The following is a 71,393-nucleotide window of genomic DNA, read 5'->3' on the forward strand; positions in this document are numbered from 1 at the left end:
GCTCTATAGTGTATAAAATATGAGATGACTCTGTCAAGATAATAAAAACTAGAACTCAACTTTTTTGTTTTTATAAATCGGATATATAACAGATCTCATATTTTGTTCAAATAATTTATTGTTCGATTTTATTGATTTCCGTTTGTAATCAAAACTAGAATTTAATATTAATTTTGGTTAAATTCTTGAATCAGTTAAAAAAATTAGAACTTCACCGTTATAAATACATTGCGTATATATATAATTACCCTAAGTATATATTTAGTACATTTTCTCTTAAAAAAACATTTAGTTTCTTAATTTTTATGTATTAAATTATGAATCTCTAAGAAATAACTAATTTAATAATTAATAATTAGCTAGTTTAAAGTCCTCGCCTCCAAAACTGATTTCAAAGTGTGTTGTGTTGTTGGTATGCATTTTTCCTTGCAGATTACAGGCGCATTCGAGCATCAAAAGTGGGTAGCTCTCCGTTCCCATCGTTCAAGTCTTTGGTCAGTTTTCATTTAATATATCGATTTTTATGTATGGGCCCTTCTATATTTTATGGATAATTAATTTGACTTTTTTTTATTGATTTTATTCTTTCATCAATACCATCGAAAGTGCTTTAAATAAAGAAGGGCTCTCAGAGCAGTTTAGTGCTCTCAGAGAGCAAGTCCAACAGCTCCCTTATATTCCTTATATGAGCTTTTAAATTCAATTATAAGGATTTTGACAAAAAATGATGCTCCAGCAGTGTCTTAGCGCTTCCTTAAATCACTAAGATATGGTCTTCCTTCTTTATATTTAAGGAACTAATAGTGCTCACTTATAACACTTTTAGCAATAAAAAATTAATCTCTCTTTCTTATTTTTACTTTTCTCTCTCTCACTTTTTGTCCATATATTTTCAAATTTATTAATATAATATTATTAAGGAATGAAGATAAGGATCATTGTTGGAGTTCAATTTCAAAATCATGTTTTAAATCACTAAGAGCTAATATTTTATAATATTTATAAGAAATCCATTAGAACACTATTGGATTTGCTCTCAGTCCCGTTGATCGTGTACATTTAGTTTAGGTATCAAAGTTACGAAAAAAATGTAATTTCATGAGGAAAAAAAATGGGTAAAATAATAGAATCAATCAATAATTAAATGTATAAAATGGTCGTAGTTAAAAAAATATTGGTTGTTAGTGGGGTGTAGTTATTTTTTATATTATAATTTATTATTTTTTTACTAAATTTTAAAATGTATAAAATCGAATAGAACATTTAACAAGAAAAGTGTACAAAAATGAGGGAGATAAAGGGAGAGAAAGTGGTAATTAAAATAATTTCAAAAGTACATGATTAGGATAAGTATACTAAATTACTTGTTCATTTTAAAGAACTAAAATATAGAAATAAACTTATTTTGATATTTATTTTAATATCAACTCATAACGTTAATAACTTAGTTGAGTAAGAAAAAATGATTTTTTTGTTGCATTTGAGTTTGTATCAGGTTGTATTTCAACTTGCATTTGGTTGCAGCGGTTTGTAAAATCATATATTTGTAAAAAAATAGTATTTTTAAAAAATTAAAACTCAATAAAATCATATTATACAGAAAAATTTAGAAAAACACATTAAAAAAAGCTTCTATATTACTATATTACTTGCAAAAATGAGGATAAGGACTGCGTAATGTCGTGTTTGAACTTACTTTTACCTAAAGTGGGGTGGGTAGATGAACGTGTGTGCAACAAGGAGAAAGTGTCCAGGTACATTACGAGACCTGAAATTAAAACCTTTTTATATCATTATTCAAAATTACCATGTCTTCATTTTTTCCCCCTTTTTGTTCTAAAAATACTGTAATATTTCCATTTCAAAAAAGTAACTTCCCCATTAATAAACGTAAAAGAAAAATCAATAAATTACCAAATTCGTCAAATGTTACCAAATAATTCATTCCTCCAACTAATTGATTCGATATTCGGCAGATGTACAATGTAAACCCGTATATTCTAAAAAAGAAAGACACATAAAAATAATAAAAAACAAATAATACACCTAATTTTATATCACACGCCTGTGTATAAATAGGAACATACACAAGAAGCATTTCCCAAGTCAAACACATTTCTATACATACACAAGTTGTAAGTAATATCTCCACCAAACCCTAAACAAATGGCTCCCATTGCAGTTGGTGACTCGCTTCCCGATGGAACTCTCGCTTATTTCGATGAGTATGATCAGCTTCAGGAGGTTTCTATTCACTCTCTCGCCGCTGGTAAAAAGGTTGTTCTCTTTGGTGTTCCTGGTGCCTTCACTCCTACTTGCAGGTACATATTTTTTATTTGTCTTATTTTAGATTTATAGCTAATTGTATTTGCCTAATATACAATTAGCTACGAATCGTATGACTTGGAGCTAATTGTGTACTAGTTATCCACAACTAGCTCCAAATCAATCAATTCCCTGTATTATTTTTATGGTTTAGATTTGTAGGTAATTGTATGTGGGGAATATATAAATACCTACAAATAATTTGATTTAGAGCTAATTGTGTAACTCTGATATAAGTTAGCTTTAATTTGTAAGTGTTTATTTATTATGATTTTGATTTGGGTTTTTGGCTGGATCTGGTACAGTGTGAAGCACGTGCCCGGGTTTATTGAGAAGGCTGAGGAGTTTAAGGCTAAGGGTGTCAGTGAGATCTTGTTGATCAGTGGTATGGCCTTTTGTCTTAGCTTAGCTAATTGTTTTTTCAATTATTTACTTTTTATTTTGCTGAATGTATATGTGAAATCGATAAAGGTGTGTGTGTGTGTGTGAGTGAGTGTTTGACAAAGATTTGTGTGTGTGTGAGTGAGTGTTTGACGGTTTTGATATATGTATGCTTGACCCCCTGTCTTGATATATGTATGTTTTACCAGCTAATTATCGATTGTTAGGAGTACTGAATAAATGTAAGCATTTAGGATGATTAGACTATAAGAGGCGTAAATTGTAGGGGTATTAATTTTTGCATCCCTAAATTGAATGATAAAATGAGGAGATTGAAAGGAAAAATATATATTATGATTATGTGTAAAGCTTTTGGTATTTCAGGGGACAATTAAATGTTTGTTTTGAGCACTAGTTGTTAATCTTGTGTATGGCCTTTTGAATTGATAGTGCTCGTCGTAGTCTACTTTTGTGTCATAGCTAATTGTTTTTTTGTAATTATCTACTTTTGATTATGCTGAATGGATATGTGAAATTGATAAATATGCGATGATGTGTGTGCGAATGAGTGTTTGATGATGTGTGTGAGTGAGTGGTTGTACGCTTTACCCCCTGTTTTCATATATGTATGTTTTACTAGCTAATCATCAATTGTCTAGGATGATTAGACCACAAGAGGCGTAAGTGGTATAAATTTTTGCATCCCTATATTGAATGATAAAATGAGGAGATTGAAAGATAAAAGATATATGATTATTTGTGAATCATTTGGTTTTTTCAGGGGACAATTAAATGTTTCTTTTGAGCACCAGTTAATCTTGTGCTTCGCCTTTTGAATTGGTAGTTCTCGTTGTCGTAGTATACTTTTGGTGTTTATTTTCATTGCAATTTTGTTTATGGAGTGATTGTATATTAAGCCCCTTACCGTTAGGGAAGGACATATATAAAGGAGGATTGTGATGTTTCTTGCAGTTAATGATCCATTTGTGATGAAGGCATGGGGAAAGACTTACCCAGACACCAAGTTTGTCAAGTTCTTAGCTGATGGTTCTGGCAAATACACTCATGCCCTTGGCCTCGAGCTTGACCTTACTGAGAAAGGGCTAGGTGTTCGTTCTCGCAGGTTCGCTGCAGTAGTTGATGATCTCAAGGTCCAGACTGTTAACATTGAAGCCGGGGGAGAATTCACAGTTTCTGGCGCAGAGGATCTCCTCAAGACTCTTTAAATTATCAGTTCTGGTTTTGCTGATATCTTTTTAAGAATCAGTATGAATCTCGTGTTATTTAAGTTAAGACTTGTTTATGGTTTGTCTGAACTCAATTTGAGACCTATTGATATTGGCTGCTTTCCATTAATATCCTAAGCCTTTTCCATGAATGTCGAGAAATGTGGGCTATATTTGTTTGCAATCCTTAATATCTTCAAAAATTTCATAAAACTGTTTTTGTCATTGTTCATGTTGGAGAATTATTACCTTAATCTTATATACACAGAAAAGAAAATATGTTAAGCAAGAAATATTTTTTAATAAGCACCAGATTTAAGCTTTTCTGTTCTGTTTATGAGATGTAATATACGAATTGAACTGTTTTACAGTTCAATAAGCTCAAGAAAAGTATTTATTTACTTGATAAGGATTGCTTACGAGATTTTATCAACGACTCTGTGTGAAAGAAAGCAGCAGCCAACAGGTGACATTGCAGCAGTGTCCATATTTAAGTTTCTGCTGGAATTGTGGATGTAAAACAGATTGAAAAATCCTTGTAAATGTACTTTATATTGCAAAATTGGATGTTAAAAAGTTATCTGCTACTCTTAATTTTATCCTGCACCTCAGACAGATATTATTGTGCAACAAGTTTCTGACCTCAAGACTGGTTCAAGTCAGCTGTTAAAGTCTCTAGTCTTGTTATGAGAGCCTTCTTCAAGGACTTTTGATTTTGAAGGAAGCAATAATATTAAGTTGAGAAGGCAAATTACTGAGGGTTTTGTTACTGGTGCTACTGACGTCCACTTATAACGCTAAACCTCGAGTATCAGCTGGTGCTACTGACGTCCACTTATAACGCTAAACCTCGAGTATCAGCGTTGTACATTTACAACCACAAGCAACCAGTGATATAGATATTCAATTTACAATGAACTGGACACGAAAGTGTATTAGTCGAATACAACGGAGATCTGAGCAGACATGTTACTTTAGTAATCTCTAAATGTAGTGAAGTTAAAAACTTTCCATCTCTTTGGGACTTTATTGCAGAAGCTGAAAGTGTAGCATTATTACAAATGGCCCATGTTTAAAATTTTGATGACAAATTCATGATAGTGATCAGTTTTGGCACTCGGAATGTTATTTACCAAATAAGGCACGATTATTCCTTCTTCTTCTTTTCTGGTCACGGTTGTTGAATGGTAAAAAATGTTGTTAAATGCCTATGCTGAAGGTGTTGGATGTCGCTGTCTGCTGCTGAAACTAAATTATGTGGTTGCATATATATTAGTATGCAATCCTACTGAATAATTTGAAGAGGAGAATATGAGGACATGCATCTTGCTATATGCGATTACATTGACCTTGTTCCTTGAATCTTCACATGCAAAAGCTTGCACTCTTTCAGTTTAAGCTTAGCATGGCAATTTACTCATCTGCTTCTGAATCTTGTATTAGATATGGGAATGTATTTCCACATCCACAGACGACGAATTGGAGCATGAATTCTGATCACTGCACGTGAGAAGGAATTACCTGCGATCAGATGAAAAGAGAGTGCTTGGACTGGACCTGAGTTGCAGCCAGCTTGTAGGAGTAATCCCTCCCAACAGCACCCTCTTCCAACTCTCTTCTCCTCAGTTTTAATGGTTTACATTGAGTACTGCCTGAAGAGATTTTTCACCTACCCAAATTGAAATTACCCGGAATACAATTTAACTCTAATCTCTCTGCGTGTTTTACCAAAAACAAGTGGTGCTGCAGTAGTAGTTTCCGGATGGTTTCCCTTTTACAAACAACCTCATCTGGAGGGATACCTGATTCAATAAGCTACCTTAAGTCTTTAATCAGTTTGACACTAGTGAATTGCAGTTTTCTCTGGGCCTATCCCAAGGTCAATAGGTAACCTTACTGAACTAAAAATGTTGGACCTGCATTCTAATCATTTTAGTGGACAAATTCCCGATTCTCTCTTTAATATTCAAAACTTAGATTTTCTTGATGTTAGTTATAACAATTTCTCTGGACAGATCCCAAGATCAATAAGCAACCTTGCTCAGCTTACTCTGTTAGGACTGACTTCAAAAAAAATTGGTGCCCAGATTCCCAATTCTTTTAGTAATCTTCAAAACCTAGGATTGCTTGACCTGAGTCGTAACATTTTCATTGATCAGTTCCCGCCTTCCCTTGCCAACCTTGGACAGCTCGTATATTTAGATCTGTCAGAGAATTCATTAACTGAACCCCTGCCCACAAATCTCACCGCTCTATGCCTACCACAATTAACTCTTAGTTTCGAGCAGAACTTTCTAAAACGGGATAATACCATCTGGTTTGTTTGATCTTCCATAACTGAAAGACTTAAATATAGGTTCTAATAAGTTCACAGGACAACTTTATGAGTTTGATTCTCTTAAGTCATCTTTGGAGAGTGTTTCTTGTAGAAATAATTTACTAAATGGAACCATTCCAAACTCATTTTCTCAACTTGTGAACCTCACCTCTCTGGACTTATCCTCAAACAAATTCAGTGGGGTCTTGGATGTTAAACAGTTTCCACCCCTTAAAAAACCTCAGTGGTTTGGGTTGACATGGAGGTCCTCGTATTTGAATCTCTCTCAAAACAACCTAACAGGCGGTCTTGAGCATCTTCCCTGGAACAACCTAAACTATGTTGATCTCCAGTTCAATATTCATTAACGGAACATTGCCTGCCTCTATCTGCAATTTAAGCTCTCTTGATATCCTCAACTTGTCTCATAACAATCTGAGTGGCCTACTTCCCACTTGACCAACAAATCTAGACTACAGTCTTTCAGTGCTTGATCTACGGATGAATAGTTTCAGTGGAAATATTCCATTAACTTTATCAAATTTCCGTAAGCTAAGAAGTCTGAATATTCCATCAACTGGAAGGAACAATTCCACTTTCTTTTTCTGAATTTGTTCACTTAGAAGTCCTTGATCTTAGAGGTCATGTTCCAGAAGGAGCTCAATATAATACATTTGAAAATGATAGCTACGCGGGTAACGTGGAGGTATGTGGACGTCCACTGTCTAAAAAGTGAATTACTGAGACGAAAGATGAACAGGAGATTAATTTAGATGATGGTGATGATTACCTTTTCAGTGGTTTTACTTGGGAAGCTGTGGTGATCGGATATGGAAGTGGAGTGTAGGGGGGGGGGGTTGTTGTTGGATACATGACGTTCATGCTAGGAAAACCAAAGTGCTTTAATTGGGGCTCAAGGTCAGAAGGATGGAGATTAGACACAGATGAAACAGAAATTTGGCTCTGTATCTTTTGTTTAGCATAGCAAAATTCCAATAATTTGGTATTAGCTTATCATTTGATCTCAAATTTCCAGTTAAATTACAGTAGACTGAGGAAATGTGTCATAATCAAGTCTGGCTACATGCTCACATACACACAAGTAAACACGACAATCCCTGGACAAAAGCATATTGTATTAACTAGTTTTGACATACTATGACGATGAGATTTACCAGGACCCCATGACAAGAGAGAAAATGCAAGCACAGACGGATGACAAAAAACCAGGTAAACTATTTAAACCTTGAGAGTTGAGGCTGTCACAAGTTTCTAAACTTTCAGCATACAACTATCCATTAATCTCTTACTTAATAATCACAACGAGTAGTGCTCTGAGTTGAGCAGGGCTCTCTACTTTTTTTTTCTATTTTTCTTTCTAAATTTGTCCCTCGGAAGGCTTTTGGTTTCAGGTAGTTTAGATTCGGATTCAGCACAAGCCCAGGCCAGTTTTTGCAACTAGCAAGTCAAGCCCTAACAAAATTGTAGAGTTGACACTGTTTTAACAACTTACCGCACAAAAAAACTTAACTATTATTGTTCTCAGTGGAAATAAGGAATGGCAACAAAATAACAAAGGAAAAGGCACAGGGAATCTAATATTTTCCTGCTTAGTGCTTAATCCATTATAATGCATTAGCAACACGCTGGCTGTTTCATACGTGTTGATTAAGCAGAGCGACTAACCGACTAACGATACAATAAAATAAAACTACTGTACCTTAAACCGGTGCATGTGCTTAAGAATCCAAGACAAGCTTATGTATGGGGTGGAAAACGCAAGTCATGTAAAACTTCACAATCTAAATTATCTAACTTATGTAAATTTTGAATAATATATACATTTTGAAAGAAGCAGAGAACAAAGAGTCACGGGGGACTGTCTGTATTTATGCTTTTGTATGTTTATGTACCTGCCAAAACTCTGATAATTGCAACACTTGATATTGTGTTATCATTTTTAATGCACTCTGCTGTGCTCTCCTTTTTATTTGTTTGTTAGTTCTCTCTTATTCACTCACTGCTATATTAGGCACTTCACATGAATATATCACTTCTGTTCACCATGTGAGAGATCTTGAATCTTCTTTCATGTGATCATATATGTAGCCCATCATGTTCATCAGAGTATATATGTGTTAATATATGCTCCTACATAGCCAGAGAGCAAGTACATTGAAGAGAATAATGGTGGAGTCAAAGCCATTTGTGGCTCAAAATCTTAAAGATGAAACAGAAGCGCAAGTTAAGATAGAAGTAGTAGCAAAAACAAACCCAGAGGTTAAATTTGAAGGTGAAGCTGAAGATGAAAAAGATGCTAAAACAAAGGCCGAGTCCGAGGCACAAGCTGAAGCCATAGCAGAAGGAGCTGATGAACTACTGTGCTTTGACAAATCTCTTCAAGTTAGTGTACATTCAAGTATTCACATCATTTAGTACTCAGTACTCGTGCAAACGATATTATGTGAATTAATTTAGTTCATTTAATTTGGTATTATACATTTGCATTAAGCACTCTGTCACTTTTTTTCTTCTGGTTTGCTGTATAAATAGGAACTTAAGGACCTGCGCTCTCAGCTTCATAATGCTGCTGATTACTGCCAAGCGACTTTTCGGAATGCAACACATAAGCACATGTAAGTCCCCCGATTAATATCTGTAAATTCTTTTCCTTAGACAAATGTAAACATTGTACATTGCTCATTTGTCAAATTTGCACATATTAAGGATTCATTTTCGTTACCTGCATAATTGCTTACACCATTGATACGAGTTCGTGTTAACAATGGAACGGTCGGTCATGCTACTGAATTTGCCTATTTCTTTATAGATGGAGCATGTACTCAGCAATATATTGTTGCAAATGACCACATAATATTTGTACAGATAGTTTATTGACGCTGCAGTAAGTGTAATTACAGGGTCATAAACAATACAAAAGAGTACTTATGTCGAGCTATAGTCACAGTTGTCGATCATCTTGGTAGCGTCTCAGCTAATCTCGATCATCAGGTGTCTGAAGCTGATTGTGTTTCTGAAACAGAAATCAGAGTCAACAACTTGAAACAAGTAGGAGCATATATATATCTCACCTTTTTAATACATTAATCAAAGTCTTGTAAAACTCCTATACATGAAATTACTGCAACAAGATTTTGATTTTTGAGTTATGCTGTTGTACAGAAACTTGCCACTTGTCAACAATATTCTCAAAAACTAGCTTTACATAAAGTAAGCTGGCATGCAGATTTTCCAAGATATCATTCTCGATATATAATGCAGCGTAATGATCCAACTTCTCTTCTAATCTTTGGTGACTGAGTTATAAAGCCTGAAGTGAATTCTTAACACAATTTGTTTCTCTTCTGTGCATTGTTCTCAGCTATGCCCATTCTTCGACGATCAAATGCGATGCTCAAGTAAGCCCTTGAACTCTAAAAACTCAGTAAAATTTAGGGTTGATACTGGCTTAATGCTCCTAAATTGAGAAGAAAGTATTCTTTTTTATCTTGAAAATGCAGGGAGCCAAGTGATGCGCCTAATGGTACAACCAGAATAATCAAGAAAGAAAGCGACAGAAAGACAGAAGCATCACTGGTTTCTTTCAAATATAAACCACTTCCCTTTGATTCATCAATTCTTTCGAAAATTAGTGGCTTCTCAAAACCAGGTTATATTTCTTTTAGTACATCATGATCACTGAAAATACTCCTCTGTTTTTGGTACTAATAACTTCAAAAACAATGCAGGATTACTAGTCGAAAATGGCCTACTCATTCAGCCGAAACCTCAACATCAACTATCTCAGTTTCAGGTAATATATGGTTATCTTCTGTCAAGCCTTTGCATACCAGACTTTGATACCAGGTCTAAGAATTTTCTCATGTATTATGGTTATCTTCTGTCAAGCCTGAGTATTCTTAAATTATAATGTGCATTCGACACAGACAGACTTGTACGATGAACTACTTACCATTTATTTATCTTGATTATTTCAGGAGAAACGTAAGCTCAAGCACAGAGTACTCAACTGGAAGCCTATGGAAAAGAATGACCTGTTGTCCTTAGTTAAGTGGAAAAGATTGACATAATCGGCTCGTAACCTTTTTAAGTGAATATTTTAGCTGTGATTAGGCACCGGATGTTTCTGTTTATGCAACTTCTATGTTGAGCGTTTTTTGGTTTAATACCTAGAGTTTATACTTGTTTCTGCACCTTTTAAGTTTGTAATATTTGTCATTAGTTTTGGTTTTCTTCTGATCTAATGATGAGTTTTCGCCTCTTATAGACAAATTTTTATTTAAAACATGTGCGATTCTGCAAAGACCATTGCAGAGTACATCTTTACTATCGGAAAATGATGTGCTGTATTTTAATAACAATGACAAAGCTGAAAGCTGTTCGAATCTCGTTAACAACATTCTGTTCATCTCCTGGGGTCAACACCAGAACTACTTTCAGTCCGTTTCTTTTCTTCCTTATTTAGACTAATTGACAGGCGGTGTTCTAATCAATATTAATAGAGGAATGGCACACATGTTTCCGAGTAAGATTTGGATTATGTGGTCTTGTTTGTAGTCAAAGTTGATGTCTTATCTGTTAATAATTTAGTTTCATGCTCCTATATTAAGTTAATAGGACACCGTGTTAACACATTCCTTCTTTTGTGCTCTAGAACTAGAAGACCGCCTTTGTGCCTAAAACAAAAGACATTGAATAAAAAATGCATCATTATTATTTAATTCCCCACGCTTAGAATTAACATACAAAGTTATACATCATTTCACATTTTTGTCTTTTGTCTGAAAACATCTATAATATAGACAAGCTGCACTGAAGTAACACTAAACAAAAGAGAAAAAATGTTGAAATGCATGTGGCTATTTTCAATCACCATGGTCTTGTTCCTGCAACATCTTCATGTAGCAGTTTCATTGTCTTATAATGCACCTACTACTGCAGATTTGAGTCATGACATGCAAAAACTTGCCTTGTTTCAGTTTAAACTTGGCCTGTCAATTAATACTTCTGCATCGAATCCTGAAGATTGTGTTTCGTGGGGTACTCCTTCGCATCCAAAGACGATGAATTGGAGCATGAGTTCTGATTATTGCACGTGGGACGGAGTTCTCTGTAACCAAGTGACAGGGGACGTGATCGGACTGGACCTGACTTGTAGCCAGCTTGCAGGAGCCATCCCTTCCAACACCACTCTTTCTCAACTTTCTTCTCTCCAGTACCTTGCCTTTGGTTTTAACGATTTACACGGGGTGTTTCCTGAAGATATTTTCCATCTACCCAACTTGAAACAGTTAAGTTTAGTCTTTAACTCCAATCTTACTGTAATTTTACCAAAAGTTAAGTGGGGAAGTAGTAGTAGTCTTCAAATGCTTAACTTTAGGCAAACAAACTTATGTGGAGGGGTACCTGATTCAATAGGCTACCTCGAATCCTTGACAACTTTGTCACTCTCGGATTGCAATTTATTCGGGCCGAATCCAAGATCCATTGGGAACCTTACTCAACTTACTCAGTTGGATCTCAGTTCTAATCATTTTAGTGGCTTGTTTCCCTCTTGGCTTGGCAATCTTACACAACTTGTACTTTTAAACCTTATAGATAATTCAATAACTGGACCCTTGCCCTCCAAACAAGCTGCTCTCTGCCTTCCAAACTTAAAAATTCTCTATTTGTCGAATAACTTGCTAAATGGAACAGTACCATCTTGGTTGTTCCACTGTCCATCATTAGGTATTTTAAACATAGGACACAATGAGTTCACAGGACAGTTATCTGAAATCATTTCATCTAGGTCTGCACTGAAAATTTTTTCATGCAACAGCAATTTACTATATGGAACCATTCCACAGTCATTTTTCGAACTTGTGAACATCACCTCTCTGGACTTGTCCTCAAACAACTTTAGCGGTGTATTGGATGTTGATAGGTTTTCACACCTTGTATACCTCGATAAGCTTGATCTGTCTCACAACAGTCTATTAGTGACATTTACAAGTACAGTCATGCTACCTCCAGAATTTTATTGGTTAGGCTTGTCATCTTGCAAGATCACGAAGTTCCCACACTTCTTAAGATCCTTGGAAAACCTTGCATACCTAGATCTGTCAAACAACCGAATAAGTGGAGACATACCTCAGTGGATTGAGTCTGTAGGGAGGAATTCGTTGTATTATTTAAATCTCTCTCAAAACAGCCTAACTGGTAGTCTTGAGCATCTTCCCTGGAACAACCTAAAGTATCTCGATCTACAGTCTAATATGCTCAAAGGATCATTGTCCGATTCTCTCTGCAATGTAAGCTCTCTGGATGTTCTGAATTTGTCTCATAATAACTTTAGTGGTGTGCTTCCTACTTGTGCAAGAAGTTTAAACTACAGTCTTACAGTATTTGATCTGCGCATGAATAATATTGGGGGAAGCCTTCCATCGACTTTGTCCAATTTCCGCAAACTGAGGAGTTTAAATTTGCATGGTAATAAACTGGAAGGAACGATTCCTCTTTCATTTGCCGAATTTAGTTACTTAGAAGTAATTGATCTTGGAAGTAATCAAATGAAAGATACCTTCCCACAGTGGTTAGAAAATCTTCAAAATCTTCAAGTTCTTATTTTGAAATCAAACAAATTCCATGGTATTATAAACAGAACTTCTAGGATCGAACATCCATTCCCTAGCTTGAGAATCATTGACCTTTCCGACAATGAATTTTCGGGCCCTCTGCCAGCAAAATATTTCAAAAACTTTAAGGGTATGATGAATGCTGAGGTCAATAAAATGAAAAGGAGTTATATGGGAAATTCGTACTATAGTGACACAGTGAGCATGGTGATCAAAGGGATAGAGATTGAGTTTGTCAGGATTTTAACTGTATTTACAACCATTGATCTATCCAGAAACAAGTTCGAAGGGGAAATTCCTGAATACATTGGAAATCTGAAGTCACTCCGATCTCTCAATTTGTCTCACAATCATATATCAGGCCATATACCATCGTTGATTGGAAAATTGTCAATGCTAGAGTCACTAGACCTTTCTTCTAACCAACTCCAAGGGATAATTCCTCAACAACTCACAAGTTTAAATTTTCTTTCGCGCCTCAATCTCTCTCAGAACAATCGTAGGGGTCATATACCAGAAGGAGCTCAGTTTAATACATTTGAAAATGATAGCTATACCGGGAACTTGAGGCTATGTGGATCTCCACTGTCCAAAAAGTGCAAGAGAGAGATTATTGAGACGCAACATGAAGAAGATGGCGATAATGATTACTTTTTTAGTGGTTTTACTTGGGAAGCTGTGGTGATTGGATATGGCAGTGGAGTGGTGCTTGGATTTGTTGTAGGATACGTGATGTTAAAAGTTGGACAGACGAAATGGATTACAGACATTATCGCCAGAGAATTAGGCGTCAAGGTCAAAATAATTGAAATTAGAAGATTTTTGTAGAGATTTTGGCTCTGTATCTTCTGCTTTGTCACTGGAAATTTGCAAGTCTTTGGTTTTGGCTTCACTAATGCAAGACATTGTTGCATGTGTTCAATCCCGTCTTATCTTTCAGAAATGTAATATTTTATCAATTCATCACAATTATTTCGTCAGGTCCATCTCGGATAAACCTTTGGAAATTGCAGTTACACTATTTAGTATGGTTTACCTTGAATAATTAAGAAGCAGGGCCAAAACTTAGAAGCTAATCTCAGGAACTGGTTTGCTGTCTGCTCTTACATATGTTGTGGCATCTCGATTATGCAGTAGATTAGAGGAATGTGTCATTTTTAAGTTTTTCTGCAGCCTGCATGTATACTTTATATGCATGACACATTAAGACGTATTGTCAGAACACTAATTACAATGTTTTTCGGACATGTTCTCAGCCCGATGCTAAGCTATGTTTGCGATTCTCATTTGATTATTATAAGATTTAGTGTTTGATCAAAATTTTGGATAAATCACTCTGACGCTTAATACATATAAACGGATTTAATTTGTTTCTTTAGAGCTTTGGACCTAATAAACGCATCTTTTGTGTCAGATTTTGGTGATCTTATGAGGGAAGCAAACGCAGATGTCTAACATAATTTAGCAGAAACCTTAACATCCACAATGCTGACCAAAATATGACAACTTCAGAAGAAGATCAAGTAAGCACATGATTTCGAGTTAAATTGCAATACTTGGAGTTTCTTAGTTCTAGAAACTTGTCGGCTCATGTTCTATTCGTTCTGGACATTAAATTATTCGTTTCGATCTACATAGGTTTGATAAATTTTTTAATTGTACTGTACGAAAAACGAGTGAAATCAGTTTGAATCTCGATAACAACTTTTGTTTTGCCAAAAACCTCAATAACAAATTGCTCTCTATTTCCGAGTAAGATTGGATTTTGTGGTCTTATCTCCGTTAATAATTTAGTCCAATACTCCTATACAAAGACAAATGAAAATCAGAAATCATGTAGCCTTTCACATTTTTGTCTTCTGTCTGAAAGCATCTGTATAGACAAGCTGCAGTGAAGTAACATTAAACAAAAGAGAAAAATGTTGAAATGCATGTGGCTATTTTCCATCACCATGGTCTTCGTCCTGCAAAATCATCATGTTGTAGTTTCACTATCTCATAATGCAACTACTACTACAGATTTGAGTCATGACATGCAAAAACTTGCCTTGTTTCAGTTTAAACTTGGCTTGACGATGAATATTTCTGCATATAATCTTGAAAATTGTAATTCAAATGGTAATCCTTCGCGTCCAAAGATGATGAATTGGAGCATGAGTTCTGATTATTGCACGTGGGACGGTGTTACCTGTAACCAGGTAACCGGGGATGTGATCGGACTGGACCTGACCTGTAGCCAGATTGCAGGAGCCATCCCTTCTAACAGCACTCTTTTTCAACTTTCTTTCCTCGAGATCATATTCTTTGGTTTTAATGATTTACACGGAGTACTACCTGAAGAAATTTTCCATCTGCCCAACTTGAAACAGTTAAGTATAGACTCTAACTCGAATCTTACTGTAAACTTACCAAAAGTTAAGTGGGGATGTAGTAGTAGTCTTAAAAGACTTATCTTTTCAAAAACCAACTTTTCTAGTGAAATACCTGATTCAATAGGCTACCTCGAATCCTTGACACATTTGTCATTCTGGTCTTGCAATTTTCCGGGCCAATCCCAAGATCCATTGGAAACCATACTCAACTTACTCAGTTGGAGCTCAGTTCCAATCATTTTAGTGGCTTGTTTCCCTCTTGGCTTGGCAATCTTACACAACTTGTACTTTTAGACCTTTCTAATAATTTTTTAACCGGACCCCTGCCCTCCGAACAAACTGCTCTCTGCCTTCCAGAACTACAAAGTCTCTATTTGGAGTATAACTTGCTAAACGGAACACTGCCATCTTCGTTGTTCCACTGTCCATCACTAGGAGGTAACGAGTTCACAGAACAATTATATGAAATCACTTCATCTAGATCTGCACTGACAATTTTTTCTTGTAAGAACAATTTACTATATGGAACCATTCCACAGTCATTTTTTAAACTTGTGAACAGCACCTCTCTAGACTTTTCCTCAAACAATTTTAGCAGTGTATTGGTGTATTTCTGACATTTACAAGTACAGTCATGCTCCCTCCATATGTCAGTTGGTTAGGTTTGTCATCTTGCAAGCTCACGAAGTTCCCATACTTCATAAGATCGTTAGAAAACCTTGAGTACCTAGATCTTTCAAACAACCAAATAAGTGGAGAAATACCTCAGTGGTTTGAGTCTGTAGGGAGAAATTTGTTTCATTTAAATCTCTCTCACAACAGCCTAACAGGTAGTCTTGAGCATTTTCCGTGGAACAACCTAATTTATCTCGATCTACAGTCTAAGATGCTCAAAGGATCATTGTCCGCCTCTATCTGCAACGTAAGCTCTCTTGATATTCTAAATTTGTCTCATAACAATTTTACTGGTGTGCTTCCCACTTGTGCAACAAGTTTAAACTATAGTCTTTGGGTGTTTGATCTGCGGATGAATAATATTGAGGGAAACCTCCCATCGACTTTGTCTAATTTCCGTGAGTTGAGATATTTAAATTTGCATGGTAATAAACTAGAAGGAACAATCCCTCTTTCTTTTGCAGAATTTCATTACTTAGAAGTAATTGATCTTGGGAGTAATCAACTAAATGATACCTTCCCACAATGGTTAGAAGATCTTCAAAATCTTCAAGTTCTTATTTTGAAATCAAACAAATTTCATGGTGTTGTAAACAAAACTTCTAGGACAGAACATCCATTCCCTAGCTTGAGAATCATTGACCTCTCCGACAATGAATTTTTGGGTCCTCTGCCAGCAAAATATTTCAGAAACTTCAAGGCTATGATGAATGGGGAGGTCGATAAAATGGAAGTGAGTTATATGGGGAGTCCCTATTATGGTGACACAGTGAGCATGGTCATGAAAGGGGTAGAGATTGAGTTTGTCAGGATTTTAACTATATTCACAACCATCGATCTATCCAGAAACAAGTTCGAAGGGGAAATTCCTGAATACATTGGAAATTTGAAGTCACTCCGACATCTCAATTTATCTAACAATCATTTATCGGGCCATATACCAACCTTGATTGGAAAACTGTCGATGCTAGAGTCTGTAGACCTTTCTTTTAACAGACTCGAGGGGGTGATTCCTCAACAACTCACAGGTATGAATTTTCTTTCGCACCTGAATCTCTCTCAGAACAATCTTAGCGGTCATATACCAGAAGGAGCTCAGTTTAATACATTTGGAAATGATAGCTATGCTGGGAACTTGAGGCTATGTGGATCACCAATGTCCAAAAAGTGCAAGAGAGAAGTTAGTGAGACGCAGCAAGAAGAAGATGGTGATGATGATTACTTTTTTAGTGGTTTTACTTGGGAATTTGTGGTGATTGGATATGGCAGTGGAGTGGTGCTTGGATTTGTTGTAGGATACATGATTTTCAAGGTTGGACAGACGAAATGTATTACGGGCTTAGGCCACAAGATCAGAAGAGTTGAGATTCGAAAATTCTTGTAGAGATTTGGCTCTGCATCTCCTGTTTGGTCACTGCAAATTTGCAAGTCTTTGGTATTGGCTTCACAATAGCTAGACATTGTTGCATTTCATCCCTATAGTCTTATCATTCACAAATGTAAAATTTCATCACAATTATTCCATTAGGTCCATCTCGGATTAACCTTTAACATTGCAGTAACACAATTCAGTATGGTTACCTTAAAAATTTAGAAGCATGGTCAAAATTTAGATGGTAATTTCAAGAATTAGGACAATGTCTGCTCTTACATATGCTGTGGCATCTCGATTATGTTGTAGATTAAAGGAATGTGTCATATTCAAGTTCTGCTGCAGCCATCCTGCATGTATACTTAGTATGCATGATAAATTGACACAGATTGTCAGAGCACTAATTACAACGTTTTCAGGACACATTCTCAACTGATGCTTAGCTATGCATGCCTCATCTATTTTACATTTTTAGTTGAGTTATATTGGTTATTGTCGAATAGTTCCTAAGGTGTAGATAGCCATATAGCAAGGAGGAGAAAATTTAAGCTGTATCAACCTCTTCTCTTATCTATAGTGATCTTCTTTTGACAAGTACATTACAAAAAGTAATGGTGGAATCAAAACTATTATCGTATATTATTTTAATTTGATCATTCCGGTTTGATTTGTTTCTTATTGTTGTTATTATGAGTTAAATTTAAGAGTGCTGACTTGCATGTAGCTAGAAAATCAGTAAATAGTATTGGTTTGGCACGCATGCATACTTCTGGTTCTGAATTCTGATCAGCCTGCGATTCAAGAGAACAGAGTGACTGTTGTCCAGTGCTTATACAGGACTCGCTCACGGCTCACCTGAGGGTGTGAAGTGAATTCCTGGCCACTGGCCAGACATCGTAATGAGGATCTTGGATCTGCTCCATTGGAAGCGTTGAAATTTTTTGTGTATGAAGGGGTCACATCATCTATCCACGCTTAATTTAGTCATTTTAGGATTTTTCCTATACTAAGAAAATTATAGTAGACCTATGGTTAGCATTTAGCAAGTAGCAACATTTGGTGGCTATTATCTGGATCGGAGAAGTCTAAAAGGCTGGGCTATTTCATTTCAGCAATTCATATGCATGTCAGATCCACCACTTTCTTGGAATTGATTAGAAAAAGGAATAAATTTCTGCAGTTTTGACTCAGATGGAGTTATAGATGGTTCTCATTTAACATGTTTTCTTAGTTGTAACCAAGAAGGTAAAATTTAGAAACAGCTTTACTTGTGGCTAGCTGTAGTCCTGGGGGCATGTTTTTCACTTGCATCTGGACGAGGAGAAGACACTCTCCCACTAGTCTAGACTCTAGAGACATGGGTTTGTAAATAAATTAATAATGTTCTAAGCATCAACTCCAAAGCTTAGAGGAGTGATGCATACGGGTTACCCTTCGGCATCGGTTCCAACTTTCGACATCACGTGAGGGAGACAACAGATGTTCGAATCCTCTATATCTGATCAAAGGTGAAAGGGGGATACCTGATTTTGCTACTTTTCTTTAACTAGTTATACAGAAAATAGGTAAATGTACTAGTGTCTACGTCATATGGATTATGATCTATTTACATGAAAGAGAATTAATGTTCCTAGATCTACGACTATATCACGATTTCTTGGAGGAAACACGGGGAATATGTCCATGTCCCTCGGTCAAATTGTATGATACTTTGGCTTTAGTAATTTGGTTTTTTTCACAGGCATGCTGTTTGTGGTATATACTTGTAAAGAATATCTATATTTTCACACATGATACTAATCTATACCCTCAATGAGAGGGGCGTAACATATAATACAAATACGTAATAATTTATAATATATTATTATTCTAACACTGCCTCTCAAGCTGTAGCAGTGTAGGACACAATATATTTGAACTGCCCAGCTTGTTACACAATATATTTGAACTAGGTCTGTCAAAAAAATTCGAAAAATCTGATATTCGTCTGAAAAATTCGTATTCGTATCCGAGAAAAAACGGATATTATTCATATATGAAATAAAACGGATATTATCCGTATCCGAATTCGGGATATTCGAATCCGAAACTAAATAAATATATGATATTTAAATTATATAATTATATATATATATATTTTAGTTTATAGTGTGTGTAAATGCATTAAATAAATACATTTATACAAATTTCATATAATTGTGCACATACTTTATACATATATAACATAAGTATATCATTTGTGTTTAATCGTAAAAAATGTTATAAAAATCATCTTCAATACGGTTGGAACATCAAAAAATTCAAAAAATCAGATATCCGTCCGAAATATCTACATTTATATCCAAGAAAAAACGGATATTATCTGTATTCGAAATCAAGCTGATATTATCCGTATTCGAATCCGATAATTGCGGATACGGATTATCGGATGCGGATACGGATATAGGCAAATCTGTATCCGAATTATCCGTTTGACAGCCCTAATTTGAACTGCCCAGCTTGTTTCTGATGACTCGTATTCGATTTCCAGATAGGGATTTTGTAAATATATCCGCCAATTGGTTATCCGTCACACTAAATTTAGTATTTATACATCATTCAAACGGTTTCTCGCGAACATAATGACAATCAACTTCAATGTATTATGTATGCTCGTGAAAAACTGGATTTGAGGCAATATACATTATCGACTTGTTATCACAATATAATTGTATTGGTCCTTTTTATTTCTTCGCCTAACTCCTTAAGTAATTGTTTCAACCAAACTATTTCACGAGTAGTTTGAGTCATTACTCTATACTCCGATTCAGCACTAGAGCAGGCAACGATATGTTGTTTCTTGCTCTACCACGACACCATATTTCCCCCCACAAACACGCAAAAACCAGTAGTCGATCATCTGTCAAATGGAGATCCTGCCCAATCAGCATCTGAAAAGGCTTCTACATCAAGGTGACCTCGTTTCTCGTAAATTAAATCAATATCAGGAGTTCCTTTCAAATACTTTAAAATACGTACTACTGCATCCATGTGTGAAATTCATCGACAACTCATGAATTGGCTTAGTAGGCCTTATGGCCACTCTCTGGGGGGTCTGATCAGCCGGGAGGAAAAGTTCTCTGAATTCGTCACGGTGAACGCTTTACTCTTCACGAAACTTGTTTCTGTGAATCCTCTGGTCTTCACGGAACTTATTCTCTCTGACGTTCTAATCTTTATGGAATTCGTTCTCGTGGACGTCTTGGTCTTCACAAAACTTGTTTCCGTTGGAGGTCAACCCCTTCTTATGAATTCGCACAAAATTTCTCAAGGGAGCTATCAGAACAACTTTGGAAGGCCTCAAGACTCTCCTACAGAGGCTCCTGGTCGGCCTCAAGGCTTCAATTTGTAGCCTGGTCGGCCAGGGCTACTCTTGATTGAGCTTGGGGCTCTCCGGGGGTGTCCTACAGAGGCTCCTGGTCAGCCATATGGCCTCCTTTTGTAGCCAGCTGGTCGGCCAAGGGTGGTCTTAATGGACTTTGAGGCCCTCCGGGCTGTCCTACAGAGGTTCCTGGTCGGCCACATGGCCTCCTTTTGTAGTCTGGTCGGTCTGGGCTACTTTTGATTGACCTTGGGAGTCTCCTACAGGGTAGTCTGATCCGACATGAGGAGAAAATTCTGTTCTAGTGCTCGTGAGCACTCTGGCCTTCACGAAACTTATTTAGTTGAAAAGCTAATCTTGTTTTAACTTTTATAAGTTTTGCTAATCATGGTGATTAACGTAATCAGCCCTTAGCTAAGACTAATGACTTATGTTTAGTCTCAGCCAGGTTATCAGTCCTTACAAGATGCCTACGTATCTCTGTATGGTCGAGAATCAAGCCAAAAACGTAGTTCTAAGTTGAGGGGTAGAGCCCTTTATATAAAGGTGAGTCTAGGGTTAAACTTGTGTTGGGAGACTTGGTGGGCAAGTCTTCAACTTAGATGGTGATTAGGAGTCATATAAGGGAAGGAACTCCAGGACCTTCTATGTAGGACTTTGAGTCCGTTTAGGACACATGTCTCTGCTCGTCCAGCCGTATTGGGCTTAGTCCGTGAATAGCTTGTGTTCGTGGACCTTGACGACCTCTGCTGGTGGACCTTATCTACATGGGTCGTCCTAAGTCTGCTACAAGTTCGGACCAGACAGGTCTGTATTGGACTTTAGACAAGAAGCCCAAGTGTAATTAATATGATATTTAATATGTTTTTAGGATATACTTTTTATCCATATCAATGAGAGTAGTAGATTCAGACAATATTGGATACGAATCTGGACTATACGTGTATTGCATATCATCGAGTTCTGTATTAGATGAGGGAGACGAAAAGAATGACTCTGTTTCAAAGAACATAACATCGCGAGAGACAAAACTTCGACGGAGGTGGACTATAACATTTGTATCCCTTTTAAGTCCTAAAATATCCCATGAAAACACATTTTATGGCGTTTGGATCTAGTTTACCACCTCCTAGACCAAGTTTTTGTGCAAAACAAAGTGTTACCAAATGTTTTTGGCGGAATAGAGAATAAATCTTTATCAGGATAAAGAACATGATGCGGTGTTTAATTACGTAACACAGAAGATAACATTCTATTAATTAGGTAACAAGCTGTAAGAACCCCATCCTCCCAATGTATCTTTGGCACGTTCATCGCAAACATCATAGAACGTGTTGTTTCCAATAAATGGCGATTTTTATGCTAAACTACACCATTTTGTGCAGGGGTATATGCACAAGAAGTTTGCAACACAATACCATTAGAGTGGAGAAATTGAGAAATGGGTAAGGTTGTGCTATATTCTGGTGCATTATCACTTCTTAATATTTTAATGGATTTTCCAAACTGATTTTTGATTTTAGCAAAGAAAATAGTGAATATATGATAAAAATCAGACCTATTTTTCATAAAAAAATGACCAAGTACAACGAGAATGATCATCAACAAATGTCACAAAATAAAGAAATCCTCTTCGAGAAGTAGTAGGAAAAGGTCCCCATATATCACTATGAATTAAATCAAAACAAGAGTTGGCTCGACTTATCCCTCGAGAAATATAAGACACGTGTTTATGTTTACCAAGTTCACAAAACTCACAGTCTAAGGAACGCACCTTTTTGAATTCAGGGTACAAGTGTTTTTTTAGATATTGATGGGTGACCAAGCCAACAATGCAATTGAAATAAAGAAGAGGAATGAGATGATCTGGAAGTGGTAGTTGTGACAGTGGTAGTTGTGGTAGAAGTGTCATTGATGTAGTACAATCCTCCTGACTCAGTTCTCAATCCGAAAGTCCTCTTCGTCTTTTGATCCTAAAAAATACAAGATGTAGGAGAAAACGTGATAGTGCAATCAAGTTGTTTAGTTAACTGACTCACAGATTATAAACTCAATGAAAATTATGGCACATAAAAAACAGATGATAAAGACAGGTTTGGTGATGGAGAAACAATACCAATCCATTTGGTAATAGACTAGGAACTATTAGCTAAAGTTACACCAGGTAATGAGCTAGAAGAAGTCATAGTACTGAACATATAAGCATTACCCGTCATATGATCAAAAGCTCCCGAGTCAATAAACTATATCCTTTGTCCATAAGATGAAAGGTTTGCAGTAGGAGTTCCTGAAGTCCGAAAAAACACACATGTGGATGAGGATTCTGCATGATGAGAATTAGCTTGAGAGGCAGTCCACTTGATATATTCTTCCCTGGATAATGTTATTGTTCCTTGATCTTCATTCAATCTGAGATTGTTCATGCCCTCACTAAGTGCAACATTAGCCCTTCTATCCGGAGAAACACCATTAAATTTCCAATTGGTACTGTTGAGATCTTGAAGTTTAAGTTGAGTAGATTTAAGGTTGATTGTTGTTGCATCGAGAACATGATGTTCTTGAGAGGAGTTTGTGTGTTGATGATGAAATGATGATTGTTGGTGGTTGTATTAAGAGTTAGGGCGTAAACGAAACCCCGATCGCAAACGTAACCCCGTTAAAACCAACGAATCTTAACTTTAAAGTTTTTGCAGAAAGTCCCGTAGTTGACCTTTGTCTCCACAATGATAACACCTATGACGGTTACGGCCAAAACCTCCCTGAAAACTTCCTTGCCCTCCTCCTCTAGTACGACCACCTTGTAGTCCCCCTCAATCTCCAGAACCACGTTCCTGATGTCCTTGTCCTCTACCAAAATTATGTGAGAACATCGCCGAAGTATCAGAAATAGAAGAATTTGAAACAACTTTGGTAGGGCTCCCATGAGTAACTCTTAATACCCTCGCAAAAGCTTCATTCACTGTTCCCACTAAAATATTCCCTAAGATTTGAGAATGAACTACACTAATTCTGGACACAAGATACGGAGATATGTCATCATAGATAACAATTCCCTTTGTTACATCATTTTCTTAACATCAACAGTGATTGGCAAGAGCGCATTGAACTCCTCGTTAAGCTTTGAAAATTCTGGAAAATGATCAGTAACAGATTCCCCCCATACTATAATGATTTAAATCTTGAGATGCTTCATACACCCGACTTGCATTATTTTTCCTAGAATAAAGAAGGTCAAAATAAGTTTATATCTGTTTTGTTGTTTGACAGTGAGAAAATAAGTCAGACACTTTAGATTCCATGCAATCCCACAAAAGATTTACCAAGTTAGCATCATCTATATGCCAATCAACTGTTAGAAAATTAGGATTTTAGAGCTTAATTTAATTACGTTCTTGATGTTAATCCTAAAATCTAATGATTGGAAATTGTTCAACTACTAAGGTGTGTGATGGTCCATTGTGTTGTTGTGTGCTTCACACGCGCGCCCCGCCCCGCCCCGCACCGCACCGGACCGGACCGGGTCGAAGGGCGATTTGGGCGAATGTCTCGGCGTCTCGCGTACGCGAGGCGACCTGGGCGAGGATTTTATTTATTTGAGAATTATTTTAATTCGAATTTATTTATCGGTGACTGGATTATTGGGCTGGGTACTGAAATAGGCTAAGTCACTTTGTTAGTGGACTTAGTCTAAATATATTGAACCTTCAAATAATCTGATCTGTAACAAGTTCTGATATCAGAATCAGAACTTAAGAACTGATGAATAAAATCAGAACTTAACAAGTTCTGATATCAGAATCAGAACTTAAGTACTGATGAATCAAATCAGAACTTAACTTAAGTTCTGATAATAATGTGGGTGTTAATGTGAAAAGCTGTTACAAATAATTTAAATTCAAAAGCTGATCAGTTTTGTTTTTTTTTATTAATGAATTCAAAATCTGATCAGTTTTGATTTTTTCATTAATGAAGCAGTTTAATTCAGACATTAAGTGTGTGGACAGTTTCATTTTTTTACTCTCCTATAAATAGAGGTTAAAGTGAATGTATTAGACACACTACATTCTCTTCTCTTCTCTTCAACCTCTCTGCATTTCTCTCCCACAAGTCCTAAAGTGCTGATATTTTCCGGCGACTGAGGTGCTGGTCGAAGTGGAGCTTTTGTTGCTGCTGTTAACATAAACTCCGAGCTGTTTTATCCTGGTGGAGATATTGTGCGCATCCCAAACGCAGCAGGTAGGGGCAATATTCTCTTCAAGAGCAGCCAGGACTTCGAGCAAGGCCTGGTGACTCAGTTGTGATCATTTTTCTTGGCATTTTGTATCTGTGAACCTGTATTTCATTCACTGTTAAAAGTTATGGTTTCGGGTACATCTTTCTTTCTCTTTACGTCAGCAGAACTTTCCAAGTCTTCTGAATTACTCATAATTCCTCAACAAAAATATATCTCCACAAGTGTTTTTTTTATCACAAATACCAATAACTAATTCCACAATTTACTAAAATCAAAGACAAGACTTTGTAAAAAATTCACAAGTGTTTGTGAATTTGTAGATTCCCCTTTCACAAATACAAATACATTATCAGTCACTTCTTTACAAGTTAAAGAAGTCGAAGTTCTTACTTGTATAGCTTCAAATCATAAGATAGCAGACTTCTAGTATATACCCACAACACAACAATCCCGTATTTCTTCAAAATGGTGAGCTTGAGAACATTTAGAACAAAATTTATATCTTACTTTATTAGGGCAAAAATCCGTCTCCGATTCACCACATTTAGTTGAAACTAGTCACGTTTGAGCTATCGACAATAATTATAATCCCATAAAAACTTTTATCATTAAATTAAAAATCATATTCACACTGATAAACAAGATAAACACCAAAAATCTCACAAAGAATAGACTATAATCAAGCCCGCAAGGGTTGACTCAGTTGTTGGGGATAATTATTCTTTTGATTACAAGTTTTCGAATCTCAGGGGGGAATTTATGATTATGCGTCTTGAGTCAGAGATTGTCGCTTAAATTGTCGCTTAAATGCGCTTTACCTTGGTTCACGTGGTTTGCAGGCTATTACGTGAGCCTGTAAGGTTTACCCAGTGCGCACTCGAAGGGTAGCGGCTGCGGGTTTTTAACAATAAAAAAAATCAAATGTTTACGAAATAAAAGCGAGTTTTAGACTACAAAACAAAACCATAAAAATAAAAGAACTCGGACCCCTCGAAAAAAAAGAACCACACGCTTAATTGGAAAAGATAGAAAATTCAGATGCTCTGATAATTTTTAATTTAAAAATTATTTATTTTTTTAAAAAAATGATAGAAATCAAAGTTTTAATAGTAAGAGTAAGAAATATTTAAGAAAATAAAGAGATTGAAATTTTTGACCTGTGATAGGTTCGACGGCGGCCACATTTATACGTATTATGTTAATGCGATGCATATCTAAAGTGCAAAAGTAAATAAGCATATTTACAATGCGCATTCTCTGTTAAATTTAAAAAATTAGAATACTGAATACACATTCATAATTCATGTTATTCGAATTTGTAAGGTATTTTGCGTGAAACTTATTATATCTAGACGTTTTAGACATTTGTAGGCTGAAAAGTGGGTCTTTGATTTTTCACTCCAATGTTATTGCAATCTAATATTCAATATATTTAAAATAGCTAAACGTGAAATTAAAAAGTAAAAACTCTTCATCAAAAGAGAGCTGCAGTCCTGCACGAGTCCATAATTTATTATACATGCAATGTCAATTTACGACAGGGTTGTTATAGCTGTTGATGCAACGGTTGTTTCATCACTTCAAAATTCAAAATTGCAGTCAATTTAATTCATTAACAGGGACCAACATTATTACTGCATTATTTACTTCCACTTTATAATAAGAAAATGCATGATGTAACAAAACTATATAATGACATTAATGTGATGCACGAAAAGTCTGGACAGAAGTAGCTAGCTCACCAAACAGACTTCCTGTGACTGCATTTAACCATTCAGGCCATGTACTTAAAACTTCTTTTACAAGTAATTAAGGTACAATTAAGCCTAGCAGTAGGCCCACAACAAATTAAATTAGACTCGATCGTGTTTTCAAAATATATTTGCACGTACATTGTTGTACCGTTTGTTCATTTTCTGATAGATACTTCACAAATTAATCATTGATTGTTCCAAATGAATATGTATACGTACTAGAAAAATCGTATTTAAAATAATAGTAACAATTAAATATATATATAAGCACTACTATCGTGTTTGTTCAAGTGAATAGGATGAAATTGATTAAAATTGAGGAAATTAATAAGATTGGAGGGAAGATTTTAAAGAAGTTAGTGCAAAAAATATATGATGAATTAATGAAATAAAACAATAAATGGAGTATTATAATTACTCCTCAAGTTAGATATGTCTAAAATATGAAGAAAATATACTAAATACAACCAAAAAATGAATTTCTTTATCCCAACATTTCAGCATCAGCAATCCAAAATGACAAGATTAATAAATAACTGACCTAAATAACGATGATACATATATGTAAAAAGGGCGTGTAATAAATATAAAAGATGCACATAATAATGCGTATTCCTGTTTATTTATTTTTTTGAATTTAATAGAATGTGTTTCACCTTAAATACACGTATTTTGAGAATGTGTATCCCGTGTTTTTTACAGTCCCCAATGTACTAAAAGTTGTCGAGTCGTTCGAGCACTCGTTTTTAACCCCTTCATTTGACCCGATTTCATGATTTGATTAAGAATCGGTCAAAGTTCGATTTTGACTCCAAGTAATCAAAATCAAACCCGAGTTTGACTGTCTTAAAATATTTTTTTAGCTCTCCCAAAAAAAATCAATCGTGAAATTATATATCTTTGTTGTTTTAAATATTGACATTTATTATAATGATACATTATATTTTACTAAAATTATTTGTTGAGTATTTTGTCAAAAATTATTAGTATAATTAGATGATTTTATTTTTATTAGTATTATGTATAACTATGTGTTGTCTAACAAAATATGTATAAAAGTTTTAATAAACGTACACAATAATTATAATAAAATGAATTAAATGTATGAGAGATTAAATTAGTAAAATAATGATATTTAATTAGTAATTCGAATACCCGTTTCGAGTACTGTCCAAATTTCAAATACCCATTTTTCTAAAATAAAACCCAGTTAAATTGAATTTCGATTTTTACAACCTTATTTTTCCCATTATTTATCGAGGAAAATATACGTATGTGGATGCCACACGCGTATCAAGGGATACACATTTTGAAATGCATATCCTTTCATATGCATGTGTTTGATCGATATTAGATGTATGTATTGAGGTCTTTTATGTCCTTCGTACACACCTATCTAATTGATATTAAATCTCAGAATCTAGGTATTTTATGGCATTACGTTTTTAAAATGCACAATTAAAGCTATCACCCCAAAAATTTTGTCACCTTATATTTTAAATCTCATTACGCAATTTACTCTAAAAAAAACACTTGATATAGTGAAAATTTAAATTTTAACATGTTGTTACTATTTAATAATTTATCACTACATTTTTTTATCGTAGGTAACCCGCATGCGCTATCTTTGGGTGCGCACTGGGTAAATCCTACGGGCTCACGCAATAGCCTGCAACCAATTCTCCTCATGTGGGATTCGAATCTGTGAGTAAGAGGACAGTTATCTCCTCTTTAACTTTGTTCTACCGAAAATGGATTTATTTCATAGATAAGAAGTATATAGGTTTAATTGAAGGGTTTGCCTAAAATTTAATTTAAAAGAAAAATAGGCAATGGGGAGGGTTATTTTTAAATTTTAGTTTTCATTTCATGTTCTTCTGATATATATGTATCAACCAAGCATGAATGTTCAAGATTTTTCTTCTAATTTTTTTAAAATAAAAAAATATACAAAAATTAACTTCCAAAGAACTTAATTATATAAAATATTTATTTATTGATTAAATAAAAAAGAATTAAATATCAAGTAGATGATTGATTACGTTCAAAAAATTCAAGTAGATTACTCATTATAATTTGACTCAAAGTACTTATCAATTAATTTAATTTGATCATTTGGATAAAGTTGAAAATCAAATGACCCAAAATTGAAAAATAGTATAGCTCGTTTTGAATTTAGGCTCTGTTTGAAATTACTGTTAAAAATTGTTGTGCTGTTAAAAAAAGTGCTGCCGGAAAAAGTGCTGTTGTAAAAATCAGATGACTGTTTGGTAATTTTTTTGATACGTATATGTTTTGATGCAAAAAATTAAAAATAATGATGCTTTTGATAAGGTTTGATGGTTTCACCTGCTTCACGCAACAGCTGAAAAGCAGCTTTTTCTAAAAGCATGGGGGACTTACTTTTTCTAACAACAGCTTTTAAGCCAAAAGCATTTTTCAGAAAAGCAGTTTTTAAATTTTACCAAACAGTTTTTTAACTGTTTTTCAGCGAAAAGCTGTTGTTGATGTCTGTAACAGCAATACCAAACGCACCCTTAATATGGTTTTTAAAACTTATTATTTAATTCATGAAATCATGATGAAATTTGACTTTGACTTTTCTTACTTGAGTTATTTTTGAGATTTTAAAGAATTAAAAATGAGATTTCATCTTAATTCTGTGAGTCAGATAATAAATTTTAATAATCATATTGAAGCGTTGAACAAGCTCTATCGTCGTATTTTAATATTTTTCGATTTTGACTAATTTCAATTTTCGTTTTTAATGAAATGATCAAATTAAGTTAAGCAATAATGATTGAATTAAATTTATAATGAATAATCTACTTACTCAATAAAAGTATAGTCAATCTTACTGCGAAATTATCGCAGTACATGTCCTCTCGAACCCGCACGCCACATGGAAGTCTGTTGTATCTTTGATTTAACTTGTCAAGTATATATTACTAGTAAATGCATAAATGACTACTTACAACTCAAATAATTCATTATGTAAATTAATACCGGTAAGTTATAAATATTTACATAATAATATTAATGACACTAATTAATTAGTTATTCAAATATTTATATTTTAGAGAAATGTTAAGTTCCCAAAAAAAATTTCAAATGCCTATGTGTCACGTTATAGATAGTAACTTTCCTAATAAAAATACGAGACCCGCGTGTATATATATGCGTTCACAAATCAAAAATCACTATGTATTTGACCCTTCATTCCATAAATTTTTTGGGGAAATTTTTTTGGGAAACATAACACTACTCTATATTTTAACGGGGTGAAGATATTGGAGATTAAGTCTTTATAAAGAGAATAATATTTTACAAGAAAAAACTCCGAAAAAGAGCTTGTTCATTCCTTTTCCGGAAACCCGTAAAATATTTTATACACGTATTTGTTTTAGGTACAAAACTAACAAAGTTTGTAAATAAAACAATCCATAGATAAATCTATTATAGTGTTCTAAATTTTTTTAATTCAACCGATTAATTCCTTGCAAAATGCCTGATCGATTCAATTTTTGAAATCCGATTAATCCTTACGAATTTTCCTTTATTGGAGTATATATAATTATTTATTAAAATCAAAATACTACATAAATTTAAATATAAATAATTATAGAAAAAAGGTGTAATAAATATATATTTGTTACAAAAAATAGGAAATATAATCATAATAATATATTAAATATAATTTAATATTATAATATATCCGATTTTTACTTCGATTAATCCTTCTAATTAATCCCCGATTTTCAATTAATTCCAAATAAAAAATTCGAACAATTTTTCCCGATTTCCGATTTTTACGACACTTCTTATATGACTTGGTAGAGCATCTCCAACATTATAGAACTCTTAACTAAAAATCATCAATAATACTATAAATAAAAAATATAGAGATTATGTAAAAAAATCTATCTCCAATGTACATTCAACTTATTTATAAATATAGTCTCTTGATGTTGGCTATATTTGTTGAACCATCGTAGACCTGTAAGAAATTGTAAAAAAAATTCTAATTATTTATTACCATATTGAAGTAATATATTCTATTTATCATAAAATAAAATTTTAATAGTATACAATTTTTTAAAATATAGCTAACCAATATAGCCAATACCATCGAAGTATAATATCTTACATATTTAACAAATTTTACATATTATCTTATAGGTCCAATTCAGCTAACCAATTATAACCAACACCATTCGAGATGCTCTTACAGATTCAACAAATTTTACATATTGTTTTACATGTGCAATTTAGTCAACCCACCAATCATAACTATAACCATCGGAAATGCTCTTATTATAAATGTTAACGCTCAAATTCGTTAAGATATCGTTTTACGTAAAAACTACCACCAAAATGAGGGCACCGTGTTCCAGATTAAATGGCCATTTGAGAAATCTTAAAATAAGTAACTTATAATTTTAAATTAATAAGTGGCTTAAAAGTGATAAGTATATAATACTTATAAGTTAGTTAAGTGTGTTGGTTAATTTTACTTATAAGTCAGAATTTTTTTTAACTTAAATGAACTAAAATAAATATTTTTTAAATATTATTATCTCTTTTTTTTATCGTAGATAACACGCAGCCGCTACCCTTCTCTGACTCAGAAGACATAATTTATTTCTCTCATGGAGATTCGAACATGTAACCAAGAGGATAGTTATCCCTTTTTAACCAACTGAGTCAACCCAATTCATGACTTTTAAATTAACTTAACATTTAAAAACATAAATTTTAAAATTAAAATTAATAAAAAAATTGAAAAACAAAATTAATTGAGAAAAAATACATCGTTACTAACATTTAACTTATCAACTTATAAATTACAAATTCAACTTATAAGTTGAATCGACAAACATTCATCGATACAGGCTTATAAGCTAATAAGCTACTAATTCATCGGTGAACAGGCCCAAGAGCATTACATTTACATAACAATCTTGGCCTACGCCTATCTATAGTCGTGAAGAGATAGATCGGATAATTTAATATATATAATATAAATAATTTGTGAAATTATGTATTTGAATTTGATTGTTCGACAAAAGAAATATAAAAATACACTAATACACGAGAGTATAGGATATAATTGAAAGAAAATTAAGGTAGCTAGTAATTGACCATACCCACAAATTAACACTTTCAGTGTGACAAACTAACCATACAAACAAATAAACACTTATTAATGGTGACAAACCGACAATATTAAAAAAAATAGCTTACTTGCTAGTTGCCTTACTCTTTACTTACATTATTATTTTAAAGGGTATTAAGATCAAAATTACAGTAACATCTATCCCCAGAAAACATCCCATAAAAACCAGCATTATAAAATGCATAGATTACAGATCTTGATTCATGCACCCTGGAGAGAACTTTTCATTTATTACAATATGAGCCCACACAATTTATTACTACTATTTTAATGCTCCAGAACTTTTATAGTTTTAAATTTTAATATAGCTTTAAAATCTAAAATTTCTCATTATTTCATAAACTTATATTCATAACTATTTTAAGAGTAGTGCTAAGTTTCCCAAAATGTTCCCCAAATATTTTACCTGAGGTGACTAATATGCATAGAGTTTTAATTTGTGAGCGTATATTTATGCACGAGGGGTCCCATTATATATTTACGAAGGTTGTTATCTATTATGTGACACATGGGGGATTTTTGGAAATTTTTTTTGGGAGACCTAATATTTCTCTTATTTTAATGCTCCAGAACTATTATATAAATTTAAATATTATTTGTAATAGATATTATTTTTATTACTAAGAAGATTATAGATCAAGTAATTACACACAAACACAAATGGGAGTTTTTTATATAAAAAAATCAAGATATCATAAATAAAATATATTTTTTCAAAAAAAATCTTACCAATATCTTATATTTGGACCGAAGAAAGCAATGTCATTAAAGTATAATTTTACCAATATCTTATATTTGGACTCAAGAAAGTAATGTCATTAAAGTATAATCTTACCAAAATCTTTTATTGGCCTTCAATATCATGACAAATTCTTATTATCACTTTTTAAAAGAAGACAATAATTACTTTTTCATAATCATAACAAATTTAACTCACATCATCAAAAAAAATGATAAGCACTTCCTTATTTAATCCAGGTTCAATTCTCGTTTACCCTGAATCCAGCATGTAGGAGGGAAAATGGAGGGAGGCTAATATGATGGTTTCCTATTCACTAACAGCACACAATAAGTTGTCTCTTTCTAGCAAGTGGTCACATACTTCCCTCTCTTACCTTTTGAATAGATTTTGCTTCCTCTGTTCTACTTCTACTGTTCTACATGAGTAAACACACATAAAGACAATTTGTTTCAATCACTACTTTAATCACAACTACTCTATCTTTCAACCATTTTTTTTGTTTGGTTGTACCCACCAAGAAATCATTTATTATTCCAAGAAAAATAAAACAAAACACAACCAAATCTTTCTTTGTTTTGCAAACTAATTATTTCCAGATAGATAGTGTAGATATAGATATATGATCATAGGGACATATAGCTTATATTTGCCATAGCTTTGGTTGGTATACTTACAGAAAGTCAATAACATTATTGAGTCAATATTAAACTGCTTGGATCTGAATCATCTGTTGACCAGATACATATTGCAGGTTGGTTAGATTTTCTTGTAATAATGTAAATGTGTTTAGTTTTGTTCTCATTTTTTGAGTGTTTTAAGTGATTTTCTCACCTGGTTTTTTTTGTTATGGTTAAATTTCGATTTTCAGGTAGACGAAGGCTAATGAGGTTGATCAGTGTTGAATGACACCTTGCTAGTTGCTATTTCAGATACTTGTTTTCTTGAATATAAGGTACAATTATCCTGTATAATATACATAAAAATGTCGAAACAATGTCGAATTTAGTGTGTTTGTGTGTGTACAAGAACTTCTGTTGCCATTCATGCTTGGATCCATCTTAACATAAGAAAATTTTTCACTCTGCAAAAGATTGTTGGATTTTTTGTTGAATTTTCAGTTTATCAAAAGTCATCTTTGATGTTATTGTTATCAATGTGATATGTAATATATTTGTTTTCTTTACAAGATTATATAATACATATTTAGTTCCTCCTGGCGGCAGTTTTGTCCTTATTTTGCAAGTATCCCAGTGGCTAACAGATGAACAAGTGTTACTATATTCCATCTGCATAAGTCTTGATTAGGATACATAACACTTGAAAAATACAAATGGCAAATCTTAGTTATACCATTAGCATCTGACTGTTTCAATTTTTCTTTTTAATAGACAATGCCACAAGATAATCTGAGATCAGTTGTATACAGATCCTTTGTCACTTGCGATGATCCCAAAGGAGTAGTAAATTGTGGGATTAGAAAACACAAGACTTCTAGAAAAGTACAGGAGGAGATTGCGGATCCAAAAATGCTGAAGAAGGTAAATAAATCAACACCGTGCAATGAAGAGAAGAAAGAGGTGGTTTATAAAGGGGAAATGGAAGAGTCAGATCGTGCATCATCCTTTCAGTTAATGGAGGTATCCAGGGGAGCTCAAAAGCTAAACCGAGTGATAGATTCGTGGTCTAGGCGTGCTAGCTTTGACGGGCAGTCTAAAGATTATGCGAAAGACATGTTGATGGGCGCTCTTGATCTACAAGATTCTCTTGTCATGCTTAGTGAATTGCAAGAAGCTTCACAGTATAGGACAAAGTTGAAGAAAAAGGAGAAGGAAAAGCCTTGTGTCAGTAAATTTGATGAAGTGGGAATTGAGAAAACTAGTTCTGATAGATTCGGAAATCCGAAGTACCAACATCCAAGATCTTCTGCTGATGGATCTTCTAGGGATTGTTATGATGAGCTCCGGGAAGTTATCAGGGACAGCCTTGCTAGACAAAATTTGTTGCCACCTCAGTCATCTAGAGAGAATGCAAGACAAAATTTGTCGACACCTCAATCTTTTAGAGAGAATTCTTATTTTGACAAAAGAAATATGAACTCATATGTCGACATGCCCTCCACTAGTTCATCAAGTATATCTTCAATGACCTACTCTCATGATTTTGCTTCTTCTGTAAGTACTAGCTCATCAAAGATTCCAGAGGGAAAGCCAAGGACCTCAAATTTGGTAGCAAAGCTTATGGGTTTAGAAGATATTTCATTAAAACCTTTGCAGCCTGCTTCACAAAAGCATTTGCAGAGAGAAAGTGTTTTGATTCAGACGCCAATCTTTGATGTTGATATGCACAAGGGAAGAAAACCTCCGGTTGTTGGTCAAAAGACAGACAGGGCATATATGACACTGGAAGAAATCATTGAAAATATGCAATTTCAAGGACTCTTAAAAGGCAATCAGACTCAGGCATATCATCCAAAAACTTCCTATAAAGAAAGAAAATTTAGCTATGATGCCTCACCTATCGTGCTAATGAAACCTACGTATCCAGGTATAGAAGCTAAAAAGCACTTTCCTCGTAAATTTATCCCTGATGAAGCAGCTTTGGACTCTGAGATAAAGCGGAGATTTTGGAAAACAGAAGAAGAGATTACCTCTAAAATACAGGAGTATCCTAAAAGGCCTTTGAACTCTTATGAATTACGCAGAAAGTTGCACTCTGGAGAACCTGTAGTGAAAAAGTTATCACCGGAAAAAGAAGCCAAAACAAGTAGAAATGTACTAGCAAAGCCAAGGGATATAAAAGTCATTAAGGAGAAAAAACTGTCTTCTAACAAGATGAATGCATCTGTACCTTCAAGTCCTATACTACCGAAGGAGATGGTTGAGAAGAAAATTGACAAGATCCGTAAGGCTACAAGTAAGAAACCGGTGGAAATTGAAAAAGTGAAATGTAAAAATGTTTCTAAAAGTCCTGGGCAGGACAATGTCCCTATTACGAAACCAAGAAAGTCTGATACTGGATCTAGCATTTTGAGCAATAGTTCTGTTCCTCAACGAAAAAGCACAGATCTGAGTTCCACAATAAAGCAAAAAAAAGCAGCATTGTCTTGTGGCGAAAGTTTTCAGAAAAGAAGTGTGAAGAAGCCTGTAAAGGATCCCTCAACTGCTAACATAAGTATTCTTGTAAGTTGGAGTCATTTCATTCAGTAAACTATTAGGTTTCATTTTCATTCTTCCTGTCATGTTTCCTGTTATGTTTAACAGAAACCTGAATAGTTGCAAAACTGAATGCAGGTACAAAGTATAGTTTGCAATGATGACGATAAGTTGACTGACATCAAAGAGAAGTCTGCTACAACTACGACAAAAATAGACAGTGCACCAGCTATGCAACTTGTTTCTGAAGATAAAACCAATGTTTTTGAAATTCTTAAAATAGGTGAGAAACGTACTTCAGAAACAGTACATTTGATTGTGTATCTGGTGTGTGCATGCATTTTGTAGAATGTGATATCAACTGGTACTTGTTAAGGATGTGTTCAATACAATTTGGTGATATTCTTAGATTTAGATGCTCAATTATGTGAGCTTGAATAAAATCATGTCTAAGAAAAGGTCCCTCTTCAACCAATCTTGCTCCTGGCAGTTAGCATCCTAAAAAGAAGAACTTGCAGTATTGAGCATTCTTGTTTAAGAGTCCATGTGAGAATTATGGTTTACTGTTTAATTTTTGAGTTGTTAGAGCAAATTTCAATCCCTTTTTTGGTTCATGTCGTATAGATACGATTAAGATTAGAGCTTTTGCTTCAGCATCTGATTATATGGTGGTGTCAAATTGCTTTTGACCGTATTTCACACCAACACATACATATCATTTTTTCCGTACAAGGAAACTTCAAGATAGTTAGTAGGGAAGTAAAAATTCTTTTGCGAGTGAGTTTAATTGTTCTATATGATTTCCCCTCTCCCCATTCTATTTCCTCATAGTAGCTTGTGACACCATCTCTCTTTGATTGTAGATACCTGTGATGACAGCCTCAATGAATTATGTGAAGATACAATACAGCCCTCCCAACTTGAAAATGGCACAATATATCCTGATGAGCCGAGGGAACAGAGCAAGCATGACGTTAAGGAAAGTGATGTCTTCCAATTAAATACCACCACAGACACACTATCACGAACTCCAGAATCACTCCCGCAGGTAGAGGGGCCATTTGAGAATTGTGATGCATCTCAACCAGCAGTCTTACCAGCATTGACTGGCTTACATGATGGTGCCATAGTAGATTCCAAACTCTTACAGGACTATGCCAATGAACTATTAGAGAGCAAAAGCCAAAGATACAAACCACTTATAAACCAATCGTCACATGTACCCATGGATGGTTCATCACTTTGCATGTCAAAAGATAAGATGATGGAAGAAGCTCGTATCGGGATGGAAAACCTAAAAAGCTATAGTGATCCTGGAGTGATTAGTGTTCCTGCTGCAGATATTGTGTTCTCAGTGCTTCAAAGAGATCTGCGCTGCAAGGGACTGGCTGCTGGAGTGTGGGATCTCGGTTGGCAGGGAGGATTTACATTGGATGAAGTTGAGCAAATAGTTAGAGACTTGGAAAAGCTAGTAATTAGTGAGTTGATTGAGGAGGTTCTTGTAGATTCTGTTATCTAGCAATATATACCAACTCATCATCTTTACTTTGTCATGTACATTTACTAAATCTTAGTCTACACAGAAGGTATGCATATAATATTGTTCATAAATTATTCTACATGAGTCTATAACAGAAAGCCCTGGAATTAATTTGATATGATGAAGTCCCCTGGTAATGAGTAATGACTGTCCAGAAATCTCACTCCTTAAATGAACTGCAAGTTTGCAATGAGCATACCATTGATTGTGAAAGTGTGTATAACATATTAAATATATAACATGCACACTTTATAACTTCTCATGGTCAAACTATCTTTATCGCTTCCTTTACGGGAAATCGAGTGTTCAAACCTTGTTTGAGTACGTCTCATTATTCGGAAAAAGAAATTATTTTCCCTCTACTGAGCACTGACACCACTAGCTGTAAAAACAACTACCACTTTACTGATCTAAGCTGTGTATTTCAATGAACTTGTTGAAAGTATGGAAATGCTTATATGTTGATGCCTGATACTCTGAGAACTGAAAGATGCATACTATTTTAACAGAAATGCTGGCACATTGGCACTCCCTAATTTAGATTCTATCATTGAGAGATTAAGATTATAAGATATTAAAAATTAGAAATTACTTGAACTAACTATATTCAATAATTGAACATTGGTAGTCCATAGTAACTGCTTAGAACAAGCATCCAACATGTGTTGTGTTGTTCTTTCAACAATGCAAAGAGCTGTCAAAACTAATAATATAACTGGTGTCAAGCTGTTCACTGCCAGCAAAATCACTAATTAAGTAATATATCAATTACATTTTTTTTCTAAATACTGTACTTGGCGCTTTCAACTTCATAAATATTTGGAGTCTACAAAATGAAACATTATGGGGTGAAGGACAAATTTAGCCTATTTTTACACAAAATTGACAAAAATAACCAATTTCTGAAAAGTTGGCCAATTTTGGCCGATGGGATACCAAGTCAGTGGAGTATCCACTTTATATAAGATACCCAACTGCCAGTGGAGTATCCCATATATGAAATACCCAACTACCAGTGCAGTATCTTATACAAATTGGGATAACCTACTGACAGTGGACTATTCAATCGGCCAAAATTGGCCACTTTTTTCAGAATGACTATTTTTGTTAATTTTTTTCAAAAATCGGCTATTTTTGTCATTTTTTCACATTCTTCTGACCCAGTGAAAAAAAATCATAATTTAATTATTAATTGTTTAAAATTTACATCGCACATGTACCGAAAAAATTTAACTTTGCTCAATGAGTATTTTATTTAAGAATTGATATCAAACAATAACATTTAAAATATTAATCAATTTTAAAAAATTATTAAAATACTACTTCATAAATTTTTACAATTTTACTATCTTTTAAAAATATTTTCAAAAATTCAGTATATAACCAAAAACAAAGAGATATGTATTTTTTTTTACGTTTTTCGAAAAGTGATTGATTTTTTTTTGTTGTTGTTTTTGATTGCATTGCAAAACTGTACTTTTGCAAAAATAACTTTAAAACAATGGTATTTTTTCAAAAAAGCCCCTTATTTTATTATGCATTTTAAAAATTCAGGTGCATTTGAATTTGAAAAACTCTCATAAACTTGATTTTATTTCAGAAGAATTTGTAATTTTTTGTTTAAGATGTGCGTATATTTAAAATTTGGGACTATTGAATTTTCTTCATTTAAAAAAAGAAAATAAATTGACATTTTCATGCCACTATCTTTCTAACGACTTTCAGTGATCTATATACAGAGAGAGAGAGAGAGTTGTGTGTACTGTATATGTGTTTGAATGTGTGATGCTTATATTGCGATGACTACAAGAGTAGAGAGAGATCGAGAACTTCTTATACCAGTCGCCGGCGATTCATCCAACTCCGGCGAAGATGACGACAGCATCTCTTCCAAGCCTTCTTCTTCCTCCTCCGTTTCTTCGTCTCATCACTCCTCCGGCCGCGAGGTTATCTCTCTCCCCCTCTCTCCCTCCCTTACTCTCTCCTTCTCTCTCTCTCTCTCTCTCTCTCAATTTAATATGTAATTCATTATAATTGTCACTTGTTTGCCAAATTGCAGTCATATATAGTAGTTTCTTAGCCAATTTAGATGATATTCGATGCTCTCATGTTTTTGTTTTGCTGTATTGAGTCTAATTTCAGTTTATTAGAATTGTGTATTTTCTATTTAACCTAACTGATGCTGGAAATATCCACATAAAACTCAGTATTTAGTTTTTACATCTTTAATTTCGGCAAATTATTGCATTGTGGAAATAAGTAATGTCTTAATTAATCCCGTGTTCGTCTGAAGATTGTGTTTCGTCTCCATTGCGTTATGAAAAAAGGATTACGATTTATCCTACCTTGCTTCTTGCAGTTCTTTACAAACGTCTGTATTTGATTGGTTGTATGTTAACTTTAAACCTTTGCTTTAGAATGTTCTATATTAATAAAACCAACATATGCTTGTTACTATAAGATTTGTTTCCAAATTTCAGCTGGTGTAGTAGTGTAATAATTGTTATTATAATTAACACTGACGACTGACAAAAATTTTGAATATCATTTTGAGACATAAATTTAGTTATTCTGTTCAGTTGCATTAAATTTTAGACTATTGCAGATGCAATATGCGCCCATCTAATACAGTAAAATGTTAATGGTATCCTATCCTGCAAAGTAGACCCTAGTAGCGTCATCGTTAAATTAGCTGAACTTCGTGACAAATCAAAAGTAATGAAGAAAACTTTAATAAATCTGTTGCGTTTTTCGTGTCTCTTTGATTGAAGCAAAGTAATACAATAACCCTGTTTTGACTTTTGTAACTTGATCTGTTTTTCATTTAGAAATAACAGTTCTCTTTTCTTTCCTGTAGACATTTTACAAAGTCATTAGGAGCTGGGCTTCAAAAAAGTTCATGACTGGATGGTGAGTGAGCTTTCATCTTCTCCTATTCCTTCGACTTTCAGACATTCACAATAATGCTTAATATAAATATTTTGTTATGGCATGTCTTTAGTTGCGTCCTTAAGGACTAAAGGGTTACTCATACAACATCTTTTGGTATAGCACAAGTTCTTTATGTCTTTGTCTCAAGTTGTTGAACAGACTATTGTTTATGTTGAAGTTAATTAAACAAATGACAGAGCAATTGGTGATGCGATAATTGTCTTCTGATAATCAAGTGTTTGACTTGAAGTCAACTTAATTTGTTTTTAGTGTTTGAGTACCTTGCTTGCAAGTTATGAGGCTAGCACAAGAGTAATTTCCTAGGTTATGAAGATTGAATTATATATTTAAACAAGAATCTGAAATGAACTATTAGGTTAATTGAAAGATCTCCCACCTTTGGTGCATCCTTTACTAAATTTAGAAACTTCTTACAAAGACGAGTTCAATTAAAAAAGCTATCTGCATTGTGGTTTCAAGATGTACGTAAATATGAATTATATGCATCCAAGTTGTAAGAGGACCAAACTTTATGTTCAATTTCTGATGATATAATATTATTAAAGAATACTCACAGTTTTAGCTCTTTCCAAAATCTAACGTTGTGGTTGAATTTTAAGAAATAGTGCCCAGTGCCCACAGATTGCAGTCCATGTAGGTACTTTCATATGCTAATATAAATGGAACCTTTCATAAGGATGGAGATAGCTTAGTGCCTGAAATTTTAATGTTTGTCTCAGGATATTTATATATTAATATATTACAAGTTACCTTTTAAAAGTATATATGTGATATCTTAGATTTTCACAAAAGAAAGTAGAGGTATTTAAATGCTTCAGTATTTTTGACGTGCACATATATAAGGTTTTTAATCGCTTCATACTGATTGCCTTTCTGTTATGACCAACATTGACTTTTTCTGCAGTGTTATCCTGTTGCCTATAGCGATTACCTTCTATATAACATGGTGGTTTATTCACTTTGTTGATGGTTTCTTCTCTCCTATCTATGCACATCTCGGAATTGATATATTTGGTAAGCGTACACAAAGTTTCCTTTTCCTTCATTTTATTTACAGGAAAGTTATGTCAAATCTCGGGTGATGGAATCTTTTTAAACTACAATCAGACTGTAAAGTGTTAGTACATAGATGACCGGTTACACCATCAAATAATTGAAAGCGATTACTTGGTATTTTTTTTGTCTGCTCTAAAAATAATGTAACCATGTAGTAGTTTATATAGCTTTTAGGTCAACTTTTGAAATATTATGGTTTTTTTTATATATTATGCTTGTTATTAGTTCATGCAATTCGGTTATAGTGGCTGTTGTAACTTGTAAGTATATCAAAAGAAATCAATCTTACTATTCTTATTCAGCTAAGTATCTACTTGCTTTTACTTGTTCAGGTCTCGGCTTCATCACTTCCATCACTTTTATATTCTTGGTTGGCGTTTTCATGTCCTCATGGTTAGGGGCATCAGTACTGAGCCTTGGGGAATGGTTTATTAAACGAATGCCATTTGTTCGTCACATCTACAGTGCCTCCAAGCAGATCAGTTCAGCCATATCACCAGGTGTGTTTAAATTAGTTTCGAACTCGTGTTGCTTGAGTCACAACGATATTGGTCGTAACTGTTTTTACTTCAATAAGTAACAGATCAAAACTCACAAGCCTTCCAGGAAGTGGCCATTATACGGCATCCTCGTATTGGTGAATATGCATTTGGCTTCATCACATCATCTTTTGTTCTCCAGGTTCGTCATTTATCTTAGATTTCTGTTTTCCTAATTGAAAACAAATATAAATAGTATTAAGATCTCCCTTTAACATTTTTCAGTTTTTCCTAGACTACTTAGTTGCAAAATCCAAACAGACCCGAGCGAAATAGTGCAATTTGAATTAAATATTGTGACGTACTGATAACCACAAGGCTGGGAATCTGTGACAGGACATTGGTTGTTACCTTTCACCATATTATCTATTACACTGAAAAAGATTTGAATGTTATTTCAAGGATAATTTTGGGATACTTCCTTTACCCTTATTTCCTTGTCAGAAGTCTACACTGGGGTTTACATTCTGTCCCATTTTGCGTTTTCTTTCTGAGCTTAGAGTTCAGACTAATCTTATTGGCGCAATCTTCATTATTAAACCTTTTGGTTGAAACTCGACTTAATCAAGTTTGATCTCTGATGTAAGTTTTGAAGTGCTGGAGATTGGGAAGTAGGACTACGTAAGTTCATGCTTTTACTCCTCTGGACTGCAGAAGGATATTATGGATAAATGCGGCTTGCTGTCACTTGTCTTCTTTATACAGCATAACTACTTTAAGTAAAAGTTGTATTCTCTCAGTTTCCAGTAAGGTGCATTTAAGTGTTTTTTTAACAATGGATATGAGTTCTTGCCATTGCTTCGCCAAACAATTAAATTTTAGAAGAAAGATGAACATTTAAAATAATAATAAGTAATAGCAGTAAACAAGTAAAAAGTGACAATAGCAGAGCTATATGTTAAGTGTAGTCTACACCTAACATATTGTGCAGGGTTTTGTTTATCCTAATAAGCACCAACATTATCTTATATGAAACATTAGGTTACTTTCTTCATGAGAAGGTTTCTTCAGTGTCTATGAACAAGTGCAAAATTTTGTTTGCTATAATAGTGATAATTTAAATTAGCTACAAGCTTCTTACAAGTAATTAAGCAGTAACTAATTGTACGTGGATTTGATTGTTCACTTATGCTGAATTTTGCTTTTTTGTTTAACCTGGCTCACCTCTCTCTCATCTTTTGTTCCAGAATCAATCAGGAGAGGAGGAACTGTTTTGTGTATATGTCCCTACCAACCACCTTTATATTGGTGATATATTCATGGTCAATGCCAATGATGTCATAAGACCAAACCTGTCAGTAAGAGAAGGAATCGGTAAGTCCCAAGCGATTGCTTGAACTCTTTTTCTCGGAAACTTTTAATATATACTAGGCATGCTCTTAGTTTTCTATATTTAATTATTGTTTTGCATATATAGGACCTCTGTTTACGAGATAGAGATAGTAAAATTTTAGTATGTAATATTCTCACCGGTCCTTCCCTCCTTGAACACATGTTAAAGCCATTTTGGCTGCTGCTTAAATGTGTGTATATTTCACAGTTATTAAAAAATTTATTTGGTTTTTATCATGTTACTAAAAAGTACGAATTATTTAGTTTGCTATTCTTAGGCGGTGAAGTGAGATGAAACCTTAAATCTATGTTTTTTACTGTTGTTCGTGCTTATTGACTATCAGGAAAAAAAATCAGAGGGAAACTAAAAGAGAATGAAAATGAGAAAATAATATATTTGAACTTAGTAGATTTAGTATAGTAACTTGTTATATGATTTTTTTGATCTTGCAGAAATTGTAGTATCTGGAGGGATGTCAATGCCCCAAACTCTTGCAACACTGGATCTAAGGACGGTTCATGTGGATAGAAGTAGAAGTGACAGAACCTGAGTGAGGAGAGGCATTAGCTTCAGTAGAGTTCTTAACACTATGTGATCCAAATTGAGATCCATTTGCACCCAGCCTCAACTTCTGTTGGTATCTTAGAGATTCCAGTATTCCCTTACGCTCCCATTCAGATATATATGCAGTCAAATCAGGTCACAAAGTAGATTTTGATCACATCTGTATAATTGGATCCCCGTACAAAATGTAGGGAATCGGCGTACCTATAGAATATAATTTCAGATTCAAATATGTAGTTTGATTTTGATAGACACGTGATTTTACATTTTCCTCATTTTTCTGGACAGGCTGCCATATTATTCTAGCTGCAAACTGTAATACTTCTGTAGGTTACTATTACTATCATCTTTCGCCAAGTAAAAAAATTAAATCTTTTCTTTGTGCAAATATGCACTGTAATGCATGGGAGTTAGCCAATTCAGCCATTATACTACCTTTTTCACAAATCAGACTTGTGTGCTCTAGTGCCTTTTTTTTAATTTGATTCACTTGTTATGGTTAAACTACTCAGGTTTCCCCGGACCTATGGGTCTTGCTGTTGAGTTTTATTTACTCGCACCAACCACCAAGTACTACTTTTGTAATGGTTTTCAATCTAATAACAAAATTAATAGAGCTCTTATAAGAACCAATTTTATTTACATATTGAAACTTGAATACAGGTATCTTCCACTCTTTCAGTGTTCATGTTTACTTATTGAGGATCAACTACTTTCAGGTTGAACACCAGGGACTTCTTGTAACACGATTGCTAGGCCCTTGTCAGTTAACAATGGTTTGATTCTCTTTCAATGTATTGAAGAAAATTGCATATTTCATGTCATGGCATATTTTAAACATAGTGTTGTGTAGTCTTAGATAGATTGTAGAACATGGGTGTAATAAGAGTACCAAGTTCCCAGGAAAACTTAACCTTTTAATTTCTTGTAAACAATAGATGAAAAGAACAAGTGAAATAACGGGAAAATGAACTTGTAAGTTGTAATTATTTAAAAATATAGGAGCAAGAAACACCATAGTTCACCAAAGTTTTCTCCTGGATTTCGGATAAATCAATTAATCATACAATTACAAAAGAGTAAAGCTCAAGAATTTGATGAGCATAACAGTTGTATAAACTGTTCAAAATCAAAAAAGGGAAGATTTTGAGTACAACATATGAGAAAATATAACTTATTAACAACAGACCCTAAAAATAGTCTTTATCTCATTGTTGAGATGCTAAACTGCTCTCCTGCTTATCAACAGCACAACTTTCAGGAAGAACTGTGCTGCCAATCCTTGCCGGGGGCCAATATCTCACTACTGATCTTCCTAATATGTTTTTAGAAGGCAGCGGACCCCTAAGATGTATTTAAAACATTAGCGAGATTCATAAGACACTTCACTGTATGAACTGAAGATAAAGAACACATACCATACGTGTGAGTCATAGCTGTTATTCCGATTATCACCCATCACAAAAACTGCATTTTCCGGCACATGCTGCATCACATTAGAATAATGCAAGTTACATAAATATATATATTTTCACCTATCTAAATCCATTTAACCATGTAAAATATATGGTTTTTGTTGGCAGTGGTGCGGTGGTGTGTGTGTATGTTGGGGAGGGTCAAATATTGGATTTATTGCACATACAACTGGTGTCATTTCATATTTTGGAGCTTCAAGAATGAAATCTTCTGTTCTGACCACTCCATTAACAATTAGCTTTCCTTCATGAACCTGAAACAAAAATACAGCCCATGCTAATTCATATCTGACACAATACTCGGCTCTGCACAGCACAGCACAGCGCAGAGGAGAGCCCATAAACTGAGATTCTAAAACATAAAACAATTTGTACAAAGTAAAACTTTCTGTTGGCAGAGATTAACGAAGTACTTCTGTATATTTTGTAAATACAAGTCATTCCAAAATTATTTAGTTTCAAGTATATATATTTGCCTATTTTCCTATTCAAATTGTTGATAGTCCGCTTCTGAAATTAATCCATAAACTGGTACTCTGAACCCTGTTCCTTGGCTACCTCTAGTGAGAGATCGACCTAATTCTAAGAAGTGGGACTAAACACCACTGTAATGTTTTGCATGGAACCTAGATAACTAACAAAAAAAGTTTAAACGCTCCATGCGGTCTTAGATCGCCTCTACTGAAACTCTGTGTATCTATTAAAAGATTTTAAATACATGATAAATCTAAATACGATTGTTGTGGTACCCTAAATATGGTATATTATGGAAAATAATCTGCAACACTGTATGTCCAACACCAAACTACACAATATAACAAACATAATAAGATCAGATATACAATAAAACACATATGTCGATATATGACTGGACTTGTGAAGCAGAGTAATCAAGGCAAAGTAACAACAAATTTTACGGTCTATGCCAAATTGCCAATATATAATTAGCGTAATTTATGAATGGATGATATTATGATACCTTACTACTCCCGTTAAAAGAAGTTTATGTAATTAACAGATGAATTTTTTAGAATAACTGCATAGCATATACTATACCTAGAATTGCTCCAAGAATATTACATGGTGAAAGAATAAAAAATTTACTAAAAAATAATCTCACCTCCACAACATCACCAGCCTTCGCAACAATTCTTTTAATAAAGACATCCTCGTCAGTATATCCTGCTTCTTGAAGGACGGGAGGGGCTTTAAATATCACAATATCATTTGGGCAAGGCTTCCTAAAGTAGTAACTGACCTGAATATATATAGGAAAAAATGCTGACATATATCAAAATGGCATTGTATTTGCAAGTTTTTCTCAAAACAAATTCATTGTACTTGTTCAGAATTTACAACATCCTAAAACAAGAAAAGGATCAAGAAAAAAAAATCTTCTTTTATTTATATGTGTATATTGCAATTCCCCGTACTTAATTAGGAAACAGAAAATCTTATACATGAAGGACTGAAAGAAATGGAGCTTGTTCACATATAGCTACGACTCACAGAGCTAACACTAATGCTGGTGCTATTGAGTTGATAAATGGTAACACGAATTAAGAAGTTTCCGGAACTCAATTACTGCCTTCTCTAGTACAGTGCTTGGCTCTTAACCTGCTATCTGAAAACAAAGATAGTAATCCTTTCTAGAACATGTGGTGCCAGTTTCATAATTCTCGATATATTTAACTTACTATTGGCTCTATATTTGGCAGATTGAGACACATGAGAAAGTTAGGCCCTTTTATACGAAGGCAATGTAGAGTTATTGACATTATATAGAAGGACAACCCTAATTTAAAATCTAAGACTTACGATACTAGCAGGGTTATGAACAATAACTCTATACTTTCTTTTACATACAATAAACAAGTACATATTAGGCGGCTGTGAGTCCGAATCTTCTTACTTCTACTCAACAGAAACAACGCAAAGATTGCTACTTTCCACTAAAGTCTCAATGTATTCCTTTCTACTCTTCTACAAATACTCCTACAATGCAAAATTTAATAGCAAACTCGCTATCATTCAAAAACACAACTCGCATTCTAATGATTTTTGCAACAAAAATGCCCCTTATTTTTTCTAAAACATATCTTGACAACCAAACAACTCAAAAAGTATCAATTTACACACATACATATAACTAACTAAAAAAAACTAACTTTTTCCGCAACAAGACGGTCTCCAACATCAAATGTAGGATACATAGACAATGAAGGAATATATCGAGGCTCTGCGATAAACGCCCTAAATGCAAAAGAAATCACAAGTGCTGCCAACACAGTCTTTGCATCATCTGAAGTAAAATCAACCCAATCAGGCAACAACCCTTTTTTCTCCTCCTCATCTCCACCATCATCACCGCCATCTCCACCTCCACCCCCACCCCCACCACCTGAATCCACTAATTCTGGGCCCACCTTAATATCCCCTAAAGAATCTTTATGCCCATTACATTTTAGTCTATTAAAGTTCCAATCTTTATAGCCCAACTGCTTTGATTTCAAAAAAGATTGGTTTTTTATTAAAGATTTGAAGTTGGGATGGTTTAATTTTGAAAATCTTGAAGTGGGTTGGAAATTAAGGGGAGAAAAATGGCGGGGTTGTCTGAAAATAGGGTTTTGGAGGAATGGTAATTGGGGGATAAGATGTAAAGATATCATCTTTTTCCTTCTTTCTTTGTTATTTTGTTTCACAATTCAGAATGTTTATATACAAAGGCGTTGACATACAGTTTACAGTTTAACGAACACCCTGGTTTTGTTCGTGAGACTTTTTTTGAAAAAGTGTGAATAAAAGATGTTTTGCCATTGCCAAATTATTTTTTATTTGCTACTATTGAAGTATAAAATATTTAAATTCCAATTTACACACACAACAAATTGAACCTTAATGTTAATTGGATTTGTGAACCTTTACATTATCTTTAAATTAAAATTTTATTAGAAAATATGGGTTAAATGGCAGTTAATCACCCGACTCACTACTAACTTTCAGTTCGGTCATCCAAGTCAAAAAAAATTCAGTAAACTTACATATTTCTTTAAAATTTTCACGTAGGTCACTTGTCGTTACTAACGTTAAAATTTTATGTAAAAGTAACTCAACGATCTGACATGGCTGATTTAAGTCCATAGTGACATATGAACCTCATCTACTCATCTAAACCTTGTACCTGACCTGGTTATTATATAACCCAGTGATCTCTCATCCCCCTTTATAAACTCCCCCCATTCTATACAAAATCTCAATTAGGGTTCATGGCAATCTCAACCATCTGTTATGTCCAGTACGAATAGCAGTAGTGCTTCAGTTAGAAATCCGTTCAGAAGTAGCAGTAACTCTTAGACGAGTGGTAAACATTACAACTTTGATTTTGAATATCGTTTAAATGGTATCAAATGCAAGTGCGATCTTGTGACTCCATGTCAAGAAATTTGGAAAGAAGGGACATTGGACCCGGAAAAAAGGTTTTTCGGTTGCAGTAAATGGAAGGCAAGTCTATTTTGTATATTTATCTGGTTTAATGCTTAAATGTATATAGCTAACTTGGCTTATATTTTGATTAGGATTCAAGAAAAAAATGTAATTTTTTTTCTATGGGATGATCCTCCATATACCGATAGAGCAAGAGATTTTGTTCAAGAATTGAAGGCAAAAGTGAGAGCCAACGATGATCAACTGTAAAGAGCTATAACAACGTTACGTTTTGTCAAAAAAATGTTAATTTTGAACGAAGAATGCATGTCACTTCGCAAGAAAAATGGGAAATTATAAAACAATGTTCTTAGGAACAAACTATATGGTAGCAAATCGAAGAAGTTGATATTGCTTTTAATTATAGCTTAGTTTATTTTTAGGTTCTTCAAGTAATGATGAACATTGTTTACAATATTCTTAGTGATATCCTGTAATTCCTACTTCATGTAATGGATATTATCAATATTATTAATGTTATCAATGTGTTGTTAGTAAAACAGTGTACCCATATTTCATAGTATAGATGTAATGTGATGTGTGTTGTCAATAAAAAATAGACAAGACAAAAATTATTTAACCACATAATAAAGATTGAAATTGAACAATCATAAGATTCTCATTACAAAGAGTCACAATAGAACTTAATAAAACTACTTAATAAAATTGAGAACATGTCACACTGTCAATGACAAAATGTCTCAAAAGATTCCCATTACAGAAGTATAATCTGAATATCAAAAGTAACATAAAATAATCACTTCTTTTTTGGCCTTGGAGGTGCAAAATACTTGACAGACTTTCTTGAGGTTTTTTTCTTGGCTGATTATGTAACTGTTGGAGGTGTTGGTGTAGGTGGTGTGCATCCAATACTGTTGTAGTTCTCCAGACTTGGAGTTGGCATATATGAAAAAATAAAAAAAATAAGTATAGTACAACAATATGCAACAAAAGTTTAGAAACTAAAATATACTTACAAATTTCATCCTACGGTTAGACCCTGGTTGTGGTTCTTCCATATTTTCCATTATATCATTCATTAGTTTATCCTCACCAGTTAGGATTTCTTGTTGTTGCAAGTGCATTTTTTTAGTTACTTCTTCCATAAATTCAGGCTGCTCCTTTTGTGGTCTCCCCCTTTACTTTTTTGGTTGCTCTAGATACAGGTGTTTATCTGATTCTTTGAAATCCTTTTTACAACCAAATATCTGACCTACTTTAAATTTTATATTTTTGGCAGGTGTATGGACATTAAAAACCTCATCTACAAATTTCATTTTGTCATATCCAGAATGGGTATTAGCATAAGAAAAATTTTCATCATTCTCCTCATACTAGGATAAAACCCCCCGCCTGATTCACTATCTTCATCACTCTCGTACATTTTATTCAAATTCGCTTCCCTCTCATGTTCATCCATCTTCTTTTTTTCCTCTCTACCGGATTTCCTAATCTCTACAAACTCATCATCACTACAATCCCTTTCCATATCTGACTCATCAGTAGGTACAATAACATGACAAATATACAAAACTATATTATTAGCACATTTCTTACTTAAATCAATTATTGGCTTTGATTCAGCATTAAGCAAATAAATTTTCAGTTCCGGAGTTCTAAACCAACATGACCACTAATATATTCTCCAAATCATCAATACTAAGATTCTCTAAATCAATACGCTTATAAATTTTCTTCACATTACTTGTGTACGATTGAAAAGGAATATGAACAAAATGACCTCCATAGTATAATATGACATTATACAAATTATCCTTGTTAAATGTAAGTAAATAATTAAAGAACCCTCATTTACACACGTACAAGGCATTCTAACAAAAGAAAAGAGAAACAAAACGGGTTCTACCCTAACCGAAGAGTAAAAAGTTGACAATATGGTAGTTACTTGCGTTGTTTCTTCTTCGGTGGTCGCATTTTCATCTTCACCATCTACCTCATCCACTTCATCATCTGCGCCAGCGAAATCATCTTCAATCACAATTTCGTCTTCATCATTTGATTTTGAAATTGTACGAACTTCAATGCCTGATCGAGTTCGAACCATCTCCGAATTTAGTTTTACAATAGAATGGATTTGGGTGTGCGTTATAATTAGGGATTTTGTTATCACGTAAGTGATTTTGGGGATTTGGTTATCGGTTTATAAGAGGGTGGGTTATAATATAATCGGGTTTTTAGCCGGGCTGGGTTTTTAACTGGGCTGGGTCATTTCACTAACGTGGCATGTAATCTGGTACTGATTAGGTAGCGTTAGACGAACTTTCGACTATTGTCAACGCGACTTAACGGTCGTGAAATTTTTAACGTGTACAATGACTTAAATGATTATCTTCACTTCACATGTGACCTCAGTGAAAGTTTTTTAAATTGGATGATTCAAGTGAAAGTTAGTGATAAGTTGAGTGGCCTAACTGCCATTTAACCCTAGAAAATATTCTTGTCTCAAGATTAGGAGGGTAACTCAATACATGTCTCAAGTTGAGGAGGATAACTCAATTCGATAATTGTTAAACAATAATATAATAAATAAATCAAATTAATTGTTGCAACGAAGAAAGGGTCTAAAAGATTTTCATTTCATTGAGCAGCATGTACATTTTAAAGAAAGAGAATCTTTCTGTCTCATATTCATATAGTAGAACAAACAACAGAAATAATTACAGATGTTACAAATGAATTACAAGAATGTGTGTATTGTATCATCCTGCAAGATTCACTACTTTTAGAGGCTCTAGAACACCAATTTATATGTAGGTAAATACCGAGAGACTCCAACAGAAAGATGAAGCTTTTTCGGTAGCATGATCCGTGGCTTTAGCATGAAATTACATGCGTGTGGAAGTTGCATTGTATATATTTTGGTGCTTGGGCCTCCAGATGAATATTCAGCTCTATTAGACATCATCTGGCTAACTGTCTTAACACTGCTTGGCCCTTTTGGACTGGCGATTACAGAATTAGGTGCCTGTAAAAGACCTGGAGAACAACTTTGATTTTCGATCTGATAACTTCTTTTTGGCGAGTCTTCTGGTGTCTTGTCATTTTTAGCATTTGGTATAACTGTCTGATCGTCATCAACATCATCCTGCACTCTCTTTGCCTTGTCCAGAAATCCAATAGAACGCCATGCATTTGCTACAAGCTGAACAGTACTCCTCTCAGGACGAACACCCTTTGCTTCCATTATCTCAAGAAGCTCCTCTGCTTTCTGTGGTTGTTTTGCTTCTCCAAATCCCCATATAAGTGTCTCAAAAGTTTTTAAATTGGGAGATACGTCCATTTTACACATCATCTCGTACACCCTCATAGCATAGTCCATTCTGCCAGCACTGCACCATCCACTCATGACAGTCGTAAATATAACAACATTTGGGCACACACAAGATTTTTCCATCAATTTAATGATATCTTCAGCCTTGTCTGGTTCTCCAGCCCGCACGTAACCTTTTGCAAGGATACTGAAAGCATGAATGTCAGGATCAATACCAGCTTTTGACATGTCATTAAAAATTTCTTGGCATTTTTCCATGAGCCCAGCCGAACCCCATGCATTCATAATGGTGCTAAATGTAACTACGTCCGGTTTGACACCAAATTCCTCCATCAGTGATAGTGTCTGCAAAAAAAAACATTTGTTGCAGAATTTATGTTAACCATGTTCATAGGAATCCTGAAATAGAAGGGATACTGAGACGGGAATTGAAACCGTAGAAGATTAATTGCAGAGCATATTAAACTTACCAGGTAAACCAAATCATAAATTTTAACTGAATTCCAGCAAACAATTAAAAAAAAAAAAAAATTCTCATGGTAATCTTCCAAAGAATACTAAAGCAGCATACCTCATCAACTCCATCAGAGTCTGTAATGTCAAGGAATCCTTTAATAAGAGTATTGAAAATCACAAGATTTGGATGCACAGAAATATCCTTCATTCTGTACACAAATCTTAAAGCATCTTCCATATTTCCTTCTTCACAATACCCATTAATGATGATACCACAAGTGCGTTGGTTTGGTGCAACACTGTTGTCATACATCTGGAGTATCATTTCTTCAGCTCTACTTGTATCCCCGTTCTGAGCATATGCTCTTGCTATTGTGTTGAATGTGACTGCATCAGGTTTTACACCAGATGAGACCATTCTATAAAAAACATTCCACGCTTCTGTAATATTGTTCTCGTTACACCAGGCTCGGATGATAATATTGTATGTCCTGTCATTGGGCTTTACACTACTTTCCTGTGACATTAATTCCAATAGTTTCAAGGACTCTTCAGGTTTACCAATTATACCAAATCCTTTAATTAATGTATTGAATGTGCTGGTTGTAGGCTTACAGCCAACATCCTTCATTTTCCTGAAGATTTTCATCGCCTCCTTGACATTGCCAGATTCTGAAAATGCATTGATCATGGCATTAAAGAATATAGAGTCAGGCTTCAGGCCACTCTCTTCCACTTTAGAAAGGAGTGAAGGAATCGACCTAAACCGTTTCTGGACAGTCAAAGCTGCTAATAGAGTTGTGTATGTTACAAGTGTTGGTCGGTGTCCTTCTTCTGTTAAACCTCGAAAAATGGAATGAGCTTCTTGAGGTTTTCTTTTCTCAATCAAAATTTTCATCAACCTTGTCCTTGAACGTACTACCTTGCAGCTATTATTGTCCAAACAGACAATGCACCGGGACTGTATGCGAGAATTTAAAGAAGCTGAAAATCGACAAAGCTGGTCCCTTTCCTGGAGAAGTGGTTCCTGAAAAGTTCACAATCAATTATAAGAGTCTAGCTTTAATCGACATATATCCAAGTAGATCAGAGAATCACGGGCCCGTTATCGAATTCATGACATGTTCATACATCTATCTGTTTTTAGTATATGAATGGCCAGTCAGATTAGATCAAAGAAAGTAATGTCAATGTCCAATGGAAGCAACTGTATGTTGGTCAAGGACAAGTAGGTTATATTATAAAAGCTAAAGTTGGCTACTACACATTGATTAGGGATGAAGGAAAGCATGTGTAAATGAACTTGATTTCTTTGAAGGTCCCAAATTGACAGAGAAAAGATTCTATATCTTTCATGTATTGGTCTTGAAGGCATTTAGTAGTATTTTTTTTCCAAATGAAAATGGGATCAATAAGATTGCCATTATTATACAGTCTTTGGTGCATATATGGGGAAACCTGACTTGACTTCCCAATTACTCCCAGTGAGGGAATAACGAACTCTTTTAAAAGAAAGGTTAGGTTTGATTAGCCAAAGAATAAAGTGGCAGCTGTCAAATAAACAATTCAATACAGGGAGAAAATACGGCTGCAGTGGACAAAGTAACGTCATATAGAAGTAAAGCATTCTAGGTGCAGGTAAATTTGACAAAAGTTATAGCAAATATACCATCGTAGTTGATGCTTGAATCTGAGATTTGCTCGTAACAGTACCATTTCTGTGCTTCTTAGTAATAACAGAATCAATCTTCCGCTTTCCAAATTCTCCCATTATTAAGAAAACTAAACAAAAGAGGGATGATAGATATCCAGTCCCCAAATACCTTTCTACTAATATTCTGCACTCTGCAAATTTAGTGTTATGCCTATATATATTTTGTGCCAACAACTGACTGAATCATGGATTCTACGAAAAAAATCAGATCACTGCACTAGTGGAACATTCTATTGATTCTTTAGCCCACATTCTTGGTCTCTTCACCTGTTTCAGAAAAGAAATTGATTATGATGATTTAAGAAAAATTAAACTCGCAACAATAATGCCCCCTCCCAAAAAAAAAGCATTCCTGACAGCCTCAAATAGAGAAGCCTTGTTCAAATGACCATATACCTATAATTGGAACTCAAAAAAGATATAAATGATTAAATGTGAACCATATCCTCTCTTTTTTATGTAAAATGTGAACCAGATCCTCTCTTTTTTATGTAAAATGTGAACCAGATCCTACTTGTATTCTAATTGCAAGTTATTGGCTATTTTAGTAGAATTAGGCCATACTTCAATCTGATTCACAGGAGAACATTTGGACAGGAAACAAATGTTTTAGGTAGGCATTTACAGGAGGTGATATCAACTTATTGCTAAAAAAATCTTCAAATAGTATCAAGCATTGTGGGATTAGTAGTGGAAAATACATGAGCAATCAACTGGCCTTACATAACAACATTCCAGACTTGATGTCCCTTGAATAGATATATTGAAATGTTGAAAAAAGATAATTTAGATTCCTAATCTAGTGAACACAGGGATTTAACAGTCGAACTGAAAAAGCATTGCTTACATATTAAAATGCTTGCAATAACTCGAAGTTTTAATTTTTAAAGCTTAAAGTCATAGGTTTTGACGTGTAATCTGCTTTAGCGTATGTGCTTTAAAATACTAATCTTTCTGAACTCAAGCATCACGAGTTTGTGATCTAATTAAAGTGTCACTTTTTCATTCAAAATGTGGAAGCAAACATATTTAATTAAACTTAACTCATGTTTCCACTTTCTTTTTCCTCATTGAGTTTTTTCTAGTCCATTTACCATAAATCAGCGGAAACTCAGAAATCAAAGTAATTGAGCTTTTAGGGTTCATCAAATGGGAGAAATTAAGTGCATTGAATCTTTCGATCTAGATCATAATGGTCATCCATATGATAGTAAAATACACGCTGGTTTGGACACTTTTCCCCTCGGGAAGAGTCCAAAACAGCCTCGGGAAGAGTCCAAAACAGCCCGTATTTAGTATCATATATATCACCATTCATCTGATCTAGATTGAAAGATTCAATGTACTTTATTTCCCCCATTTGATGAACCCTAAAAGCTCAATTACTTCGGATTCTGAGTTTCAGCTGATTTATGGTAAATGGACTAAAAAAACCCAAATAGCCCTATCTGAACCCTCTAAAAGCCCAAGTAGTTTTTGATCAATTATATGGCTACTAATTTTACTTACAAGTTTATTAATGCAATGAGGAAAAAAGCAGTGAAAATATGAGTAAGAATGTCTGCAAACACAAGTTACAAACGGTCACCGCTTGTCTAGCTTGTGTGCTGCCAACAGTGAGCACCAATCTTACTGCTCTCTTCAACCAACTTATGTAGTACACAATAACACAAAGGTAAGAACCTCGATACTAAATTTTCCCGTACACCAGTAGCAAAAGAGTACTAGACTGAACTGCTCAAAGGAAATTTTTAGTATTTTCACAAAAACTCTCAACCAAAAGTTGTATAATTGGCAAATTGTCTGACAAAGATAAAAAGAGACCTAAAGTCCTAGCAAGTGTGAAAGTAAGTACTATAAGGATTCATATCATTCCTTAATCCTTAATGATGCACTTAATAGGAGGTAGTAGAATCACAATGCCAGATAGCTCTAATCAAAAATATCAAATCCAAAGCTATTCAAAATATAAAGCAATTACAAGTACTGATGCAAGGACCTGACATGAACTTCATGTTGGGCTTCCACAAAAAACACAAACTAACATTTCAGATTCTTGAAAATAATAAAAAATGTGTAAATAAAATGAAGAAGAAAAAAGAGAGGGTACCTCATCATCAGTTGCAGTCTGCAGAGGAGGTTGGGGAGAGAGGAGATTGGTTTGCATGGTTGAAAAGTAAATAGTGCATGTAAGTAAGAAGACCACATTCAATTGTTGGCTAGTGAAATCCCCATGGGAAATCTTATCCACAAATATTATCAGAAATCAAGATTCTCTCAAATATTTATATCTTTTTTTTTTATTTAATTGAGGTTGAGGAATGAGGCTTTGGTATGTGTATCTAGTGAAGGAGTCATACTGAGTTGTTATGTACATTTTCTCTGGAGCTCATTTGGCCACATCATTCATATTTCATAGGACTATAGGAGTACTTGTTCAGTTTCTATACGCCCATACAAAGTAGTTGTATGAATTTTCAAGAATCTGTTCCTCTCCTTATTTCATTGCTTGGAGCAAAAAGTTCCACACTTCATAAAAAAGCTGACATATTAATAGAGTTAGTGCCCCGGAAAATCTTAAAATATGTAATTTATAATTTAAAATGCACAAGTGACTTATAAGTACGATAAGTTATATAAGTGTTTGGATAATTTTCTTATAAGTCAGATTTTATTTTACTTAAATGGATTAAAATAAATAATTTTTAAATATAATTTTCTTAATTCATGAATTTTAAATTTAAACAATATTTACAAACATATATTTTAAAATAAAAATTAATAAAAAAGTGAAAAAGAAAATAAGTTGAGAAAAAATCTAATATTCAACTTATTAGTTTATAAGTTATAAATTCGACTTATAAAAAATAATTACGGGATTATAAATCAATAAGCTACTTATTTCAAATAACTTACAAACACGCCCTTGTAGTATGCATTTTTTTAAGTAATATATGATTTTGCCTTCAATTTGTTATTGTCCATCCAAATCATATGAATAACGAAAATACAAAATTATCATTACCGAACATTAGAACCTATTTCAGTGTTTCTTCAATTTCTCTTCCGACCTAGTCACTTTGATTATACATAACATATCACAATATTTAAAGATAAAGTTCCAGGCATTTACATCAAAGATGACAAGGTAATATATTACCGGACGTAACCCAGAAATTTACATTAAAACTCCTATTATAAAATCTCGGGATATGATAAGTTGTAACATGTAAGAATTGATGTCCTTCGCAACACACAATTAAAAAATATTATAAAAATAATTATTTTTTTAAAAAATAACAAAAATAATTATTATTAAAAACTCACCAATTTTACCCTTTAAAATAATTCATGTGGCGGTTCGATATTCCAATTTAATTCTATTTAAGATATTTCGGTCAGTTGGGTATAACGTATTCCCATGTAGTAGATATTTCATTCATAATTGAGTATCTTATAAATGGGTATCTTACTGAGATACTATGCTGATAGTTATCTAAGCAAAAATTAATCGCTTTTTTCATAATATTTTTTGTGTGTTAATTTTATATAAAAAAGAGGTTAAAGTTGTATTTCACCCGATCACAAGTAAATAAAAACTTATAAGTTATTTAAGTGTTCGGATAATTTGCTTATAAGTCAGATTTTTTTTACTTAAATGGACTAAAAACAAATAATTTTTAAATATAATTTTCTTAATTCATGAATTTTAAATTTAAACAATATTTACAAACATATATTTTAAAATAAAATTAATAAAAAGGTGAAAAAGAAAATAAGTTGAGAAAAAGTCTAATATTCAACTTATTAGTTTATAAATTATAAATTCGACTTATAAAAAAAAATTACGGGATTATAAATCAACAAGCTACTTATTTCAAATAACTTCCAAACAGGCCCTTGTAGTATGCATTTTTTTAAGTAATACAGTTAAACCTCTTTAAAGTAATAGGGTCGGGACCAAGAAAAAATATTACTTTAGCGAGTTTATTACTTTACCGGGAGTAAAAATACACTGTGTCCATTATGCTGGGACCGGAGAACAATATTATTTTAGCGAGGTTATTACTTTATCGATTATTACTTCATCGAGGTTTAACTGTATATGATTTTGCCTTCAATTTGTTATTGTCCATCCAAATCATATGAATAACGAAAATACAAAATTATCATTACCGAACATTAGAACCTATTTCAGTGTTTCTTCAATTTCTCTTCCGACCTAGTCACTTTGATCTCTTCTATATATTGTTTGTGGGAATCGAACCGGAGTCTTTACATTCAATTGCACATCTTCTTACCACTACTCCAAATTGTTACATGTGTTTTAAATCATACACACATAATATGTGAGTGTCATAAACAATGACAATTTATTTAACTCTAAATATAATTGCTTATTTTGTTTAAAAACCATAATTATTGGAATATTTGTAGAATTAGTTTTAAAAAATTGAATTTAAGATATAAAGTTAAACATAGTATATAATCGGATCATTACCTTATATATTAAATAATTTTTAGTTTAAAAAGTGTGTCTCGTACATTTTTAATATATATATTTTAATAAAATAAATGAATTGTACATATAATAATTTTTTTAAATGTTGAAAATAGATACACTTATATATAAAGAATATATATGTATATCACATATTTAGATAGGTTAAAGTCATAAATAATCGGTGTATTTCAGTTTATTTCAAATTCGAAATCAGAACCTCACCCATTATGACTAAATGAATCGGTCGAAAATATAACGTCACTATCAAGATTTAAATTAAATTACAAGTCAGACAAGAAACTCTTACCAATAAGGGAAATTTTGTAATATCTTATGTCAATAAAAATTAACATTTTTGAGGTTTCTATCGAATCAAGTCAATTGATAATATGTATAAAAATTACTTTACCCATTTTCAATAAATACTCGAAATTTGACTACATGACCCGGCCGATCGGAAAATACATCGCTACTGTCTAGGTTTAGTAAATTTGAATTATTTTGTAAAATCTCATATTAATAAAAATTAATTTTTTGATGTCTTTCTACGATCAATTCAATTGATAATATGTTTCAAAATTATCAACTGACCGGTTGTACATTATTATTTTTAGGACTTGACCCAATATTTAAATATATTGGGAATTTGACATCATATGTCACGAGATCCGTTAAAATTACAACGTCTACTAAATCGATTTATTTTTTAACATTTTACTTAAAAAAATAATTATGTTCTTGAAATTATTCAACGATGGTGAATTTACAAAAAAAAAAGACCCTAATGTCCTATTTTTTTCATTATCTTTAGAAAAAAAATTCAAATTACACAACTAAATAGTAAAAAATAGATTTTCCATTAACGTGTTATTTGAAAAATGATAAGACATTTGATGTTTCTTCATCAAATTATTTATTGCATAATTTAATTAAAAATATATTTGTATTCAGATAATTGTGAAATAGATCTTAAATAAATTGTTAAATTTGATACGGTTGTTATAAGTAATCTTATCCATGGAGTCTCTTTTTCTTTCTTGAGTCCTCGAGTCCAAAATCCTAACTTATTATTACAATCCAATCTAATAGTTCATGTTTAATGTTGTTATTAATTTAAAAACTAAAATAATAAACTACAGGATATGAACGTGTATTATGGTGTTGTATAATTAATGTTAAAAAAGTTGAACACGTACGTGTTCTACAACGTAAAGATGTATGTTCCACAAACTAATCATGTTCTATAGAATTATACGTTTTGCAATGTTCAACTTGTCAAATGTATTAGATTTGCAATACTTCATTAAAATAGTATGTTTGTAGCACATGATCCACATTATAATACGTTTTACAATATTTTATGTACTATTTAATTGCAGAACATATGTGGACTCCCGTACTCAACAAATAACAAGAATTTAATAGAATTTAACTCATATATATTTATATATGAAACTTTAAAAATTATAAAATCCAATATTTCGAAAAAAAATTAAGACGAGCAATAATAATTTTATGAAAATAATATTTAATGCTGGAAAACATCATACAACTATTTGAATTTACTTTAATATTTTGAACTATTAGAAAAGAGGTTAAAACTATAATGTATTGTAACATTTGATTTAATCCATGTTATGTTATCTAAAGAAAACTAATAATATTAGTCGATAATTTAAAAGGATTAATAAGTTCAACTAATATATTTTTTTCTTTTTCTCCACGAGTTCAACTAATATTAAAAAAAAATTAACAAGTTCAAAAATCTTTAATTTTAGAAAAATAATATATAATGGTATCAAGTTATTATAAAAAAAATATTAGAATCATATACGAAATTAACTTGAAAATAATTTCAATAATGATATTAGTACAAATTTCTCTTCGAATTTTTGAAAAAAAAACATGTGAATATGAGTAGTTAGTCTTTGTGATATATGAATTATTTTTAGCATCAAAGATTGATGCTCTGTTGAGTAAAATTAGATATGGAATTATTATCAGTGCGACTATGATTACAATATATAAATAATTACAATTTACTTATTAGATAAATATAATTTTTGAATAATTATAAATGCATGTTATTTGGGTAATTTATTGGCTAATGATTAGACATATATATAACTAAGATATCTAGCATATAAATAAATGAGGCTAGCATAATCTATTCAAAAGTATACCAAATAATAATTTACATAAATACACACGAACATATGACTTTATCTTTACTAATTTTAGAAGATTCAATTTTAATGTTGTATTCAGATTTATTGATACACTAGATAGAGAATAACAAAAGTATTTTATGTAGTGAAAATGAGAATGATCAATTAAATTTTAGTTTTTTTCAATGTGTTGAAAATCAGGTGAATTATGCCAATTTTGAATTGATGATTTATGACATTGACAATAATCTGACATCTTATAAAATTACCTTTATACAATAGATTTAAAACTGGGTCATGTCCACTTTTGTTAATGAATTAATATATTAGCAATGACATAACATCAACATAGACGTTAAATCTAAAAAAATAACATTTTCCATCAAAAATCAACATATATTAACGGTAGTCTAAATTCTACGTTGTTGAATATACGATGCAGGTCTTGACGGCTTAAGTTGTATATTACTAATCCTTTTAAAATTATGTAAAGTAGTCATAAATTAGTATTAACTTTATTAATTAAATAGCTTATTACTCATGATTTATTTTATCAAAACTCAAAAAATTTATTCGACTCTGCATTAAACATATATGTTACTTTTTAGTTTATTTTTTATGAACATACTGAAAAAATTCTTTGAACTAACTTTAAATCTTTTTCATTTAAGCATACAGTGACTACCCTGCTTGTTCAGCATATATAAATTACACAACACACATAAGAAAATATATAATTTGACTAATGAGCTATATTAGAAACGTTATGTACGTTGTTAATGTCTTACATGAAAATCATACACATTGATAAAAACTCAACATATATTTGATAAATCTTATACGTTAGAGAATACTTACCAATAAAAAAAATAATCAAAAATGTTGTTAATATAATTGTATGGTAGCACAAAAAAATCTAGAAAATGACCCGTGCCTCGCACGGATTATTATGCTAGTTATACATAACATATCACAATATTTAAAGATAAAGTTCCAGGCATTTACATCAAAGATGACAAGGTAATATATTACGGGACGTAACCCAGAAATTTACATTAAAACTCCTATTATAAAATCTCGGGATATGATAAGTTGTAACATGTAAGAATTGATGTCCTTCGCAACACGCAATTAAAAAATATTATAAAAATAATTATTTTTTAAAAAAATAACAAAAATAATTATTATGAAAAACTCACCAATTTTAGCCTTTAAAATAATTCATGTGGCGGTTCGATATTCCAATTTAATTCTATTTAAGATATTTCGGCCAGTTGGGTATAACGTATTCCCATGTATTAGATATTTCATTCATAATTGAGTATCTTATAAATGGGTATCTTACTGAGATACTACGCTGATAGTTATTTAAGCAAAAATTAATCGCTTTTTTCATAATATTTTTTGTGTGTTAATTTTATATAAAAAAGAGGTTAAAGTTGTATTTCACCCGATCACAAGCAGGGGTGAGTAATGATTCATAACCAAACCCAAACCGACCAAAATCGAGAATAAAATTAAAAAATATTGAGATCAAACCGGAATCATTTTTACATAAGAACCAAACCGGAATGTTCGGTTCGGTTTTACCCGAAAGAATTGAATTTTTATAAGTTTTAAAATTTATTTATTTATTATAAAAAACTTTTGTTAACGGAAAATTAATTATAGGTATAGTCGCATAGATCATTTTGAATTCGAATATTTTGTAAAAAAATATTAAAATAACATGATAGAAAAATTGATTTGAGCATCACACGTGATATCTAAATAATATAACAATTTAATATTTTTGAAACCTATTATAATATAATATGTTATGACATGTTATGATATAATATAATATTATAATATAATATAACACAATAAAATATCATTCAATATATCATAACATAATATAATATATTATAGGAGAAAATATAATATATTACCCGGGAAAAGATTATAACATAACAAATATATTCGATTCGGTTATGTTGTTATGGTTATGGGTGTTAAAGAATTGAATCGAACCGAGAATCAAAATTTTAAAATTTTTATAACTGAATCGGATTTGAATTATAAAAAATGGAACCTTAACCGAATTTTTTTGTCAGTTTGGTACGTTCTGAGTTTCGAACACGAAAAGCACCGTCAAACTCGCAGAGCGAACCAAGAGTTACTATAACAGGCTCGTGCTTTGGTAGCATTAGATGGTCCATTTAAACTTTTTCAACACCCACAACCAAATCAAATAGTATTTTATTGCCCTCAACTACGGCTGCACTTGGGTTGAGCAAACCGACCAACCCGACCCAACCCAACCCTTTTTCAACCCGAAAAACCCGACCCAACGTAAACCGAATTATAGATGGGTTGTTTCTTGATCAACCCGACATAAATGGGTTGGGTACGGGTTATAAATATTTTTACCCTAACCCAACCCAACCCGATTCATTAATATATCATCCATAATTTTATATAATTTTTTAAATTTGATATGTATTTATACCTTTTCTCATATGTTTTCACGTAACTACTATAATATCTTAATTTTTTAAGTTTGATATGTATCATATGTTTTCACGTAACTACTACAATATCTTAAATGGTTTGTGTAATTTGTTCCATCTCCAATATCATATTAATATTTCTAAGTAATATGATAGAATTTTATTTGTTCAATTTATGTTTGCATATTTATATTCGTTTACAGATGTATGGATAATTTATTTGAGGATGCATATGATTTATGATATGATATACATTACTAAAACTATGATGTTAATCAAATTTTAACAATAGCACTATAATTATAAGTTATACACATTTCATTTTTATTTAAATTTTCAAAATGAGCGATAATAAATAGTTTTCAATTTTTTTTATCGGATTATTCAACCCATCCAAACCGACCCAACCCGACCCAAACCGATGTACGACGGGTAGAGTTGGGTTACAAACTTATATTTTACGGGTTCGGTTAAAAAATTTCAAACCGATTTAATTGGGTCGGGTTGTAAAATCGCCTCTAACCCGGCCAACCCGACCCATGTGCAGCCCAGCCCTCAACTCTCCTATGCGGCTAGGCCCAACTTATTTTTTTCCTTTCTTTTCTAAATAATTAATGACATTATGTCCTGTCATTTTCCATGTCAATAGTCCATGTGGTTTCCTTGCTCAGTGCACACTCCTGCTCACGCAGCCTTGTGCATCTCTGTTTTTACCTTTCAGTCCTTTAAAGTTTTGCTTATTCCTTTAGTTTGAATTATGTGTAAGGGTACTTAGGCCATTTAACAGACCGTTATGTTGGGCATCTCCTGTATGGCCCCTTTATTCATTATGAGAGAAATTTTCTTGGTTTTTAAAAATGATATAATAGAAAACTGTTATCTTTTACCTATACAGCTACTTTTACATATCAATGAATCTGTATTTAATCATTATGGTATTAGAGCCATTATATTCAAATCTAGTCAAAACATTCTTTTGAGATTGAAGCAACCTTTTTTTTTATAAAAAACTCCCAAGTTTTGCTATTTATAGATCTAAAAGTGTGAGAACTTGTTAGATATATTTGATAATGTCATGGCTAATATGTCTTATGTTTAGTTTTCAGATCTTGTGTGAACAGGATAGATCAGTACTTAACTGGTGATCAGTACTTATACTGGAAGTCAGGACTTAAGGATATCAGTACTTATATTATCAGGAGATAATCATCAGAAGATAGATATCAGAACTTAAGTGCTGAAGGACGATCAGATAAGGACAGTAGCTGATTAAAGGAAAGAAGATAGAGATAAAACATAAGAAGATATATGCATGAAGAAGGAATTCCGTGAAGAATGTAATACTTGGAATAGAAGATATCTGATTGATATATTTTAGGAAGCAGAATTATATTCCATATCAATTAGCGATTATCTTGTAACTGTGTAGTATATAAACACAGGCATAGGGTTTACACTAGAAGTGTTATCATATTCGAGAAGATTATTCATTGTAACCCTAGCAGCTCTCGTGATATTTGTTCATCACTGAGAGGTAACAGTTTCATATTGTAACAGAGTTTATTGTTTCAATTAAGTTTGTTACTCAAGTTCTTTAAGTTCGATTTGAGTGTACTATACACTGTATTCACCCCCCTCTACAGTGTGTGTGTGACCTAACAATTGGTATCAGAGCCTATCTGTTAACTTACATACAGTTAAAGATCCAAACACAATCATGTCGGACACAGAAACTCCAACTAAGCCTACCAAAACTGAGGAACCACCAAAGACACAAATTCAGAGTCGGTATGAGACCATCAGAGTCCCCATACTGAGACCATCTGAATATCCCATATGGAAGGTAAGGATGACCATGTTCCTGGAAGCAACAGATCCAGAATACCTGGATAGAATCAAGGAAGGTCCTCACAAACCAACCAAACTCGCTGTTGCAGTTGCAGGTGAAGCAGCAACGACCGTACCAAAGGAGAAGAGTGATTATACTGCTGAGGACATAGCATCAATTGCTAAGGATGCTAAGGTACGACACTTACTGCATAGTGCCATTGACAATGTAATGTCAAACAGGGTAATCAACTGCAAGACTGCTAAGGAAATATGGGATGCTCTGGAAACAAGATGTCAGGGAACTGACACAATTAAGAAGAACAGAAAGACAATACTCACTCAAGAGTACGAACACTTTGACTCAAAGACTAATGAGTCATTGAATGATTTATATGATAGATTTGTCAAACTTTTGAATGATTTGTCATTGGTTGATAAAGAGTATAATCTTGAAGACTCAAATCTTAAGTTCCTGTTAGCTCTTCCTGAATGCTGGGATTTGAAAGCAACGACAATAAGAGACAACTACAATCTTGATGAAACAACTCTTGACGAAATCTATGGAATGCTCAAGACACACGAGCTGGAGATGGAACAAAGAAGCAAGAGGAAAGGAGGAAAGTCAAGGACAGTTGCTCTTAAGGCTGAAGAAGAATTCTCCAAAGCAGCTTCCTCAAAGAAAGACAAGGGTAAAGCTCTTTTCATAAAGTCTGATACTGAGTCATCAAGTTCTGAGAGTGATGATGACTCAGATTCTGAAAGCTTGCCTGAGACTGATGCTGATGAGGAGATGATGAAGCTGTGTGCTCTTATGGTGAAAGGAATCACAAAGATTGCATACAGGAAGTTCAGGAAGGGAAAGAAGGTTTCCAGGAAAAGCATAAGTTCTGATAAGAAGAATTTCAGAAGATCTGAAGGCAGAGGAGGAAAGTCTGACAGAGGAGATTACACCAATGTTAAATGCTATAACTGTGGTGAGAAAGGCCACATATCTCCTGACTGCAAGAAGGTAAAGGGTGACAAAGGCAAGGCTCTTGTCACAAAGCAGAAAAGCTGGACAGACACCTCAGACTCTGAAAGTGAAGAGAACTATGCATTAATGGCAAATGCTGATAAAGAAAGTGCTGAGAGCAGTTCTGAAGCTGCTGAAACAAAGGTTCCTCAGACCACTTATGCTTTTCATACTGATGATATTAATGAGTTGAGAAGATATCTTAAAACCATGTTTGTTAGCTATAGAGATCAAACTTTAACATGTGAAAGATTAACTTCTGAAAATCTTGCATATAAGAAAAGAAATGATTTCTTAGAAAAAGAGTTAGTCATATTCCATCAAACTCAGAAGGATAGAGATGATGCTTTTTATGTTAGGGATGAAGTGCTAAAAATGAATGAATCTCTAAAAACTGAGTTAGAAAAGGAAAGAGAAATAATCTGGACTTGGACTAACTCTGGCAGAACAACTCAAAATTTGCTAAGTAATGAAAATTGGAAAGAGGGCTTAGGTTATGGAGAAAATAAGAATGATAAAGGAACTGAAGAAATTAAGCCTGTTGTTAAGCAAAAGCCAAAGTTAAAACCTGTTAAGTTTGTAACTGTAAAGACTGATAATGAGAAATCAGAAGTTAAAGAGGAATTAACTTCTGACAAACTAAAACAGGAAAAGACAGCTGAAGTAAACATAGGCTTAATGACAAAGAAGCAGCTTAAGCATAAGCTGAAAGATGTCAAGAATGCAAACAAGGTAAAATCACCTAGGAAAAATAGGAATGGAAAGGAAGGTGTGAATAAAAGCAATGATTATAAATCTGTTCCTGATGCACCTAGGAAAACATGTCATAACTATGGAAGTTCTAACCATCTGGCTTCTTTTTGCAGGAAAAATAAGAATATTAACTCCTTACCTTCGAAATCAGGAGTTAAGAGCCAGTCAGTTAGATACAAACCACAAAATCCTTGTTTTCATTGTGGTAGTTTATGGCATTCCATTTATACTTGTAAGGAATATCATAGTCTGTACTATGATTATTATCAAATAAAACCTTCTTTGAAGAAAGTTTCCATTGTTCCTTCTAGTATAAATTCTGATTCAAAGTCTGATAATGTAATTTCTGATAAGAAAAATGTTAACATAAACTCTGATGCTAAATCCGCTGCAAATGTTAACAAACTTAATAAGACCAAAGGATCCAAGCAAGTCTGGGTCCTTAAAACTAATAACTAGTGGTCCTTATGATTGCAGGGCAACAGGAAAAATATTCTAGTTCTGGACAGTGGATGTTCAGGTTATATGACTGGAAATAAGGCCCTGCTATCAGACTTTGTGGAGAAAGCTGGCCCAAGTGTTTCTTATGGAGATGGCAACATTGGAAAAACATTGGGATATGGCAATATCAATCTTGGGAATGTCATCATTAAAGAAGTAGCTCTGGTCTCAGGACTTAAACACAACCTTCTGAGTATAAGTCAAATCTGTGACAGAGGTTATCATGTTGATTTCTTTGAAGAACACTGTGAAATTGTGAGTAAATCTAAAGGCAAAGTTGTTCTGAAAGGATATAGACGTGGTAACATTTATGAAGCTAAGCTTTCAACAAGTGCTGATGGCTCTGCAATCTGTCTGTTAAGTAGAGCATCAATTGAAGAAAGCTGGAATTGGCATAAGAAACTCTCTCATTTAAATTTTAACAATATAAATGAACTGGTCAAGAAAGATCTTATGAGAGGATTGCCAAACACAGTATTTGCTCCTGATGGTCTTTGTGATTCATGTCAGAAAGCCAAACAAAGAAAATCTTCATTCAAGAGCAAGACTGGATCATCAATTCTTGAGCCTTATTATCTTATACATGTTGATCTATTTGGTCCAGTAAATATCATGTCTATTGCAAAGAAGAAGTATGCGTTGGTCCTAGTGGATGAGTTCACCAGATACACATGGGTGTATTTCTTGCACACAAAAAGTGAAACTGCATCTATCTTGATTGATCATATCAAACAGCTGGATAAAATGGTCAAAGATTCTGTGAAAATTCTAAGGAGTGATAATGGCACTGAGTTCAAGAATCTGATAATGGAAGAGTTCTGCAAAAGCCATGGAATAAAGCAGGAATTTTCTGCTCCTGGAACTCCACAGCAAAATGGAGTTGTTGAAAGGAAGAATAGAACTCTCATTGAAGCTGCACGTACAATGCTTGAAGAAGCAAAGCTTCCAACCTATTTCTGGGCTGAAGCTGTGCAGACTGCTTGTTTTACTCAAAATACAACACTCATTAACAAGCATGGAAAAACACCATATGAGATGGTGAAGAAAAAGAAGCCAAATCTGAAATATTTTCATGTATTTGGATGCAAATGTTTTGTTCTCAAGACTCATCCTGAACAGCTATCAAAGTTTGATCTAAAAGCTGATGAAGGAATCTTTGTTGGATATCCACTTTCCACAAAAGCCTTCAGAGTCTATAATTTGAGAACAAAAGTGGTCATGGAATCTATCAATGTCTCTTTTGATGACAAGAAGATCATTGGTCTTAAAGATTTCATTGATCATGATCAGCTGAGATTTGAAAATGAAGACTCATATTCTGATACTGACAGTCTAAGTCCTGATACTACAAACTCTGACGAATTAAACTCTGATGTTATTGAAACTGTGGTGACTACATTAAAGGAAGATGCACCTATGCAGGGGGAGCATACTCAAGATTCTACCACATCTCAAGAAACATCAGAACATGCATCTGGCTCTTCAAGTTCTGATTCGTCAAGTTCTGATAAGCCAAGTTCTGAAAGAGCTGACAATCTAAATACTGAAGAATCCAACTCAGAGAGCATAGTTTCAGGGGGAGCATCAGAAAATGAAAATAAAGATAGCATGGATCATGGGGGAGCATCCAGTTCTAGAGAAAACATTCCATCTGTAAGGAAGTGGACAAAATCACATACACCTGATTTGATAATTGGAAATCCTGATGCAGGTATCAGAACTAGAACAGGTACTTCAAATGAGTGTCTATATAATTCTTTTCTCTCTCAGACTGAGCCAAAGAAAGTAGAAGAAGCTCTTCAAGATGCTGATTGGGTGCAAGCAATGCAGGAAGAGTTGAATGAATTTAAAAGAAACAAAGTCTGGACCCTAGTACCAAGACCAAAGAATAGATCTGTTGTTGGTACAAAGTGGGTATTCAGAAACAAAACTGATAGTGATGGCATAATTACAAGAAATAAGGCAAGGCTGGTTGCAAAAGGATATTCTCAACAGGAGGGAATTGATTATGATGAAACGTTTGCACCAGTTGCTAGGTTAGAAGCCATAAGGATATTTTTGGCTTATGCTGCTCACAAAAAGTTTACTGTCTTTCAAATGGATGTGAAAAGTGCTTTTCTCAATGGAGAATTGGAGGAAGTGGTATATGTTGAACAACCTCCAGGTTTTGTAGATACCAAACATTCAGATTATGTCTACAGGCTTGATAAAGCACTTTATGGACTTAAGCAAGCTCCTAGAGCATGGTATGACACTTTAGCTCAGTTTCTTCTGGAAAGTGGATTCAATAGAGGGACAATAGACAAAACACTGTTCTACCTCAACCATGAAAAGGACTTACTTCTGGTCCAGATTTATGTTGATGATATCATTTTTGGATCTACAAATGACAAACTTTGTAAGAAGTTTGCCAAACTAATGCAGTCAAGATATCAGATGAGTATGATGGGGGAACTTAGCTATTTTCTGGGCCTTCAAGTCAAGCAGAATGAGGAAGGCACTTTTATTTGTCAAACCAAGTATACCAGAAACTTGCTAAAGAAATTTGGAATGCAAGATTGTTCTAGTGCATCCACTCCAATGGCCACTGCAACAAAACTGGATAAGGATACCGGTAAATCAGTAGATATTACTGACTACAGAGGTATGATTGGCTCTCTCCTCTATCTAACTGCTAGTAGACCTGATATCATGTATGCTACCTGTCTTTGTGCAAGATTTCAAGCAGATCCAAGAGAACCTCACTTAACAGCTGTAAAAAGAATCTTTAAGTATCTTAAAGGAACAGCTGCTCTGGGATTATGGTATCCTAGAGAATCAGATTTTAAACTAATAGGTTACTCAGATGCAGATTTTGCAGGTTGCAAAATTGACAGGAAAAGCACAAGTGGAAGCTGCCAATTTCTTGGAGGCAGATTGGTTTCTTGGTACAGCAAGAAACAAAAGTCAATTTCCACATCAACTGCAGAAGCAGAGTATATTGCTGCAGGAAGCTGTTGTGCACAGATTCTTTGGATGAAGAATCAGTTACTGGATTATGGGTTAACATATTTCAAAATCCCTATTTACTGTGATAATCAAAGTGCTATTGCTATGACAGGTAATCCAGTTCAACACTCAATGACAAAGCACATCAGCATCAGGTACCACTTTATCAGGGAACATGTGGATGAAGGTACAGTGGAATTGCATTTTGTTCCCACAGATCAACAGTTGGCAGATATCTTCACAAAACCATTATGTGAAGCTACTTTTACAAGATTGGTAAATGAACTTGGAATGGTTTCAGGTTCTTTCTTTAAATCTGCTTAGACTTGTTCTGTGTTATCAGACTTTATGCTCAGTATTTACAAAATTAATATCATTGTGTATTCTGTGCTTAATTGATAAATGTCTTTAAGTACTGACTGTTGTCTGATATATGTTTCTAAACTCTGATAAGTGATATGTTTGTTCCAGTACCTATTCAATCCTATGAGGATAACTGTGCTAGATACTGACCCAGTAATCTTCAATAAACAAATGACTCCATGGAAGAAGTAATTATTTCAATGGAAATCTTATGACACTAGCAAATTCTGATAACTGAGCTTAGTTAAGTTCACTTTGTATATCTTATTACTAAGTCACAAATTAGAATAATGCTACTCATCTGCTAAGTTCTGATACTAGTAAAACTGCTGAGTGCACTAAGTGCTGATAGACCTCTCTTATAAAAAGAAAAAGCAAAAAGATTAAAGAATAAAATCAGGTACTCCTTTGAGATCTAGAGTAAAAATGTGAAAGGAACGACCCAAGTGCATTGCTGGTATTAAGTAAATATGCATTAGAAAAGCAAAATATTTTCTTGGTGACTTTTCACACTCTATGATTACTGGTGAAATACTCTGATAATAGCATAAATTCTAATAAACAGTCGTGACTCACTTACACTGAGAAGCCACTGTAAAATAGAATTTCAAAAGATGCATAAAATGAGCACAAAACAGTTGATGTGGACTCAA

At 33.6% G+C, this 71,393-nt stretch overlaps 8 protein-coding genes across 9 annotated transcripts; 6 read left to right on the forward strand and 2 right to left on the reverse strand.

Moving 5' to 3' along the window:
* The first annotated feature begins 2,093 nt into the window (after window positions 1-2,093).
* Window positions 2,094-4,084, forward strand: LOC141690365 (peroxiredoxin-2-like). Its single transcript, XM_074495170.1, has 3 exons — window positions 2,094-2,321; window positions 2,631-2,710; window positions 3,679-4,084. The coding sequence occupies exons 1-3, from the start codon at window positions 2,167-2,169 to the stop codon at window positions 3,930-3,932; spliced, it is 489 nt and encodes a 162-aa protein (XP_074351271.1). The 5' UTR covers window positions 2,094-2,166; the 3' UTR covers window positions 3,933-4,084.
* A 4,143-nt stretch (window positions 4,085-8,227) lies between these two features.
* On the forward strand, window positions 8,228-10,678 carry LOC141688966 (uncharacterized). Its single transcript, XM_074493121.1, has 8 exons — window positions 8,228-8,652; window positions 8,803-8,885; window positions 9,171-9,318; window positions 9,433-9,532; window positions 9,632-9,668; window positions 9,771-9,919; window positions 9,999-10,063; window positions 10,248-10,678. Exons 1-8 carry the CDS (start codon window positions 8,395-8,397, stop codon window positions 10,338-10,340), a joined length of 933 nt encoding a protein of 310 aa, XP_074349222.1. The 5' UTR covers window positions 8,228-8,394; the 3' UTR covers window positions 10,341-10,678.
* Window positions 10,679-10,898: 220 nt separating this feature from the next.
* Window positions 10,899-14,515, forward strand: LOC141688965 (receptor-like protein 33). Its single transcript, XM_074493120.1, has one exon. The coding sequence runs from the start codon at window positions 11,112-11,114 to the stop codon at window positions 13,713-13,715; it is 2,604 nt and encodes an 867-aa protein (XP_074349221.1). The 5' UTR covers window positions 10,899-11,111; the 3' UTR covers window positions 13,716-14,515.
* Window positions 14,516-16,145: 1,630 nt separating this feature from the next.
* Window positions 16,146-17,318, forward strand: LOC141691459 (receptor-like protein 33). Its single transcript, XM_074496198.1, has one exon. It carries the CDS (start codon window positions 16,146-16,148, stop codon window positions 17,316-17,318), a length of 1,173 nt encoding a protein of 390 aa, XP_074352299.1.
* Window positions 17,319-32,916: 15,598 nt separating this feature from the next.
* LOC141693138 (uncharacterized) lies at window positions 32,917-37,406 on the forward strand. 2 transcript variants are annotated; one of them, XM_074498145.1, is made up of 5 exons: window positions 32,917-33,324; window positions 33,442-33,525; window positions 33,962-35,752; window positions 35,864-36,008; window positions 36,589-37,406. In XM_074498145.1, exons 3-5 carry the CDS (start codon window positions 33,965-33,967, stop codon window positions 37,242-37,244), a joined length of 2,589 nt encoding a protein of 862 aa, XP_074354246.1. In that variant the 5' UTR covers window positions 32,917-33,324; window positions 33,442-33,525; window positions 33,962-33,964; the 3' UTR covers window positions 37,245-37,406. The 2 variants fall into 2 exon arrangements, with proteins under 2 accessions (XP_074354246.1, XP_074354247.1); XM_074498146.1 differs by having other exon boundaries at window positions 32,918-33,324; window positions 34,000-35,752; window positions 36,589-37,405.
* Window positions 37,407-38,963: 1,557 nt separating this feature from the next.
* On the forward strand, window positions 38,964-44,143 carry LOC141693403 (protein CONTINUOUS VASCULAR RING 1-like). Its single transcript, XM_074498498.1, has 7 exons — window positions 38,964-39,211; window positions 40,123-40,175; window positions 41,122-41,231; window positions 41,606-41,773; window positions 41,857-41,954; window positions 43,000-43,126; window positions 43,598-44,143. The coding sequence occupies exons 1-7, from the start codon at window positions 39,044-39,046 to the stop codon at window positions 43,693-43,695; spliced, it is 822 nt and encodes a 273-aa protein (XP_074354599.1). The 5' UTR covers window positions 38,964-39,043; the 3' UTR covers window positions 43,696-44,143.
* A 586-nt stretch (window positions 44,144-44,729) lies between these two features.
* LOC141693496 (chloroplast processing peptidase) lies at window positions 44,730-47,920 on the reverse strand. Its single transcript, XM_074498626.1, has 5 exons — window positions 47,353-47,920; window positions 46,305-46,442; window positions 45,352-45,438; window positions 45,128-45,195; window positions 44,730-45,053 (listed from the first exon to the last, which is right to left on the reverse strand). Exons 1-5 carry the CDS (start codon window positions 47,851-47,853, stop codon window positions 44,918-44,920), a joined length of 930 nt encoding a protein of 309 aa, XP_074354727.1. The 5' UTR covers window positions 47,854-47,920; the 3' UTR covers window positions 44,730-44,917.
* A 3,325-nt stretch (window positions 47,921-51,245) lies between these two features.
* On the reverse strand, window positions 51,246-56,396 carry LOC141689557 (uncharacterized). Its single transcript, XM_074493898.1, has 4 exons — window positions 56,240-56,396; window positions 54,085-54,396; window positions 52,531-53,442; window positions 51,246-52,304 (listed from the first exon to the last, which is right to left on the reverse strand). The coding sequence occupies exons 2-4, from the start codon at window positions 54,184-54,186 to the stop codon at window positions 51,420-51,422; spliced, it is 1,899 nt and encodes a 632-aa protein (XP_074349999.1). The 5' UTR covers window positions 54,187-54,396; window positions 56,240-56,396; the 3' UTR covers window positions 51,246-51,419.
* Between the last annotated feature and the right edge of the window lie 14,997 nt (window positions 56,397-71,393).

The sequence above is a fragment of the Apium graveolens genome, chromosome 10 (assembly GCF_009905375.1).
Source record: "Apium graveolens cultivar Ventura chromosome 10, ASM990537v1, whole genome shotgun sequence".
In the NCBI taxonomy this organism is placed as follows: domain Eukaryota; kingdom Viridiplantae; phylum Streptophyta; class Magnoliopsida; order Apiales; family Apiaceae; genus Apium; species Apium graveolens.

Excerpts from the sequence above, each read along its gene's own strand:
- LOC141690365 (XM_074495170.1), top strand. The coding sequence starts at position 2,167 with ATGGCTCCCATTGCAGTTGGTGACTCGCTTCCCGATGGAACTCTCGCT. Across the intron at positions 2,322-2,630 it reads GCCTTCACTCCTACTTGCAG|TGTGAAGCACGTGCCCGGGT; the intron begins GTACATATTTTT and ends GATCTGGTACAG. Across the intron at positions 2,711-3,678 it reads TGAGATCTTGTTGATCAGTG|TTAATGATCCATTTGTGATG; the intron begins GTATGGCCTTTT and ends TGTTTCTTGCAG.
- LOC141688966 (XM_074493121.1), top strand. The coding sequence starts at position 8,395 with ATGCTCCTACATAGCCAGAGAGCAAGTACATTGAAGAGAATAATGGTG. Across the intron at positions 8,653-8,802 it reads GCTTTGACAAATCTCTTCAA|GAACTTAAGGACCTGCGCTC; the intron begins GTTAGTGTACAT and ends CTGTATAAATAG. Across the intron at positions 9,319-9,432 it reads GAGTCAACAACTTGAAACAA|AAACTTGCCACTTGTCAACA; the intron begins GTAGGAGCATAT and ends GCTGTTGTACAG.
- LOC141688965 (XM_074493120.1), top strand. The coding sequence starts at position 11,112 with ATGTTGAAATGCATGTGGCTATTTTCAATCACCATGGTCTTGTTCCTG.
- LOC141691459 (XM_074496198.1), top strand. The coding sequence starts at position 16,146 with ATGCTCAAAGGATCATTGTCCGCCTCTATCTGCAACGTAAGCTCTCTT.
- LOC141693138 (XM_074498145.1), top strand. The coding sequence starts at position 33,965 with ATGCCACAAGATAATCTGAGATCAGTTGTATACAGATCCTTTGTCACT. Across the intron at positions 35,753-35,863 it reads CTGCTAACATAAGTATTCTT|GTACAAAGTATAGTTTGCAA; the intron begins GTAAGTTGGAGT and ends AACTGAATGCAG. Across the intron at positions 36,009-36,588 it reads TTTTGAAATTCTTAAAATAG|ATACCTGTGATGACAGCCTC; the intron begins GTGAGAAACGTA and ends CTTTGATTGTAG.
- LOC141693403 (XM_074498498.1), top strand. The coding sequence starts at position 39,044 with ATGTGTGATGCTTATATTGCGATGACTACAAGAGTAGAGAGAGATCGA. Across the intron at positions 41,955-42,999 it reads CATCATCTTTTGTTCTCCAG|AATCAATCAGGAGAGGAGGA; the intron begins GTTCGTCATTTA and ends CTTTTGTTCCAG. Across the intron at positions 43,127-43,597 it reads GTCAGTAAGAGAAGGAATCG|AAATTGTAGTATCTGGAGGG; the intron begins GTAAGTCCCAAG and ends TTGATCTTGCAG.
- LOC141693496 (XM_074498626.1), bottom strand. The coding sequence starts at position 47,853 with ATGATATCTTTACATCTTATCCCCCAATTACCATTCCTCCAAAACCCT. Across the intron at positions 45,439-46,304 it reads AGGCTGGTGATGTTGTGGAG|GTTCATGAAGGAAAGCTAAT; the intron begins GTGAGATTATTT and ends TTTTTGTTTCAG. Across the intron at positions 45,196-45,351 it reads AATATGAAATGACACCAGTT|CATGTGCCGGAAAATGCAGT; the intron begins GTATGTGCAATA and ends AATGTGATGCAG.
- LOC141689557 (XM_074493898.1), bottom strand. The coding sequence starts at position 54,186 with ATGGGAGAATTTGGAAAGCGGAAGATTGATTCTGTTATTACTAAGAAG. Across the intron at positions 53,443-54,084 it reads TTCAAGCATCAACTACGATG|GAACCACTTCTCCAGGAAAG; the intron begins GTATATTTGCTA and ends TGAACTTTTCAG. Across the intron at positions 52,305-52,530 it reads ACTCTGATGGAGTTGATGAG|ACACTATCACTGATGGAGGA; the intron begins GTATGCTGCTTT and ends TTTTTTTTGCAG.